Source organism: Excalfactoria chinensis, chromosome 28 (genome assembly GCF_039878825.1).
Source record: "Excalfactoria chinensis isolate bCotChi1 chromosome 28, bCotChi1.hap2, whole genome shotgun sequence".
Lineage (NCBI taxonomy): Eukaryota > Metazoa > Chordata > Aves > Galliformes > Phasianidae > Excalfactoria > Excalfactoria chinensis.
Window position 1 is genome coordinate 801,298 of NC_092852.1, and position 59,521 is coordinate 860,818.

The 59,521-nt window shown below is 60.8% G+C and overlaps 8 protein-coding genes across 14 annotated transcripts; 4 read left to right on the plus strand and 4 right to left on the minus strand.

Moving 5' to 3' along the window:
- The first annotated feature begins 3,429 nt into the window (after nt 1–3,429).
- Nucleotides 3,430–19,752, plus strand: SPATS2 (spermatogenesis associated serine rich 2). 3 transcript variants are annotated; one of them, XM_072358080.1, is made up of 13 exons: nt 3,430–3,565; nt 6,060–6,363; nt 7,908–7,987; nt 8,242–8,350; nt 8,864–8,913; nt 10,047–10,305; nt 10,558–10,755; nt 11,563–11,698; nt 16,417–16,475; nt 17,017–17,126; nt 17,973–18,075; nt 18,433–18,641; nt 18,864–19,752. In XM_072358080.1, exons 2-13 carry the CDS (start codon nt 6,339–6,341, stop codon nt 19,125–19,127), a joined length of 1,602 nt encoding a protein of 533 aa, XP_072214181.1. In that variant the 5' UTR covers nt 3,430–3,565; nt 6,060–6,338; the 3' UTR covers nt 19,128–19,752. The 3 variants fall into 3 exon arrangements, with proteins under 3 accessions (XP_072214181.1, XP_072214180.1, XP_072214182.1); XM_072358079.1 differs by having other exon boundaries at nt 3,461–3,602; XM_072358081.1 differs by having other exon boundaries at nt 3,510–3,632.
- A 136-nt stretch (nt 19,753–19,888) lies between these two features.
- Nucleotides 19,889–23,034, minus strand: MCRS1 (microspherule protein 1). Its single transcript, XM_072358077.1, is given in 14 exon segments — nt 19,889–20,094; nt 20,178–20,305; nt 20,390–20,477; nt 20,567–20,649; nt 20,733–20,825; nt 20,937–20,965; nt 21,054–21,129; nt 21,218–21,356; nt 21,453–21,561; nt 21,634–21,743; nt 21,845–22,003; nt 22,410–22,542; nt 22,636–22,880; nt 22,882–23,034. Coding segments are annotated over 14 exon segments (1,617 nt in total). The 5' UTR covers nt 23,020–23,034; the 3' UTR covers nt 19,889–20,007.
- Nucleotides 23,035–23,047: 13 nt separating this feature from the next.
- On the minus strand, nt 23,048–34,319 carry ITGA7 (integrin subunit alpha 7). 4 transcript variants are annotated; one of them, XM_072358046.1, is made up of 26 exons: nt 33,612–34,319; nt 32,048–32,175; nt 31,859–31,938; nt 31,521–31,776; nt 31,006–31,137; nt 30,753–30,872; nt 29,499–29,706; nt 29,126–29,319; nt 28,950–29,038; nt 28,731–28,858; nt 28,410–28,505; nt 28,250–28,311; nt 27,995–28,164; nt 27,449–27,598; nt 27,216–27,328; nt 26,952–27,150; nt 26,488–26,571; nt 26,334–26,413; nt 26,188–26,265; nt 26,015–26,117; nt 25,735–25,911; nt 25,566–25,658; nt 25,293–25,406; nt 25,116–25,214; nt 24,920–25,045; nt 23,048–23,783 (listed from the first exon to the last, which is right to left on the minus strand). In XM_072358046.1, exons 1-26 carry the CDS (start codon nt 33,833–33,835, stop codon nt 23,601–23,603), a joined length of 3,486 nt encoding a protein of 1,161 aa, XP_072214147.1. In that variant the 5' UTR covers nt 33,836–34,319; the 3' UTR covers nt 23,048–23,600. The 4 variants fall into 4 exon arrangements, with proteins under 4 accessions (XP_072214147.1, XP_072214149.1, XP_072214148.1 ...); XM_072358048.1 differs by lacking the exon at nt 31,006–31,137; XM_072358047.1 differs by lacking the exon at nt 30,753–30,872 and having other exon boundaries at nt 33,612–34,318.
- A 1,722-nt stretch (nt 34,320–36,041) lies between these two features.
- On the plus strand, nt 36,042–37,209 carry BLOC1S1 (biogenesis of lysosomal organelles complex 1 subunit 1). Its single transcript, XM_072358106.1, has 4 exons — nt 36,042–36,170; nt 36,409–36,481; nt 36,839–36,971; nt 37,090–37,209. The coding sequence occupies exons 1-4, from the start codon at nt 36,110–36,112 to the stop codon at nt 37,198–37,200; spliced, it is 378 nt and encodes a 125-aa protein (XP_072214207.1). The 5' UTR covers nt 36,042–36,109; the 3' UTR covers nt 37,201–37,209.
- A 1-nt stretch (nt 37,210) lies between these two features.
- On the plus strand, nt 37,211–40,066 carry RDH5 (retinol dehydrogenase 5). Its single transcript, XM_072358095.1, is given in 7 exon segments — nt 37,211–37,585; nt 38,094–38,415; nt 38,770–39,028; nt 39,100–39,241; nt 39,243–39,264; nt 39,756–39,907; nt 39,909–40,066. Coding segments are annotated over 6 exon segments (960 nt in total). The 5' UTR covers nt 37,211–37,585; nt 38,094–38,102; the 3' UTR covers nt 39,981–40,066.
- Nucleotides 40,067–40,368: 302 nt separating this feature from the next.
- Nucleotides 40,369–43,360, minus strand: CD63 (CD63 molecule). Its single transcript, XM_072358102.1, is given in 10 exon segments — nt 40,369–40,646; nt 40,728–40,811; nt 40,900–40,967; nt 40,970–41,042; nt 41,142–41,240; nt 41,329–41,403; nt 41,508–41,633; nt 41,636–41,701; nt 43,038–43,111; nt 43,294–43,360. Coding segments are annotated over 9 exon segments (723 nt in total). The 5' UTR covers nt 43,104–43,111; nt 43,294–43,360; the 3' UTR covers nt 40,369–40,580.
- A 412-nt stretch (nt 43,361–43,772) lies between these two features.
- Nucleotides 43,773–46,683, minus strand: INPP1 (inositol polyphosphate-1-phosphatase). Of its 2 annotated transcripts, none has more exons than XM_072358087.1 (6): nt 46,453–46,683; nt 45,070–45,275; nt 44,900–44,960; nt 44,616–44,816; nt 44,365–44,539; nt 43,773–44,268 (listed from the first exon to the last, which is right to left on the minus strand). In XM_072358087.1, the coding sequence occupies exons 2-6, from the start codon at nt 45,271–45,273 to the stop codon at nt 43,773–43,775; spliced, it is 1,137 nt and encodes a 378-aa protein (XP_072214188.1). In that variant the 5' UTR covers nt 45,274–45,275; nt 46,453–46,683. The 2 variants fall into 2 exon arrangements, with proteins under 2 accessions (XP_072214188.1, XP_072214187.1); XM_072358086.1 differs by lacking the exon at nt 46,453–46,683 and adding an exon at nt 46,241–46,384.
- A 634-nt stretch (nt 46,684–47,317) lies between these two features.
- GDF11 (growth differentiation factor 11) lies at nt 47,318–54,129 on the plus strand. Its single transcript, XM_072358090.1, has 3 exons — nt 47,318–47,772; nt 51,802–52,175; nt 53,531–54,129. Exons 1-3 carry the CDS (start codon nt 47,421–47,423, stop codon nt 53,909–53,911), a joined length of 1,107 nt encoding a protein of 368 aa, XP_072214191.1. The 5' UTR covers nt 47,318–47,420; the 3' UTR covers nt 53,912–54,129.
- Nucleotides 54,130–59,521: the final 5,392 nt, after the last annotated feature.

A 59,521-nucleotide genomic window follows, 5' to 3' on the forward strand; every position in this document is an offset into this window, starting at 1 on the left:
CCAAATTGGATGAGAATTGTCCTTGAATGGAGACAAATAAACCAACAGCGGCGGAGGGGGGGGGAGGACACGCGGCCTGGGGGGGCTGTGGGAGGCTCAACAGGTCCTGAGGGTGGCAGGAGGGCGATGCTGCCTGTGTATGGTGACAGATGGGAAGTGGCACCTGCTGCCTGCATGGCACCTCGTCACCCAGCCCAGGATGAGTCCCTGTCCCCAGTGTGCACCCACCCCTAATGTGTGCCCCCCTGGCATCCCTGCCCCTGCTGCCCACCCAGGTTCATTAACATCTGCTGCTAATTGCTGATGGGGTCATTAACGGGGCACAACCCCACTTGTTGTGGCTGTGTTGGGTGAGCTGGGGAGCAGATGAGGAGCAATTTGGGAACCCCCAAGTTCACCCGCACTCTGTGTTCCTTGGGGGGGGGCTCTTTGTGGCACTGCGGCCCCATTGTGAGGAGCAGGGGGGGGTGATGGGGGGAAATCCCCATGAGAGGTTGGAGGGGGGGATTCGTGCCCCCCTCCACCCCCCGGCTGAGTCACTGCTGGGGCGGCAGCGGGGCCGTCCGTCAGCACATGCCATCGTGTGATGAGATGGATGGCTGTGGGCTGCCCCGGATTAATCCTCTGGACAAGCAGCATTTATTAAGGATTCAGAGGCTGTCGGGTGCAGAAATCCATCCCAGCCAGGCTGTGATCAAGGAGGGGGGGCTGGCGGGGTCCCACTGCCCCCCGTTGTACAGCAGCACCCCCCACCCCATGCCCCACCGTCCCCCTGTGCCACCATCCCGGTGCCCCCCCCCCTCCCCAAAGGGCTCACCCCCACCCCGCGGGGTCGGGGGGGCTGATTGCACATTCACCTCATGCCTACCTGAGGCACCCGCTGACAAATAGACATTTAAATCAGACAATTAGCTGGCCTCCACCGCTGACATTTTTAATGTATTAATGTGCATCAACAGCTAATACATATAAAACTCCCCTAATAACAGCACTTGGGGAAAGGGGCCGCTGTGCAGCCCGGCTCTGGCAGTGATGTACGAGTCCAGAGGGACTCCGGCCCCGGAGTTTGCATTAATTACCAGCAAACTGACAAGGCAACGTGACATTCGGCAGCGGAGCCGGATGCCTCCAACCAGCCCTTTGGGTGTGCAACGGCGGGGCTTGCACACACGTGTGTGGATGGATGCATGGTGGGGGGTGAGGGGTCTGTTTGAGGGGATGTGGGGGTGTTTATTGCAGGGGGAAGGTGGGTGTGAGGGTAGGATGCGTGTGCATGGGGGGGGGTGTAGCATAGGGATAGGTGTGTGTGCAGGGATGGGTGTGCAGCGTGGGGAGACGTGTGTGCAAGAGGCTGGTGCATCGTAGGGACGTGTGTGCAACAGGATCTGAGGTGTGTGCTCTGGAGTGTGTGTGCACCATGTGCGTGCATGAGGCTGTGTGCATCACAGGGATAGATGTGCAAAAGGTGGGATGCATGGGGGTGTGTGGAGCAGCCGTCCCATGCAGGGCAGCCCCCAGCCGGACCCCCCAAACGAGGTGATGAGAAATGCTTCCATTAAAAGGAAGGCTCGGCCAATCGATGCCTTAAACGCTGCCGCCCGGAGCTGATCAATAACCTCCTATTACACCCAATGGGGGGGTTTCCAGCCCCCCCTCCCCAACTGGGACCCTCCAGACCCACGGGGGGGGGCTGTGCTATGGGGGCACCGAGGCCTGGAGGTGGAAGTGGGGGGGGCTGCTGCCCATGCAGTGGGGCTGAGCCCCCCCCCTCACCTCCCATCCTGGTGCTGAAGAGCCAGATTTGACATTTTTAAATGCAGATACTTGAAGAAATCGATGCAGCAGCAGAGCACCACCTGCACACACACACACACACACACACACACACACACACACACACACCTCCACCCCCCCCCAACCCCCCCATCCACCAGCATTGATCCTATACTGCAGCATGGGGGGGGGGGGGGGGGGGGCACAGCAGCCAAGGGTAGCCAGGAAAAGGGTCAGCCCCCTCCCCAAAAGGTGTAACCCACCCACAAAGGCACTGCCCCCCCCCCCCCCCCAAGGTGAACTCTCATGCATTCCCATCCCAACACGATCCCCCCCTCCAGGTGTAGCTCCACCCTCCACCCCCCCCCCCCTCCCATACATCCTCATCCTAATGTAGCCCCCCCAGTTTCCCCCCCCCAGGGCGCAGCTCAGCCAAGCGTGGCCCCATTGGGAGCCGCTGTCAGGGAGGCAGCCAGGCAGGGTGGGCAGCACGGGGGGGCCGCTGTCAGCCCTGATGGGCAGCTGGGCAGAGGGGGGGTTGCAGCATCTCCCCCTGCCCCATATTAGTGGGATCCCATAGGAGCTGGGCTCCCTGAATCCTGCTGAGCCGCAGCGTGTGTGGGGGGGTGAGGAGTAGCCCATGGGAGGGGGCTGAGCTGAGGAGGGGGTCACAAGGAGGGGATCACTGCCCCCCCCGCCCCCCCTCCTCCTTCTAGTCCCCCCTCCTGGACTGGCTGTGTCAACAGCGCAGCCGGCCGGGGCTGTTAATAATGAATGAGACCAAATTGGAGGCCGGCAGCGGCTAAGCCGAGCAAACACAGCAGCGGTGGGGAGGGGGGGGCTACGGGGGGTGGGAGTGGGGGGGGGGTGGAAGGGACACAGCTCCAGCATTGCCTGCAAGGCCGTATTCGGGAGGCATGAGCTGCTGTGGGGCTGAGGTGGGAGCTCATCGTGGGTCTGGGGGCTTTCACTCACAGCTGGGGGGGGGGCTTCGCATATTAGGGCCTCGGGACCCCCCCCCACAGCAGCTGGCAGTGCTCTGCCCTTTGCCTGCTGCTGTCACAACGTCCGTGTTGGGAGGGGGCCCACAGCCCAGTCCAGCCCCATAACCCACATCCAGCCCCACAGCTCATAAACGACCAGGACTTTAATAAACTGGTTGGACCAACATTTGAACCGTTGCTTCTTAATCTCACTCCGCATCTCCTGAGCACCTCCCGGCCATCCCCGACCCTTCCGGATCCCAGCAGCCCGTCCCGGTCCGAGCGGGACCGTTCGGGCGGAACCGGGCTTCGAACCCTCGACATCAGCGCTCAGTCTCCGCCTTTCTCACGCTCGGCTCTTTCCGGAGCGGATTCGGGTGTTTCCGCCGCAGGGCGGCGCCTCTCGGCTGTTTCCGTCCACGTTCGGCTCCCGCTGCCCCGCCTTGCTCCGCCCCTCAGGCGGCGGTGAGGCGTGGCCTCTTCGGTACCGCATCCGATTGGTCCTCGGTAGAGATAAGCCCCGCCCCTCACCGAGCTGCGTCTGCGCAAGTTAGAGGACACAGCTCTGCCCTCTCATTGGTCAGTTCGCCTCAGCCCGCCCCCCACCTCTCTCCAGACTGGCTGAAAGCTCAAGGAGGCGGGCCTCGCCTTCCCTCCTCCTCTCTCTCATTGGCGGCGGTTTGCGGTAGCAGCGCGACGCTATTGGCTTTCGCGAGGCGTCCGCGGATCCGATTGGTCGGCGGAAGGCTGAGGGCTCCGGCCGGGCCGCGGCCCCCGCCCCCTCTCCGCTGCATCCGCGGCGGCCTGAGGTGAGCGGAGGGGCGGGGGGGGCGGCGCGGCCTGGAGGTGAGCGGGGAGCGGAGCGAGCGGGGCCTGGTGGGTGCGGCGGTGGGGAGGGGGCCGATTGGGAAGGGGAGGGGAAGGAGAAGGGGTGGGGGGGTGTTGGAGCGCCGTGTGGGCTCCGTGAGAGGAGAGTCCCCCGTAGGCCGCGGGGTGGGGGGCGGCTGTGGGGAGCCGTTCGGTGAGGCCGCGGGTTCCGGGCGCTGTGGGCCCAGCAGGCCTTGAGGCCTTCCCGCTGCACTCGGGAGGTGTTGAGGGATCCGGGGAGCCCGGCAGCGCTGCGGCTTTTCTCTCCCTTCTCCTGAGCCCCCAATGGCCCCGGGGTCCGGCTGAGTCCTCCTCCCATCACTGAGATGTTCCCCCGTTCGGGGCTTTGGCGTCCATCTCCTCCGTCGTTAGGTCTCGTGAATGCCGGTTAATAGCGGTTAATGATTGTGGGGCTGTAACTCCGCCAACGTGCTCCTAAGGGCCGTCCCATAAGCTGCGCTTCCCGGCAGCGTCCCGTTAAAGGAGCCTTTAAATGTTTTATGGAGTCCCCGGCAGAAGGTTCCGGTTGGATCGTGAATGAAGGAGCTCAGGGTTTGTTTGAAGGTGCTGCGTTATTCTTAATGGGGCTGGCCATGAAAATGTGGAGCTGATGTTTAATGGTGGCCTCAGGCTGCGGCTTGGGAGTTGGCTGAGGTCAAAGGGAAAGCTGAGAGGGGGAGGCAAGAACAGCTTCCCCCTGTATGGAACTTGGGAGGTGCAGGAAACCTCATCACACAGCATGGGGCGTGGGGAGGTGTCCCCTTGTGTTTCCCATCACCTTCCTCCTTCCTTCTGTACAAGTTGTGCTTTTTGAGGTGCTTTGGTGAAGAGCTCAACCCCAATCTAAAGGATGATCGGACTCTTATCTGTGCTGTAATGCTTGGCAAATCCCTGAGACTCTTCTGCTCAGAAAGGTAGCAAATGAAGCCTGAAATGGTGCTCCCCATTGCTGGGACAGCGGTGTGTTCTGGGTCCTCCAGCACCCAGCTCAGGTTCTTTGGAGCTCTTCAAGCCTGTCCTGCTGTGTGAGAAGCAGAAAGGGGTTCCTATCTTGTGGCACAGGTTGTCACCGTGTGAAGCCTTCTAACAGCGCCTTTGTAGGATAATAACCCCCCCCCCCCCCCCCAGGGTCCATTTCTCTCTGTTAATCTTTCCCTTTAAACAGGGAGCTCTCAAGTTTGGAAAGTTGACTGCAATAGTCTGTCTAGACAGGGCAGGAATGGCCTGGAAAGAGAACACCGCGGTGGGGTGATCTGAGCTCATTTCTCGCTCTCTCTGTGCTGTCTGTTAAAGCCATGAATGATTTTTCCTTATTTGAAAGTGAGCTGGTTTCTGCTTAGCAAAAATGCACATTCCTGTTGTGGCTCGGGAAAGCTGGCTGAGTCCAAGAACGCTTCCATCGCTCTGTCTGCAGCGTTGGGTTTCTCTGGGTTACTTTGTGCCCCCTCCATCCCATTCGGTGTTGAACTTTAATGCAGCGGGTCGCTTTCTTGCTTGTTTCATGTCGACTCTTTGCTGTTTCTGTGGGTTTGAGCTGCTTGCTCCCACCTTGGAGGTTGCTGTTGCTAAAGTTGGTTTTGGGTACAAACCTGAAGGTACCGGGTCCCTGTGTGCTGAGAAATGGAAGCTGGGATGCATTTCAAGTCATTATCCCCATCCTTCCCTGCTCTCCTCTTGAGATTAGAGCTCCTCACATTGCAGCAGTGCCATTGCATTCCTTGGGCTTCTAAACCCTATCCTGGGAATGCCCCTACAGATAATCCTGGTTGGGCTGAGTGGGAGCTGAGCTGTTTATTTCTTGGAGCAAATGAGCCGTATGTTCCTCAGCGCGTTTACAAGCGTGTGGGTTTCACTGGGAAGGCACGCAGCCACCTGATTCCGTCATGCTTTGCCTTCAGCTTGTGTTTGATGGATCACATTGGCAGGTCATGCCTTTTCCTCCTGGCTGCTCCTGCCGGATCCCCATTGTTCTGCATGCCGTGTCCCCATTGCTCTTTGTTTAACCTGGCAATGTCCCACTCCTGCACCAGGGAGCCAGCAGTGTAAGGCAAATCCCCACATAGGAACTGAGTGTCCCAGCTGTGTGCTGCTGGGGTGCTGGCTGCTGACACACCGGGGATCCTCATTGCTCCCCATCTGCTTCGTTCATTAGCAAACATTTGATGGTGGCTGTAAACCCACCTGGTTGTGGGGCTGAAGTCACAGAGTACCCTGAGTCCTTTGGATCCACACACAGGCTGTGGAGCTCTCATTGCCTTTATCTTTTACATTGCTTTCTGCTAGCCATTCCAGAACACCTTTAGCAGAATAAGGGTTTCACACTTTAAAAACCATCAGTAAGATGAGCTGACAAGCTGAGGGATGTGGGCTGCACCTCGGGTTTGCTGGGCAGCAATTTCTGACTTCCTTTCTTTCTTTCTCTCCATTGTTATTTAGAACCTGAGACAACTGACACCAGCAGCGTGACAAGGAGCAGCTTTCCCCAGGAAGAAGCCGTGCTGCTCTGTGGGGCTGTCAGCTGAATTCTGACAGCTCCAGACCCTGCTTGCCCTCTCTGCTGTGATTGTGCCATCCCAGACCAAACCCCATCCGCTCCCCTCCTCGACTGGAGGCCGTGTGTGAATCGCAGCTGCACTGCTTAAGGGCCACGACTTAGTTTTCCACCACCCCCCCCCTCCTTCTTGTATAGCTGCACATTAGAACAAACGCACCAAGATGTCTAAAAAGCAAAACCCGAAAGGTAAGACGCATGCGAATGTGCTGTAATCAAATGTCAATAAACAGCACGATTGATTCCAAAGTTATCAATTAGGAGAGGGGTTAATTGCTTCTGCTCTTCTCCTCCCCAGGCTGCTGGTGAAGCTTTGACAGCTTCTTGTCACCATCTTGGTGACATCGTGTAACCTGTTGGGTTTTGTGACATTTGTAGCAGCGTTTCAGTTGTCCAGCTGGACAGGTCTGATTCATGACTTGCTGCATATATGAATACTGCCCCATTTCCACCGGCAGGAAGCAGCAGAAAAGGAATATTTTTAGTAGTCCAGCAGCACCCGTGCAAGTCCTCCCTTTTCTGCTGTTGCACATTAAAGACAAAGCTGTTCTTAGTTCAGCTACAGCCCTCGTTTGCTGCACGTGAGGCATTAATTCCATAGTGTGGGGAGGGGGGAAGGGAAGGGGTTGTGAAGGTTATGGTTGTCTTTTTCTTTGCACTGCCTACTAATGAATAATTTAAGGTGAGTGCTTTGACAATCCGTGTCCTCTGCCTCCAGAGAAGCGCTTTTGTTCGCAGTAGATTTTTGCCTCTCACGGCTCTGGCACAGAAATGGTGCCTACCTGAGCCGCACTGCTGTCCTTTGACATCCGGATCCATGCGTGGTTCGAAGCAATTAGCAGCACTTATGGAAATTACTGTTTAGGGTAATTTTTGGAATTATGTTTTCAAATGCTGCATCCGTGCTTTTGGAAGCCTCGGCACAAGCCGTTAGATGCTGGAAATGGAGCCCAGCAATTGCTGCCAGTGAATGCGTGGGGAGAAAAACACACCTGGAAGCAACAGGAAGGTGGGGAATGGAGGGCAGTCTGCAGGAGGCAGCAGGGAGCCTCGTGGGGCTGATGCTGTTGGGTTTATGAGGCCAGGAGGGCACCGGGGCTGTCAGCATTTGATGCTGCGGGCTGCAGCCCTGTTGTGCTCAGCAGGTGAGATGTCATGCAGGCCCTGTGCAGGTAAGGAGTGTCTTCTCAGATTCTCTGGAAGCCAAACAAAACCCCTTTGCTGTGTAACAAAGGAAGCGGCGAGGAGTGCTGAGAGGTGAGAGAACTGCTTTCAATAATGCAGCAGTTCTGAAAGTGAATCAGGAGCCCACCTGCAGCTTTTGCATGGGAGTGCTGTGGAACAAGGCGAGCAGCTGAGCTGCTCAGCAGCTAAAGCAGGGTGCACAGGAAGGCATTGGGGAGGGCTTGGATCTCTCAGAGGAGACCCCCGCCTCTCTGGGGTTTGAATCTATTTGCAACAACAGCAGTAATGCAGCATTTCTTGTCTAGACAAAGCCCTGAGTTGCAGCTGCCACCTCCTTGGGCTGCCTCTGCAGCACAGTGACCACAGCACAGGGTGTTAAAATAGTTTCTGCAGCAGCTGGTGGAAGTGCTGAGCCTAAGTGCTTAGCTCTCAGCAGCTAATTGCCCTCTGTTTGGTAGAGTTACCCACCAGAGCTGCCCATGCTCTCCAGATGTCTCCCTGCACCTGAATGTTCTTACATAAGTTTCCCATCTCCTTTGTCTTCCCAGATCCATCCGGGTTCATTTTCGATGTGCAGTCCAACACCGTGATGGCCCAGGGAGGAACCTTTGAAAACATGAAGGAGAAGGTAAGTGCATCTCGTGGGACTTCAGCTGGCCGTGTTAGTGCTGCGTCTTTATCTGCTGTCAGAGGTTCAATACGTTTCTGTCTGAGAGCTAACTGTGCTTCTTTTGAAAGCAGAATTTTATTCAGCCTAAATCGTCGTGGCACATGAAAGTTTGATATGGAAGGTGCTGGGTGAGGTGCTCAGACTGCTTGCAGAAGGCTGCAGTGTGAGGCAGAGCAAATGCTTCACCTGTCGGCCTCTTCTCTTCCCTCCAGATCAATGCAGTGCGTGCCATAGTCCCAAACAGGAGCAACAATGAGATTGTCCTCGTGCTCCAGCATTTTGACAACTGTGTGGACAAAACAGTGCAAGCATTTATGGAAGGTAACTGCAGCGGGCTCCTGGGCCACTCCCTTCAAGTATTGGAAGGCCACCATGAGGTCTCCCCGCAGCCTTCTCTTCTCCAAGCTAAACCAGCCCAGTTCTCTCAGCCTTTCCTCCTAGAAGAGCTGCTCAGCCCTCTGATCATCATAGTGGCCCTGCTCTAGTCATGCTGTGTCTGTGGGCCTTCATTGCAAAACCATGACACATACCCTCCTCAACTCAGAGGTGATTCTCTTCCAACTCTTTGTTAGTGTTTGTCCTACTAGAGGTCAAGGCAGAGATAAGCACTCGATAGTCTTTAGGTAATGGGGGTTAGGTACTCCATTATAGAGACTCTCACTCGTGTGTCCAAAGCAGGGAACGTCTTCAGCTTCAGTTTTTCTGCTGTTTGGACTTTGAAACCCAGATGGGTTTTGAAGTACTTTGGAATGCGGAATGGATTTCCTGACCTCAGAGAAAGCGGCTCCTGCAGGTGCGTCACCTTCACTGCTCATCTCTGCTGTTTTGTTTCAGGTAACGCCAGTGAAGTATTGAAGGAATGGACCGTCACAGGCAAAAAGAAGGTAATGCTTCTAAATACACCTTGCAAATACAGTTACCTCTTCTTTTCCTATTGTTTCTCTGAGGATCAGGGAGAGCATAAATTGAGACTGGCTGCCGTTCTCTGCGTTCCTGGTAATTTTGATGAGATAAGAAGCCAAAGAGCAAACATGTTCTGCACCATTCTGTGCGTGCACGCTGCTGGTAGCACAGCAGACTGCCAGGGATGATTGCTGTTATCAGCTGCCTCGTTGCTAAGGGCAGGGATTTGCATGGGACCTTCGCTGCAAGCAGAAATGATGCAAGCATCTCCTCATGTCTGCGCTTGGTTTCGTTGTCAGACACGTTGTGTGGGGCTGAAAAAAACCTTCTAGACTTACAGCCCTTGCGATAGCTTTTGTTTTGCTGCCCCTCTGCAGGACCCCTCATCCACACAGCCAGCCCCACGTTGAAGTAAATCTTTCTCAGGTCCGTTTGCTGCAGCAGTGCTCCGTAATTCACTGCTCAGACGGTCGTGCCGTTCCATTTTTCATCGGTAACCTTTGGAGCTGAACGGTTGCATTTAATGCTGAGCTCTGTGGAAATATTTCTGTGTCATGAAGGCTTCCCTGCCCAGCTCTGCACTCAGACCTCTATGAAACAGTTAAAGGAAGATTTGCAAAGTTTCAGGACTTGATATTCTAATGTCCAAATCCACCAGGACGGGAAGGAAATCATAATTATTCAAAAGGACTCCTTTGAATACTTAAAAAGCACCAGAATGAAACAGAGAGGGGAGAAATGTGACCGAAGAGCCGCATGCTGGGGATCGAGGGAATAGCTGTCAGAGTGAGGTCTAGGGCAGCACCCCGAGGGGAATGGGGCAGCCCCCACAGCCCCACTGCCTCCCACAGCCCCCGTCCCATGCCCTGGGCCAACGTTGGAGGGGATAATGAGTTTTTGCTGGTCCTTAATGCCTCTATATCTGTCCTCATTGTTGAATGAATCCCTCCTGCTGTTAACAGGATCAACACCGGGGGCTGGCTGAAAAGGCATTTAATTCAGCTACTTTCAGGCGGTAAGCACAAGCTTAATTTTCCCTTTAGGAATTAAAGCTTCATGTTTTTCTTTCTATTTCTTTCTCTCTGTCTCTGTGGTGCGGATGCCTAATCCTCAGAACAAGAAGAAGAAAACCAAACCGAAACCGCAAGGCGAGGCGAGCCCTGGCCCCGCAGACCCCAGGAAATTGGTGTCCACTGAAGAGGAGCAGTCAGCAAACTCGGAGAAGGGGGGAATTAACGGTTTCCATGTCAACGGCTGTGCCCACGACACCGAGTCGGTGGACTCGCTCAGCGAAGGGCTGGATGCGCTTTCAATTGATGCCAGAGAGCTGGAGGATTGCGAGCCCGCCGTGCCAGACATGCCTGAGAGGACAGGTTAGTCCCCAGAAGAAGTGGCAGGAGGCGCCCGCCGGGTGCTTAAAAAGCAGAGTTGCTGCCTCTCGCCTTTTGTGTCCCTCCTTTGACTGGGGTCAGCTTTGAAAGCTGATTTGTTTGCACGCTCCTCCAGGAAAGGGCAGCTCACCCCGAGCTTTGATTTCTGCTTGCCGGTCCTAAAGGGCTAGCGGGCGTTCTGCCATCCTCTTTGTGTGTGTGTCCCCTTCACAGCAGTGTGCTTTGCTCCAACAGTGCCTCAACTAGAGAACGGAATAGCAGACCTCCACACCAGATCTCTCACCGTGCATCCTGCCCAGAACCCTTCAGCTCTCCGACAGCGTCCTGATCAGCACGGCATGAGCAGGCCCGGCTCCAGACCCACAGCGCCCACCTCCCTGCCTGCTGCACGCCTGGACAACGGCCCCTTCTCACCTGCAAACAAGAAGCTGGGTAAGGCCCCTGGCTCTGCGCCTTGCCTGGTGTCACAGCAGGTTGCCAGCGGCCGAATTCTCACCAGCTCATCCTCTGCATCGCTGACGGACAGCGCTGAGGCAGGCTGGACGTTGATTTTAATCCAAGCTAACACACTTCTTATTAGCTGGCCTCTAACTTGCACTCTGCTCCTCCTCTTCCCCGTGCACAGCAGGAATCTTGACAGCAGTTTAGATGTAGTGCCTGGAGCGGCAAAGCCGTATGTGAGAAGGCAGGGCGGGAGGCAGCCTCGCTGCATACACTTAGCCCATTCTTCTCCGCTCCCTCGCAGAGCCTTTGGGTTCTTTCTCATCTGTTGTGAGAATGTGTCAAGAGGACAGTAGTTGGGACCGGCCCTGTTACAAGAAGTGACAGCCTCCTGTTAGCTGTGTTTTTTTTTCCTCTTTTATGTGCTTTCCCTTGCAATAACAAGAGGGGACGGGAGGACCTGAGACAGCGGTGGTGAATGTGGTTATCATGCTTAGCTCTGCCCCTAACCCAAAGCAACTCAGGTGCATTTGGTTACTGTTGTCTATTTGAAACTGCAGAGGGGTGTCCCTGCCCACAGAATGGGATCTTTCAAGCTCTGGGAAGGGCTTTCCTCAGTGGAAAACCTGCAGAACTTCTACTGAACCCAGAGCCTCTGCAGTGGGGGAGGGAAGGAGGTATTAAAACCAAGCAGGGCATAGTTTAAGAGTAAGAGGGAAAGTGTTCTGATTTCCCCTGCTGGGAGGATTTAGCATAGTGATTGACGTGGCTGTTGAAGTTCTTTCTGTCTCTTGGTAGGTTCTAATATTGAAAAATCAGTGAAGGATCTCCAGCGCTGCACCGTCTCACTGGCTCGGTACCGGGTGGTGGTGAAAGAGGAAATGGATGCTTCCATTAAGAAGATGAAGCAGGTATTTGCTGAGCTGCAGAGTAGGTGAGTAAAACGTAGGAACGGATCCGGATGTGTTGAGGATTAAGATCGATGAATTGCGAATAAAACTTCAGCTCTGCAGTCAGGCTAATGACACGCTTGTGCCTGCCCTGCTGGCCAAGCTCTGTTTGTCAGCGCTTGAGAGCTCAGCGTGTCGTCAAGAATGAAGCCCAAGTCTGAAGGCCTGTGCTCTGCAATTTGTAGGTGTTTTGCAGGCAGCTATGCAATGCCTGCCTTGGAGCTTGCTGCCCATGCATGCAGCAGGAGCTCTGTGCCCCACTCGGGGCTTCATTGCCCATCCATTGATTGTGTGTGTGTATGAGGCAGTTAAGGTGGCCTTCATTAAGCCCTGTTAAGCACAGAGGGTGGGAGGAACTCGCTGTGTAACGTGCTGCCGTGCTGGTGTTGGCTGTGCTGGAAGCAGAGAGTGCAGCAGCCTGTGTCTCTTCAAAACAAACATTTGTGTTTGAAATCTGCAAACTCGGGTTGCATACAGCGTGGAAGAGCAGGCTCCTTCTGAAGGTACACAGCACAGATCATCCTGCAGGCCATGCCTTCTCCGTTTATAAGCCAGGCTTTTAATACAGAGCACAGCGTTCCCTCCAGGTGCACTCAGGTCTTTTTAATTACCATTTTCATTGCTTTGGGTGAGCACCTCAGGGTGACAATCCCAAAGTCCTGACACCAGATGCAACCCAAATGTACAGATTGGATCTGTAGTGAGAAATTGTTCCTCTTGGTTATACAAACATGAGTGCATTTGATAAAGAGGTGCAAGAAGCTGCACGGAGGGTTCAAATCGTGTCATCATTCGAGTAGGATCGCTTCCCTGCTGGCCTTTTCATCTCCAGTCTTGCTGAGGGTGCACTGAGTCCCACTGCTCTCTGATAATATTAAGGAGCTCTGGTCCCAGCACTGACCCCCGAGGGGCACCACTCATCGCTGGTTTCCATCTGGACACTGAGCCATCCACCTCACTCTGGGTACAATATGGTGTCCAGCTGAGCAGGCTGCCCATCAGATCTGTATCTTTCCAGTTTGGAGAGAAAGAATTTATGGAGGATTGTGTGTCAAAGTCCAGATAGATGCCATCAGTGGCTCTTCCCTTGTCTGCTGACTCAGTTAAGCTGTCGTTTTTATGATCAGGCAGGACCTGCCCTTGGTGAAGCTACGCTGCTCATCCCATATCACCTCCCTCTCTTCCCTATGCCTTAGCGTCACTTCCAGGAGCATCTGCCCCATTATCTCCCCCAGCTCAGAGGTGAGGCTGACAATTCAGTGCTTTCCTTCCCACCCTTCCTAAAAGCAGGTGTGACTTTGCTTTCCTTCCAGTCACCGGGGACTTTATCTCACCGAGGGTGACTTGGTGACTGCGTCAGCCAACTCCCTCAGTTCCGTTTGCCAGCAGTGAGTAATATTTGACAGGTAACTCAAACGCTGATATCACACCAAAGAATTAAAGCAGATATTTGGCAGGCTTGCAGATCCGTGTCAGAAGGGATCTGCATCTGCAGACTGCGTGCCCTCCGAGGCAGGAGCGCGTAGTGGCAGCGATGTGGAGCTGGCTGTGCTCCTTTTAGCAAATCTTGTTGATCCGTGCGAGGTTTTGTCTTTGTGTGCCTGCTTGGGTTGAACTTTGCCACCAGGAAGTGTTCTCCTCAAGTGGAATGCTGCCCTGCATTTCAGTTCAGCGTGCTAAAATAGTGACAGGAGGTGTTTCTGGCTGACTTTTGACCTTAGAGGAGACCAGATCCACGCGGTTGGGGGTGTCTGTTTGCCCTCAGCTGCACTGTTATTCTTTCTTATGCTTGTGACCTCCATGGCACAGAGCTCCCGGCTCTCCTCTCTTGTGCTGCTATAGTGGGAAGGATTCACCCCACCAACAGCTGAGGGTTCTGGAGGGGATTTACCCCTCGGTAGCTGGGAGATGTGCAGTCCTAACTCAATGAGTTTGTGTATTACGCCATGCTTCATTCGAGGCTTTGTCTACTGAGTGGTGACTGATGCTGCTTCGGTATCAGCTCTGCATACAGTAGGGCTGGTTGTTTTTTGTTGACCTCTCAGCATTTACAGCACCTGTAAAATCCCGCCCTTGGGATGGAAAAGGTCACCGCTCTGGGTCTGTGCGAGCACTGCTTTGCCCTTTGCCTTGCCTTTATCGGCTCCACGCTGCTCACGTCACGTTCCCAAAGGTGAAAGAGCCACATGTGGCCCCGGGCGCAGGAGGATGCGTGGATCCGCCTGGCGTGGGGCCACCGGAGCCTCCCTTGGCAAATGCCAAGCTGTGTTGGCCATGCTCTGTTGGCCACGGCTCTGCAGAGGGCAGCCTGCTTTCCTCTTCCCAAAAACGGCAGCATTGAGCTGAAACAGAAATGGTACCGTCACATTTCCTTTTCTTCCCCCAGCTCCCTTTGCGAGACAGCGAATAATTAGTGTATTTTTAAAGCCTATGACACAAGACAGGACCCAACAGCTAAATCCTCTTGCTGAATCATAGCTCCAACTGGCTTTCTACCAAAGGAAAACCTGATTTAAAGGCAGGTTTGTTCATCTGAAGCGGGGCATTATGAGTAGCAAAGTGCAGACGGTTTTCGCTTGTGTGTCACAGATGTGCTTCAGTTGTCCTTTGAACCAGCAAGGCTTCTGCAGGTTTGGACCTTCATCTTCTCTCTCTTGGCAGCCGGCTGCTGTGGGCATGGAGGTGAGGGTGAGGGGGCTCTAATGCTGCACCATCATCTCCCAAATCCATCCTGAGCGTTGGATTGCTGCTCTGTAGGACTCGGAGGCTGTTGGGTAACCTGAATGAGGGATTCCCGACAGCCCTGAATTCCCAGCATGTTTTGCTGTCTGTGCTGCAAAAAGCACCCTGAGCCTTTGGAGGATGCACAGGGGAAGGTCAGCTTCAATTCTTCTACGGGCACGGGGCTGCATTGAGCTTTGTCACTGCTGCACTGCGGGGCTTAGAGGTGGCTGCTGCCCTACAGGCAGCCCTCGGGATTGCTGCACAGAGCCTGACCTCGAAGCTGGGATCATGCTCATGCATACAGCATCTTGCAGGGCCAGTGGGCTGCAGGTTCTCTCCTGGCAGCAGCTCACTACCAAGCCTTCAGTGCCGTTTCAATCCTCAGCAGGTCTCAGTTCACCTCCTTCCCCTTTTTCTCCCAGCTCAGTCTGTTGGATTGATGTGGTTTTGTCCCAGCACAGAGCAGGCCGGGACTGAGCGCGTTCCTGAGTAGATGTGGCAGCTGGAGGGCGGTCTGCTCAGCTATTCGCTAGCATGGGAGGCTGCTGGGGTCTGATGGAGCTGCTCCTCACGCCAACATCAGGCACGGCAACATGACCTCTGTTCCTCAGCCAGCCCAAGTGTAAAATTGGGTAAAGGACTCCAGCTGAGCTCCGCTGAGTAAATTAAATGACAAAGGGACTCAGGCTGTAATCTTTTGTCAAGGTTGCTGCGGCTTTGCTTGCAGGAGAAAGCCCCAAACAGCCCATATGAAGCTCATAGAAAGCGGGCGTTGCTCCTGTCAGAGCCAGGGCTGTGTGTGTGTTCAGGGAGGAGGCGATAGGGGAGAGATGCAGCACAGCTGGGCTCCAGTTCATCGAGGCAGGGCTGTATCCGCACTGGGATCCTGCCTGGTTAGCTCCATACAGAAGGATGGGCATCTCTCTGTGGGATGGGCAGCTCCCCTCACCCTGCCCCTTGCTCTGCACCCCTAAGCCACGTGGGAGAGGCAGCTGGAAGGAAGGTGAAGCCTTATTAGCATCCCTTCTGACACACGTAGTTGTATTTGTGCGGTTGGGCTGCGACTGCCTGACCTGTTACAAGCAGAAACAATCCCTGCCCTGAACAGGCAGATGGACAGAGAGCGATAAATCAACAGAAGCTGCCAAATGTCAGAGCTGCCGTTCAGAGGGAGTTGTTCGAATGGATCCTGCCTCAGTCCTCTCCAACGCACGGAGGAGTGGGAGCGGTGGTGGGAGTTTGCCTTTCAGATGCCCTGTGGTTTGTGAGAAGAAAGATCCCTCCCTGTTTTCAAGCAGGCTGCTCTCACTGCAAAGCCCGTGGCCTGAGTTGGAGGGCTGATATTGCACTCGGTATAGCTCTGTGTCTACATGGCAAGCATTGCAAAGCTAACGGGCAAAAGGAAGTCTGGGCTTTTAGATTAGGAAAACAGAAATGAAGCCTGTTGATAGGCAGGATGCTGAATGCACTTGAGCTGCTGCAATGGGCAGTGTTTTCTCTCCTGCCATTGCAACCTGAGTCTTGGTGGGTACTGTGCAACCCTCAGGCTTTAAGAGATGGGTGCACAGTGGGGTTCACCAGAGTGAAGCATTGCAATCAGGTGGCTTCACTGTGTCACTGCTGAGAGGCTGCTGCCCGCTGCCCACACCCTGCTCTGGTGCTGCAGCTCTTCCTTATGGCTTGAGCGTTGCACAGTGGCTTTCCTCTGCAGTGAAACCCAGAGCAGTGCAGCTGCTGCTCCTCTCCCCTCACCGAGCAGCTCTGACTCGAGCAGAGCACGGTGAGCACACACGCAGAGGGTTTGTAGGAATGCAGCGCTGACTGAAGCCGTGGTGCCAGCAGAGCTCAGAGCCAAGGCTTCTGCTGCCCTCTGTTGGTCTCTGCTCATGGCTGGCCAACCCAGAAACCCATTTTGCTTCTGCTGTGGGATCCCGTGGTCCCCTTTGGCGTTCAATCCTTTCTCTGTGTTCTTCCCCAGCCTCATGGATCGCGAGGTGGCGTTGCTGGCTGAGATGGACAAAGTGAAGGCAGAAGCAAGTAAGGCTCCCTCCTCCCACTGGACACCCAGCCTGTAGATGTGCAGGTGGTGCTGTGCTCTAGAGACAGCCCCATTGGAAGCAGATTTTTCTCCCTTATTTCCTTTTTCACTCTGTGTGGAGCACGGTGTATTTGGGAACAGACAAAACCTGCCCTGTGTTGTATGCCCCATGTATCTTGTGGCTGGATTTTGCAGTTTGGGGCCTTTATTCTATGCCTACATAAGAGGGTGGGATGAGCTGCTCCCTCCTGAAGGCACTGCTGTTATTGCTGGGGAGCTGGAAGGGGTGTTGACAGCACCAACAGCACTGCAGCTCAGGGGACCCAGGGAGGCACTGAGCAGCTAAAGCAGCATGTGGTGCATGTCCTTGTGGCAGCTTCCAACACAGGTTCGGTCTGGAGACACACACAGCTGGCAGGAGGGTGATGCTGGGGCTGCCATGCAGCTGGCACAGCACCGGCATGATGGGGATTCTGCTCATTACCAACGAGGGGCCAGGCTGGGGCTGCTCCAGCCTCAGAGTTGCTCTCTGTTCCACAGTGGAGATCCTGATGAGCCGACAGAAGAAGGCAGAGGCCCTGAAGAAGATGACTGAGGTGGCGGTGCGGATGTCAGAGGAGCAGCTGGTTGAGCTCCGGGCTGATATCAAGGTGAGCTTTTTGCTGCTGCCTCATCTCACCCAAACACTTTGTTTTTGTAACCATCTGGGTTTCCCATGCTTCTGAACGTGCTTTGCTGCCGTGGCCTTTCCAGATTCACCTCTGCTGCTCTCTGCAGCCGTGCAGAAGGGCAAAGATTCGTCTTGAATCTTAACTTTGAATACTTGGGTTGTAAAATAGCAACGAATGATCATCCAAGCATTAACCCCTCGGTGCCTGCGATCCAACCTTTGACCATTGAGCGTTGGCACTGAGCTGGGAATGTGGCAAAGCCACATCTTTGTCCTCAGCACGGTGCTGAGAGCCTCCCATGGTGCAGGCTGACCTCTGCCTTTCCACCTAGCTCACAGAGCCCGCCTGCTGTGCAGCAGCTGCTTTTATATTCCATGAAACGCTTTTATATGCCAGAAACCACCTCTGCTCTCTGGCACGCCGGCTCCTGCTGCAAGAGGTCAGCACAAAGTTGTGCAAAGGATCAATTAAGCTCCAGCTTGAGAATCCAGCTGCTGGTGTCGCAGCTCAGGGCAGTGCCCAGCCTTGAGCAGGATTGGTGCTGCTGAGGAATTGTGCTGCTTGGCCACATCCTGAGCAGTGCTGGAGGCAGCGTGGGGCTGAACCAACCCAAGGGAAGCTGGTGGAAATCATGCAGAAAGCTCTTCCTCAGTCCTCAAGGCCTCGCAGCCATCTGCCTTCCCAGCCAAGGCTTTTCTTCCTGGCTGCACCCACCTGGGATATCTGTTACTGGCCCCAAGATGGAGACTTCTATCTCCATCCCTGGGCTCTAATTGGGGTGCAGGGATTGGGATGAACTTGCATCCGTTCTCTTTTTCCACACAGCACTTTGTAAGCGAGCGCAAGTACGACGAGGAGCTGGGCAGAGTGGCGAGGTTTACGTGTGACCTCGACGCATTGAAGAAGAGCATTGCTGCCTTTGGGCAAGGTGAGCAGGGAGGGCCGGGCAGCTGAAGCCTTGCATCACCAGAGAGCCCTGCATTGCCCCCCAAAGGGGAGAGCAGCAGGCTGGGAGGGGGACTGCGCTGGGTGAGGATTGTTCTGTGGGGTGCCCGTTCTTTGGCCACGGGGGTTGTTCTCCTTCCTCCTCTGGTCCCAAACTCTTGCCCAGCCCACAAAACCAAAAGGAAACCTCACCAGGAAAAGCTCTGCTCTCCCTTCATGCCTTCAGCAGCAGCCACAAACTGCTCCAGCAGCTCCAGCCCAGGATCCCAATGTAGGTGATAGGGTGGGCACTCAGGGTCCCCGCACACACAACACGCATTTCGGGCTCTTTCTTTTCCAGTTTCCCACCCAAAGAACAGTTACTCCACCCGCTCCCGCTGCAGCTCCGTCACAGCCGGATCCCCGAGCAGCCCCAGCATCGCCTCCGCTCCCTCCAGCCCCGCTTGTGCCTCTGCCGTCAGCCTTACCGCAGCCAGCAAGAAGCCCCCATCCTCCATGGAGGCGGCCGTGGAGCGTGCAGGCGGCCACCCCCCCCAGCCCCACCGAGAGGTACGTGTGTGTCCGCAGTGTGTGCCCTGCAGCCAACACAGCCCTGTGCGCAGGCTCTGCTTCCTGGGAGCTTTTGGGGGCTGTTTTGTCCTCCCACCTCTCAGGGCGGTGTGATGTGGGGGCTGTAGGATGTGCACGCAGCGCATCATCTCAGTGCCGTGTCAGTGGGCGCCCGCAGCCCTCAGCGTGGGATCCATCCCCCCTTTTCCCCTTCTTTTCCAGGCTGCCCCAGGGAACAGGCGATCCGGACCGCCGGGCTCCCGGCCGCAGTCCCACCCTGCTCCTCCCCCAGCCAGGCGGCCCGGCGGCCCCCGGCACCGCAGCGGAGCGGGTCCGGCGCTTGGCCGGCACCAGAGCAACCCGGGCGGCCTCCACCAGATGCAGCCACCGGAACCGGGAGCTGCGGCCAGAGCTGCGGCCACGCAAAGCAAAGGGCTCCCGCAGCGCAAACCTCGCTCCAGCCGCCAGGAGGGAACCAACTCCTGAGGGTTCCCCACTGCTGCCCTGAAGGGACGAGACTGTAGGAAGAGATTAACAAAGGAAAGTTTACACTTGTCGGGTTCTTGTGCCATTATTACTTTTGTTCTTCCTTCTCTTTCTCTCTTTCTACTTTGTGTTCTTCTTCGCATCTCCTGCCCCCCCACCCGGGCTCAGGGCCCCGTTTGCTGCCGTCACTGTTGCCTTTTGCTTTCCCCTCTATAGAAAATCTCGGTGGTGTCACTGCAGGCAGGAGGGGACCCAAACGCAGCCTCTCTGTCCCCACTCTGCCCTGAGCCCTGAAGGAGCAACCCAGCAACAGCCCAGCCCTCGTGCTGGCAACGAGGAAGAGAGCTGCAAAATGGGAGTAGGGGGCGAATTGGGGGGAGCCAGGAGGGGATTGTGAGGGCTGAACCCCCAGCAGGACCCTGAGCACACACTGTGCGCTTCTCTGGTTTGATGTTGAGGGGAAAACTCTTTTTTTGTTTCATTCACTTCCTTTTTCTTATCCGGACCCCCCCACCCTAAATTAAACAGAGCAATATCAATTAGCAGAGCTAATCCTAGCTGCTACCGAGCGGCCGTGGCCGTTACTTAGCATTGTCCAAATAAAAGGCGATGTTTGTGTTCATTAGTACAGTCTGTTAATTAAGGCTCTCTGCTCCTTACTGCCCCCACAGCATTTTGGGGTGGGGGGGGAAGAGAGAAGGCAGTAGGAGGGTGGGGGGGGGGTGGCTCCTCAGGGCCCTCACTAACCCCCATGAGCCACAGGTGTGGGGGTAAATGCTTTTATTTGCAGGCCCACAAGCCCGGAGCCAGGGGAGGGTGAGACCACCCCCCATCTCTCCCTGTAGGGCTGGAGGGGATGCATCAGAGCAGCCCCCCGTCCTCACTGCTGGGCCATCTTGGCTGCCTCCGTCTTGATGAGCGTGATGAGGTCCTGGTTGATGAGGAAGACGAAGCGGAGGCTGGCAATCTGCAGGGGAAGGGGAAAGGTGAGCAGGAATGGACCCCCCTATTGCCCTGAGACCCCCACCATACACACACACACTCACTCACCTCCACCACTGAGTTATTGTTGAGCTTCCACTTGTTGCCACCAAGCACAGGACGCCCATCAATGTAGATGGGACGCCGGCCCTCGTTGGCGATGAAGAAGTCCCCGTTATTCTTCAGCTTGATGACACCTGGAGGGGGGCAATGCAGGGAGGAGGGGGGCACAGCTGCTGTGTCCTTGAGCCCCCCCAAAGCAGCCCAGCCCTGCTCCCTACCCTGTTTGCGGGAGATCTTCCAGGCTGGTCCCTCCAGCGCCAGGTCCACATCGATCTGGTTGTCCTTCGTGGCTCTGCCCAGCGTGATCTGGAGGAAGGAGGAGAAGGAGAAGGAGGCTGGGGGAGCTTAGTGTGATGAGCGGAGCTCTGCTGGGGGGGCTCAGCCCCCACCCTCACCTCTCGGGAGCGCATGAGGTATCGCACCATGCGGCCCCGCAGCACGGCCAGCGTCTGGCTGTCAAAGTCCGGAGAGTTCATGCCTGAGGGGAGAAGCAGAAAGGATTGAGGATGGAAGGAAGGATGGATGGACCATCAGGCAGCCTCCCCCACACCCCGCTCTCACCTGTGATGCTGTCCACCAACACCTGCCACTTGTGCAGCTCCTGTTCCAGCTGTCGGATCTCCCGTTTCTGGCGGCGGTCGGCCACAGTCAGCTCTGAAAGAAGGAGAAAGAGAAGAGTGAAAAGGAGAACACACCCCCAGCCTCCCCATACAGCAATTCAGACCATTCAGATCCCACTTGCAGCGGGGCGCAGGCTGAACTCACCGTGCTCCAGCACATCATCCCGTACATCCCTGCACAGAAGAAGGAGGATGAAAGGAGGATCAGAGGATGCCACCCAGAGACCCAATGCAGCATCCTCAGGGCTTCCCCAAACCTCACTTGAGCTTGTTGTCATCCAGCATGTCCTCAGCATCAGAGAAGTTGAGCACTTGGTCCCCCTTGGGGAGTGGCTGCACTGGAAGGAGCAGGAGGGAAGGGAGTGCACAGGTTGGGATGCACAGAAAGGGGGACATAGGAGGCACGAGGAGGGAAGCAGGGCTCACCGGTTTGGTCATCCAGAAGGTAATACTGCTTCATGAGCTGCCAGTGCAGCTGCAGGGCCTTGGCTGTCCGGGAGGGGTAGAAGACATCAGGGTGCTTGTGGAGGAGCTCCTGGAAGGTGTCGAGCGTGGGCTGGCTCATCTGCAGAGGGGACAAAGGACGTGAGGCAGAAGATGCCCATGGAAACGCAGGCATGAAGCCCTGCCTACAACAAGCCCTGACCCCACAGGCTCTTACCGATCCCACTTTGCTCAGCAGCTGCTCCTCAGCTTTGCTGAACAGCACCTTGCTCTGGATGGCAGCGATGGCCTCAGGGTGCAGCTGCCGCATGGCCTGGCAGGCCAACCTGAGGGGAAAAGCGACGTGAGGACCCCCCTATAAGGGCAGCCCTGCCCTCCAGCAGCAGACCTGCACTCACTTGGAGATGATGGGGTCGTAGAGCAGCGCATACCAGCGCTCCTGGATCTCCCGCAGGTTGAAACGGCAGCTGAACTTCACACCCAGGTGCACAGATGTGAGGTCGTTGGTCTGGAAAAAATACCCCTCAGATGAAAGAAAAGCTGCAAACATCAACACAGCAAAGAGAGCCCAGAGCACAGCGAGCCCTGGGGCAGGGGGGGGGGACTGACCTGCAGCACAGCATTGATGAGCAGGAGGTCGTCAGCAGGCTTCCAGCGGCCCAGATCCTTGGTCACCTGCAGGGGCTGTTTGCTCTTCTTCATCCGCTTGGCAAGGCTGGGGGCTGGGACAGGGCTGGGCGCCACGGGGGTGGAAACAGCCTTAGAGACCTGGGGGGGACAGTGAGGGGTGGGAGGGTCACCCCAGTGACTCAGGTTCTCCCGGAGGGCTGTAGGGTCTCCCTAACAAACAGCATCTCCTCCCAGGAAGCAGTGCTGGGCCTCCCTGTGGAGCACGGGGGGGAGCTGGTGGGGGTCACCCCAAAGGCACAATGGGGGTCACCCCAAAGGCACAATGGCGGTCACCCCAAAGGCACAGTGGGGTCACCCCAAAGGCACTAAGGGACCCCAAAGGCACAATGGGGCCACCCCAAAGGCACTGAGGGACCCCAAAGGCACAATGGGGGTCACCCCAAAGGCAATGAGGGATCCCAAAGGCACAGTGGGGCCATCCCAAAGGCACTGAGGGACCCCAAAGGCACAGTGGGGTCCCCCATCCCCCCTTTTCCTCCCTCACCTTCTTCTTCTCGCTGCAGGTCGCCTCACTGCCCGAGCAGCGGCCCGGCTCCACGCCGCCCTTGGCCCTGCTGGAGGACTTGGCCAGGCTGCTCTCTACCAGCTCATCGTCGAACTTCTTCCTCTTGATGAACCTGTTCCGACGGACGCAGCGATGGCCGCCATGTTCCCGGCCGCCATGTTCCCCGCCGCCCCCCCCCCCCGGACCCTCCTTCCCTCCCTCGTACCGTGACGAGCTGCGGCGCTTCGGGACGGCTCCGGAAGGCTGCGCCGAGCCCCGCTTCGGCCCCGACAGCGGCTCCTCGTCCTCGGAGCGACTCGCCGCGCCCGACGCCATCGGAGGGGCGCCCCGGGGGGGTCCCGAGCCCGTTACGGAGCCCCCGTTGGGGACGTCGGCTTCCCCGGGCCCCGCCGCGGCCTCACCATCCCCTCGACGGCGTCCGCCAGGAAGCCGCCATGGATAGCTACTTCCGGGCGCCGCCGGAAGTTGTTCTGACGTCACTGAGTCTGCGACATCTGATGCGCGCGGCGCCATCTTGGTTGAGGGCAAACATGGCGCCCGGCTCTTTGCGGGCCGTGGTGGGGGTCCCCATCAGGGCCGCGTCCGTCATGAACGTGCTGGAAGGAACGAAACCGGAACCGCGGGGGGCTGCTCCTTTTATTGGGAAGAGCGGCACTTGCGGGGGGGGGGGAGCTGCCCCATTGCCGTGGGCTGGGCTGACAACAAGGGGACACGGGCAGCTTTAGGGACCGGGATCCGCTGTGGGATATGGCGGCACCGCAGGGACAGCTGCGGGCCCTATGGGGCTGTGTAGGGCACAGCTGTCTGCTGGGGGACGGACTGACCCTGTAGGGACGAGCTGGGAGACGAGCCCTGTGCCATTGGGCTGAGCCTTTAGGAGCCATCGCTTTGGGTTCAAGCCGTGCTCATAGGATGGGGCCGTCCCTATAGGGCTGAGCTGGCTCTGGACCCTTGGAGAACAAGCCATCACTATGGAGAAATACCATCCCCTTGTGGACGTGCCCTGTTAATGGAGCTGAGCCGACCCGCTGGGACGAGCCACCGCTTTGGGGTCAGCTCTATAGGGCCGAGCTGTGGGGCTGTGCCATCCTTCTGAGCTGCCTGTGTGGCTCTGGGGGTCCCGTATAAGCAGTCCCCTGCGGTCCAGCAGCACAGTGGGTGTCCATGGGGTTACGCTGAGCTGGGGGTGATGTGCCCGTCGCTGGGCTCGCTCCAGTTGACGGCCCACTCCTTCCTCTGGATGGTGCCCATCTTCTCCTCGCGGAACTGCTGCCGTTCCTCCCGCGGGATCTTCACCGCGTGGTACTGAGGGACGGCTGGGGGCACGTAACGAGCCCGGCGGAAGAAACCCAACTGCGGGGAGCAGGTCAGCATCGTGGGGATGGGTGGAGGGTCAGCATCATGGGGATGGATGGAGGGTCAGCATCATGGGGATGGATGGAGGGTCAGCATCATGGGGATGGACGGCAGGTCAGCATCATGGGGATGGATGGAGGGTCAGCATAGTGGGGATGGGTGGCAGGTCAGCATCGTGGGGATGGATGGAGGGTCAGCATCATGGGGATAGATGGCAGCTCGGCCTCACCAGGCAGCACACAGCCAGGTGGGTCGGATATGGGCTCCATACACCCACAGCTCTGTGCCCATCACTCCCTCTGTATCACAGGGCAGGAGCTTTACAGCAGTGCTGCACCAACCCTTGCACATCCAAGTGCTGGTGCTGCAAACCCTTGCACATCCCGGCTTGGCCTTGCAAACCCTGCTACAAGCGTGCACCACGCACTGCAAACCCTCACATCCTCCAGCCACCCTGATGCTGCAAACCCTGGCACGACCACACGCTGGCACTGCAAACCCTCACACACCCGTGCACCAGCACTGCAAAACCCTTGCACAACCACACAGCAAACCCTTGCACAACCACACAGCAGCAACACAAACCTGCTACCCCAACGCTGCAACCCCTCCTCTTCCCACCCTACTGCTGCAAACCCTTCCACAACTGCAAGCAAAGCCTGCAAGCTCTGGTTCCTCTGCCTGGGCACACTGCATGCCCTCACACACGCATGCAGGGGGCAGCACACCCTGCTGGCGGTGCGGGGTGGGAGCAGCCCCGTGTTACCGCTGGCTTTGCAAGGCTTGTTTGTCCACCTCTGAGGGCTGCAGCCCCCGCCGTGCCCGGTAATAATTAGTGGAGTAACGGGAGGTTGGGCTGCTCCGCTTGAAGAAGCCGCACTAAGGAGGGAAGTGAGAAGGTGAGGGTGGGAACAGCCAGCTAGGGGGGGGGAACTGCACGGCATGGCAATGCTGGGATCCTATAGTGACACAGCACTGCATGGCACCATAGTGGGACCAAAGCATGGCATGGTGTGGCCAAAGCAGCAGAGCACAGCCCTGGTGGCACAGCATGGCACAGCATGGCACGGTGCAGCCAGGGGGCTGCTATGCTGCAGGGAGGGGACGCATCCTGACCTCCCCCCATCTCTCACCTTCCAAAGGATGAAGATCAGCAGCGCCAGGACCAGGATCCCGGCCAGCACAGCCAGCAGGATGACCCACCAGGGCACACCGCCGGCCACCGCCACGCCGGGGTCCAGGTAGATGGTGATGGGGATCTGGGGATGGCAGCACCGGTCAGAGGGCTGCAGGGAGAGGGGGGAGGGGGCAGCAATGGGGGGCACAGACCTGAGTGGAAGCATCCTTCAGCACCAGGTTCTTGATGGAAGAGGTCACCGAGACGCTGGCGCGCACAATCAGCTCCACTGAGGTGACGGCCAGGTATTCCTGCAGCAATGGGGCACGGGATGGGGCACGGGATGGGGTGAGACCCTACACTGCCCCAAGGTTTGATCCCTGTCCTACCTCCAGGAAGGTGCTGTTCCAGAGCCGCCCGCGTGCCGTCAGCACAGCAGCGCGCTCGAAGCTGTAGAGCGGGCAGCGAAATGGCAGGCAGCGTGCAGTGCCCTGGGCACAGTCCTGTGGGATGGAGGGGTTGTTGTTGGGGGGGGGGTCACGGCACGGCTGCACAGCCCAGGGATGGAAAACAACCCCAGGATGGAAAACAACCCCAGGTTGAATGGGTGAATCCCAACGCTGGGAGCACCCCGGGGATGGCAGCCCTGCAGCCCCGCTCACCAATGTGATGTTCCTCCTCCTCTCAGCGGGCGCTGGCACCCACCAGGACCCCACAGCCGGCTCCTCGGTGACCTCAGCCCCCCCTGGCGGCTCCTGGATGATAAAGACACGTGTGGGTTGGGCTGAGTCCCCCCCCCCCATCCCCACCACCCTCAGCTCCCCCACATACCAAGGCCAGGCGCAGCGGGTTGGCAGCAGGGCTGCACGCTGTGCGCAGTCCGGGTGCAGCCAGCAGCTCCAGCTGCAATGGATACAGCAGCCACTTCCCATTGCTGAGCTCATGGGGCCACAGCAGGGTGAGGAAGGCCGAGCCTAACGTCTTCAGCGACGGGCCCCTGTTGGACACCTGTAGGGTGATGCGTTACCAGGGGATCCATGGGGCTGAGCTCCCCCAGCCCCACGGGATGCTCATATAGGGCTGAGCCCCCCCCCCAGTGCACCCCACTCACCGTCACCTCGAAGAGCACAGCGCTGCCCACCTGGCTCTCGCGCCGCACCGCGCTCTCACCCCTCACTGTCCCCCCAAAGAAGAGCCGGGGAGGCACAGCCACACTGCGGGGACAGCAGGGTCAGCACAGGGGAGGGGGGTGGCATTGCAGCCCCCCACCCCATTTCCACTCACCCCGTCACCGAGAGGGGCAGCTCAATGACCACACGCGCCCGGGCCACCACCGGCTCCAGGGTTGGCTGCTCACTGATCCTGGGGACAACAAAGGAGTTGGGGTGGGGGGCGTCACAGAGCCCCCCAACCCCCCCAGGGTGGCTCACGTGGACAAGGCCAGCTCCACTTCCAGGTCTGTGGTCTGCAGGGTGATGCCCAGAGTGCTGAGGATGAGGTAGAAGCGAACCTGGGGGGCGCAGGGTGAAGGTTGGGGGCTCGAGGCTGGGGAGGTCGGATGGAGGTTTTGGGGGCTGCACTCACCTGGGCTCCCCTTTTCATGGGGTTCCCCAGCTCACACTCCACCTGCGAGCCGTTCTGGTTGGCGAGGCACAGCACCGGCTTGTCCTGGGGGCAGAGAGTGGTCTCAGACTCCAAGAGACCCCCGGAACCAGCCCCGTCCCAGAGCATAAGCGGCCCCAGAACCCCCAGAACCAGCCCTTCCTGAACCCCAGCAACCCCTGAGACCTCAAGGACCAACCGTATCCCAAACCCCAGCATCCCCGGGATCCTCAGAACCAGCCCCATCCCACCCCAAACTTCTGCACCCCATACCCAGCTCTATCCCAAACCCCAGCATCCCCGAGACCCCACGTTACCAACCTCAAACCAAACCCAGAGACCCCAGAATGCCCAGAAACAGCCCCATCCTCCCCCCCATCCATAGCATCCATAGCCCTGCATCCATCCCAACCCCTCACCCCCCAGCCCCCTCCTCCATCCCTCACCGTTGCTGTGCGGCTGTCGTAGGGTCTCACTGCGGAGTAGGGCAGCTCCTGGGGGAAGCGAGCAGTGAGCACAGCCTCGTGAGCATCATCCCCATCCCGCTGCGGCTCCGTGGGGTCGGAGGGCGCGTTGGTGACGTGGATCTCCAGGGCTACGTCCTTCTGGTCGCTGATGGCGAAGATGGCGGTGCCGTCTGCAGCCCTATGACAGCCCCGGTCAGCTCCCGGCTCTGTGTGGGGAGGGGGCGGCGTGGGGAGGGGGCTCACTTGGGTAAGGGCAGGAAATCAGCGTCCCCCAGGCGGGTGCAGAACTGGAAGCGCAGCTGCAGGTTGCTTTGGCAGATCTTGTCATCCCCGCAGCCCTGCTTCAGGAAGTGCACCTGCAAAGGGAACAGCGTGGGATGGGACAGCTGGAGCCGGCCCTATAGCCAGCCCTATAGCCGGCCCTATAGTCGGCCCCATAGCCGGCCCTATAGCCGGCCCTATAGCCAGCCCCTCACCTCGGTGCGGTGGCTGCTGGGTTGCTGTGGGCTGAGCACAGGGGGCAGGGGGGGCAGGGTGGCACTCCGGCTGTGCCGAGGGGTTCCAGCCCCCTGGATGCCATAAGCAAGGGTGACGGTGATGGGACGCAGTTTGTCACGGATGCTGTCCTGTAGGGGCAGAGCAAGCAAAGGGTGAGGAGGGATGGAGGATGGGGATGGGATAGAAATGGGAGTGGGGGTAGGGATGGGGATAACAGGGTAGGGATGGGGGTAACAGCGTAAGGATGGGGATAACAGGGTAGGGATGGAGATAAAGGGGTAGGATGGGGATAATGGGGTAGGGATGGAGATAATGGGGTAGGGATGGGGATAACGGGGTAGGGATGGGGATAACGGGGTAGGGATGGAGATAATGGGGTAGGGATGGGGATAACGGGGTAGGGATGGGGATAATGGGGTAGGGATGGGGATAACGGGGTAGGGATGGGGATAACGGGGTAGGGATGGGGATAATGGGGTAGGGATGGGGATAATGGGGTAGGAATGGGGATAACAGGCGCTCACCTGGAGCTGGAAGGTGGCGGTGGTGCAGGTCCGTGTGTGCTGCTGGGGCAGCTCCACCGTGTGGGAGAACTGGTGCTCAGGATCCGAGGGCCGACGGCCCAGGAAGGTGACCCGGGGGGGGTGACCCAACCGTCGCCGCTCCGTGTCGGCATCAAACACATATTCCAGCACTGGTGGGAGAGGGAGGGGGCTTTGCTGGGGTCCCCCCTCTCTACAACCCAAGGTCCCCTGTCCTTTGTCCCTGTGTGCGCTCACCCAGGGGTGGGCTGTAGCTGGCAGGGGTGGCTGTGTAGCTGAAACACGCTTGGACGTCCACGCTGTGGGGATGTGGGGCAGGGGGGGGGTGTGGGGGTGAGACGATGTGGCGCTGACCCCTCCAGCTGCAACGTGGGGCTGGGGGATGGCCGGCACCCACCAGACGCCCTCGTGGTGCTGGCAGTTGTTCTGCTCCAGGTCGATGTTGGCGGGGAGCAGGGAGATGTTCCGGGAGATGTAGACCACCGGGCGGGCTCTGGGGGGGGAGCAGAACAGGGCAGGGTGGGAGGCAAAGCTCTGGGCACAACCTGTACCCTGCAAATGGGGACCCCTGGGTGCACCGGGGGAGAGGGGGGGGGGTGATGGGACCTTGGGGTGGGAGGTGCTTGTAAATAAGGGGGTCAGGTTAGGGTTAGAATGAGGGGATGCTGAGGGATGGAGGTGCCCTGTTTGGGGTCAGGTGCCCACGGTGGGTGCTCACCTGTACAGCACCACAGCGTCAGACAAGGAGCCGACCAGCAGGTCGGGGTAGAGGTTCCCATCCACATCCACCCCCCCAGAGAGAGCGTAGCCAAAAGTCGTCACCCCCACGCCTTCCCCATCCAGCACCTGGGGACGAGGACAGACGTGACACTGGGAACAGTGGGAGGCAATGGGTGACCCCCCAACCCCCCCAACCTCCAGCCCCATAGCAACTCACCTGAGCCGGTTTTGCCACAATGCCCAACTTGCTGCCATGGTAGATGAACACCTTGCCAGCACCATCAAATGGGGCTCCCACAGCCAGGTCTGGGAGGGGAGGAGCAGTGAGGGGAGAGCAGAGCAGCACCAAGTGGGGCACCAGGACCCTCCCTTCCCCCCCTCCCAGCCCCTCACCCTCAAAGCCATCCAGGTTGAGGTCACCAGCAGAGCCCAGGGTGATGCCAAACATGGAGCCGTGGGTGCCGGTGAGGCGCAGGGGGGTGGCAGCATCCCAGTGCCCCGCGGGGTTGATGTAGACATAGGCAGCCCCCCCGATCTCAGCCTTGCGCTCGAAGAAATGGGGAGCCCCCACCACCAAGTCCATCCAGCTGCGGGCACGGTGGGAGCATCACCCCCTGGGACCACCCTTGGGTGGCACCGGGGTACCACGGCACCGCAGCACCAAGGCACCACGGCACCATGGCACCATGGCACCATGGCACTGCACTGCCATGGCATCAAAGCAGCAAGGCACCAACACACCACGGCACCACGGCACCGCACTCACCCATCACTGTTGAGGTCCAGCACCGCCAAGGCGTAGCCAAAGGCAGATGTGAGCTGCTCCCCAGGCAGCACAGCCTCGGGCACCAGGCGGTGGGCACTGTCACGGCGCAGGATGACCACGGCTCCCGTGTGGTTGGCACGAGGAGCCCCGCTCACAAAGCTCAGCTCCCGGCGCCGCGTCAGCCCCGCACCCGAATCCACTGAGAATCCTATGGGTTAACGGGGTGGGAGAGGGGTCGGTGCCCACCCCACCCCACAGCCCCGACCCCCCACCCGCGGTGCCTCCCGGCCGTCCATCTGCCCGTCTCTCTCTCTCTGCTCGGCCTGCTGGCTGCGAGATCTGCCCTTGGTGGGGTCTGCCCTGCTGTTTGGATGGGTGAAAATGGGGATGGGGGCTTCGCTTGTTGCCTCACTTTCCCTGCTCTGTTGTTCCCTGCATTTTTTGGGGTATGGGGGTCCACCTTCAGCTCTGGTGCAGGGGAAAACAGGGGGGAGCGAGGAATAGCCCCCTCCCCCCATGGCCAGAATGGAAGATTTTGGGGACAGAGCTGTTAGACCCAGAGCGCCCGGCTCACCCTCCCCAGCTGCAGATGCAGAGCCCCCAGAGGAGTCCCCGTGCCCCCCGTCAGCAGCAGCAGTGCCTGATCCCCCCAGCAGCACAGCACAGCCCATGCCCAACACCCCCCCCCAGCCCCCCATCCAGCAGGATGCTCCCCACATGCAGAAACATCACAGGAGGGGAAAGCACAAAGACCTGGGCTGTGGGAGGGGGGAGTGGGGGGGCACAGCAGGTTTAGCACACAAATGGGATCCCAGAGACCCCCCCCTCCCTCCCCAGGGCAACCTCAACCCCCAGCCTGGCAGAGCTCCCAGCACAGCAGTGGGACACGGGAGGGTCATAAACAGGGACAGAGATGGGGACAGGGAGAACCAACTTGGGAGGGTGAGGGGGGGGGGACACGGGCACAAAGTGGACACTCAAATGGTCCCAGGCATGAAGTGTGGCATGGGGTGGTACACAGCAATGCGTGTGTGTGGTGGAGTGTGCAAAGGGCTGGGTGTGCATGAGCTGCACTCTGCACATGCAAGTGCTCACAAGGTGCCCGCACAGCAAGAAACCCCCCCAGCCCCACAACAGCTCCACTCTGCTCTGCACAGCCATGGGGAGGGAGGAGATGGGGTCACACAGACACACACAGGGCTGTGGGGTGGCACACGGGGCCGCGGCGTGCTTGGCAGCGCCACGCTTACGAACCCAGGTAGCTATTCTGGGGCACATCGCCCGCTGCGCCGGGCACCTTCTCGTTGGGGTCTGGGCTTTTGTACACCAGCTGGTCGGGGTCTGAGCTATCAATGTTTGTCACAAACAACAAACCTGCACCCACGGCGGGGCAGAGAGAGAAAGAGAGACGGGGTCAGCGGGGGGCACGGGATGGGGCAGGCTGGAGCCGGGCATGGGGGGGACACGGGGGGTCCCCACACCGTGCCGGGCTCCGCCGTGCCCGTACCGAAGTAGCTGTTGGCGGGCACGGGGATGAGTGAGGGGTCCTGGTCCTTCTCGCCCCCAGCTTCGTAGGGGCCGTCGTCGTAGCGCAGGAGATCGAGGGAGCTCTGGTTTAGCAGCTCCACACGCACGTTCCCTGCAGGGCCGAGGAGGGGTGAGGGGGGCGCAGGGGGGGCAAAGGGTGCGTGGAGAGGTGCAGTGAGGTGGGGGAGATGCCCCCGTGTGGGCACCATGATGCACAGAGAGACACAGCCACACATGGATGCATGCACACACCTCTGTGCTCTGAGTGTGCATCTGTGTGTGCATGCACTTGCATGCAGCCAGGCTCACAAAGCACGCTCACCTTTGCTCACGCACACGATGGATGTGCACACCTGAGCACACACCCGAGCACACAGCGGGCAGCTCACACACGCACTCAGGGCACTGCATGCACCCACATGCTCACACCCACCATCCACGTGTGTGCACACCCACCCAAAGCAGGGCCACCCATCACTCCTCACCCACACTCACCCTTCCAGTTATAGGTGCCGGGTGCCCCAAAGAGGACGTAGTGCTGATCGGGGCTGAACGCTGCAGCCAGGCCCTGTTGGCAGAACCCAAAGCGGTCGTGGCCCTGCGGCCGCCCCTCGCAGAACTTCCACTCCCCTCCATCCAGCTCGTCGTGCAGCTGCAGGTCCTGGCTCAGCACGAAGCAGCGCCCGATCACATCCCGCGTCTCCAGCGGCTGCTGCACGCGGTTCCGTGCTTCGTAGCGATGGGCACAGGTCTGGGTTTGAGCACTGCGGGGTCAGCATCGTGCAGCACCAGGATCCCCCCCCCCCTTCCTCCCCTCCCCCCTTCGTGCTCACCACTATCTTGCCACCAGCGCCCTGGCTCTTCACGCTCACCCCCAGCCACTGGTTCTCTTTGCTCTCTCTTTGCAGGTCCACTTTTGGAAGGGGAAACACGGGCAGCATCACTCCTGTGCCACCCCCACACCCCCCTGCTCAGACCCCACACACCAGGGTTCAGAGCTCCCCCTTGAATATCCCCCTCACCTCCCTCGTCAATGGGCACCCGCCAGCAGTCGGAGGGCTCGGGGGTCAGCGGGCAGGCAAAGAGCCCCCCCGTCCTGTTGGCCGCTTGGCTGGGCAGCGCCGGCGCCTGGGGGGCTCCCACCAGCAGCCTGCAGGGATGGGAACCCCACATCAGGGCGAGGGAACCCCCCTCCAGGATCACTGCTATGCACAAGTGTGTGTATTGCTCGCGTGCTGCCGGCGTTGCACACTCAGACCCCCCTCTTTGCACCCTCCCCACTGACCTGCCACCCCCTCACAGCTGTCCCTGGGCCCCAACATTGATATAAAGGTGGAGGGAGGGCCATGCTGGCCGGCTGCACCATGCATGCCCAGCTTGGTGCCAGAGCTGCTGTAAGCACACCATGGCAATGCCCAGAGCTCAGCGCATCGCATCCCCCCCCCGACCCCCTGCAGCCCCCCCAGGTCCCATGAGGACGATGCTGGGATGCATCTCTCTGTACCCACAGCAGCACAGCAGTGGTAGAACCCCACGGCTATGGGGCATCCAGGCACCCCCGTGCCTCTCCCGTGAGACCGGTGGCCTCGAGGCACAAGGGAGCCCCAGGAGAGCTGAGCTGGTAAAAATAAACTGGAATTCACTCAAAATAACTCAGCAGCAACATGCCCAAAAAAGGAGGGAGGCAGAAGGAGGCACCGGAGCGGCCCCCAGCAGCGGGCAGTGCCCAGGATGCCCAGGCCAAGGGACCAAGTAAGGAGGCTGAGCACAGCCCTAAGGGAGGATGGCACGGAGGGATGAGTGTGCTGGTACCACGTGCCCGGTGCTGTGCCCCATTCCCAGTGCTGGTGCCATATCCAGTGCTCAGCACCAAGCCCAGTGCCATGCCCAATGCCCAATGCTGTGCCCAGTGCCATGCTCAGTGCTCGGTGCCATGCTGCAGTCTCCGTGCTGGTGCTGTGCCCATTGCTGTTCCTGTTGCTGATGCTATGCCTGGTGCTATGCCTGGTGCTATGCCTGCTTCCCATCCCAGTGCCGTGCCCGGTTCTTGGTGCCAGCGCTGTGCCCGGTGCCGTTCTCAGTTCCCAGCACACAACCCGATGGCAGCAGCTCTCCAAGCACCTGCCCGAGGAACTCCGCCACCGGGAGCGAAAATAACCCCGGGGCGGACGCCAGGAATGCGGAGAGGCGGCAGCGGAGCCGGACGGATTGGAGCGGCGGTGACACCGCGGCGGCGCCACCCCGGCTGCGCCCCGGGGCGCTCCGGCTTCGGGCGACGTGCGGGACCCCACGGTGAGGGACCCCGAGGTGCGGGACCCCACAGCTGAGGGACACCCACGGTGAGGGACCCCACGGATGCAGCTCCGTGCCCACCCACCCACCCCGGTGCCGGCGGCTCCCGTGGCACGCGGGTGGGCGATGGGCATCTCCGCGAGGGCGAAGGGGCGGAGAGGCAAAGTGCTGAGATCACCTTCGGTTCCCCACAACGCCCCGGATCCCAGCCCAGCTCCGCACAGCGCTCCCCCTTATAATAACCCGGTGGGGGGTTTGGAGGGGGGGGGGGGGGAGGAGGGGGGTCCCGCTCACCAGCTGGCCGGCTCGGGGCTGAGCTGCCGGTGCAGAGCCACAGAGAAACCGAAGAGGCTGCCCCGGGTTCCGTCCTTCAGCAGAGTGTTGGCAGCGTCCAAGTTGAAAGCTGAGGTGCCCATCAGCTGCAGGCAGAGCCACGGCACCAACAGCCCCGGGAGCGGCACCAACAGCCCCGGGAGCGGCACCAACAGCCCCGGGAGCGGCACCAACAGCCCCGCCATGCCCGCACCGCACCGCACCGCTCCGCTGCGGTCCGCCCACCGCCCTCGCGGTCCAGGCGAAGCACAACCCCCCCCCCCCCCCGTTGGACCACGCGGTGTCACGGCTGCGCGGGGACACGGGGCGGTGACACAGCACGGGGGGTTGGAGGAGGGAGGGGGGGGTGACACAGAGCTGTGACACCGCACGGGGACACCGCGCTGCGCTCTGACCGCGCCCGGCGCTCCTCGGCCGCTGCAGTGATTGCGCTCCGTGCCAGGGCGCTGCGCTGTGCGCTGCGTCCCATCCGCATCCCCAACCCCCCCCCAGACCCCCACCCCGTATCACTGCCCGTGTCACAGCCACGAGGTGACACCCAGCGCCCCCAAAACAACGCTCCGACGTCACCCAAGTGCCACCCCCACAGTGACACCCTGGGACCCCCACCCTGCCCTGGGATGTACATGGATGAATGCCACCCGCTTTGGGGACCCGCTCAGCAGCCCCTGCCCCAAACAGAAAGAGTGGGGGGGGGGGGTTGGGGGGGGGGACACACACTCATATTTTCCAGCTCTCTGCTATTTTTAACCACTCTCCAAAGGCCCGCAGAGATATTTGGGAGCTGGCAGCGTGCTCCGGCCGGGTGAACGAGCCTGACCTCCTCCTCCTCCTCGCTACAGCATTGGGGAGGAGGGTGGGAGAAGCTCCCGGCCCCCAGCACTGCCCCCATTTCCTGGCCCCTCTAAATCCCACTGTGACAGTATGGCCACCGTGGGAAACAGTGTCCTGGAGGAGAGTGGGGACATCTGTGGGAACAAGGAGGGGAATGGGGGTGGAAATGGGAGAGGGGGGACAGGAAGGGGAACAGAGTGGGAGTTGAATGGGAAAAGGGAGCGGGAATGGGGACAGTAATGGGAAGAGGGATGGGAAAGGGGATGGGGATGTGAACAGGGATAAAGACGTGAACAGAAGGAGAATGGGGATAGGAACAAGGACAGGGATGGGAACAAGAGTAGGAAGGGAAGTACAAATACGGATGGGAAAGGAAAGGGCTCGGCTGCTGGCACGGATTCTATCAGCTTTATTGCCACAGTGAGGATGGAGCTGAGATGCAGCCCACATCCAGACACAGGCAGCTGCAAACCCCCCCCCCCTCCCCCCCCCCATCACCATCCCCCCCCTCCCTGCTCATTCCTGGGCAGGGCTGGGCTGAGCCCTCATTAGCCCGGTGCTCAATGGCCAAGTGTATCCCATTATAGCAAAGCCTATCCCATAATAGCCAAGCCCAACCCGTAACGGGCTCCAGTAAGGCTCCAATGGTTCCCTATGGTCCCACCCACGCATCTATGGATCCCTATAAGCACCCAGCCCCCCGCCCCTATGGCTCCTGCATCCCCCTCACCCCTACAGCTCTCTCATACCCCAACCCAGACCCCTATAGGCTCTTTGTTCCCCTCCAGACTCCCATTACCATCCTATTAAATCCCTATTGCTCCCCCAGGCTCCTATAGGCTCCTTGTGCCCACATGGCGCTCTCAGACCCCTATAGCCACCCTATAGCCCCTATAGCTTCCCTCAGACCACCATATCTCCCATTTGGCCCTATACCCTCCCCCTATAAACTCCCTGAAGCCCTATAGGTCCCCCCAGAACCCTTTATCTCTCCCTATAGCCCACCCCCATACCATCCTATGGACCCTATAGGTTTCTCGTACTCCTATAGCTCCCATATGTGCTCCCTGGATCTCCATAGCTCCCCCAAGACCCCTATAGCCGTCCTTCAGACCTCTAGATCACCCCTATAGCCCCTATACATCCCCTATAGCCCCTATACATCCCCCTATAGCCCCTATACCTCCCCCTATAGCCCCTATACCACCCCTATAGCCCCTATACTTCCCCTATAGCCCCTATACCTCCCCCTATAGCCCCTATACATCCCCTATAGCCCCTATACATCCCCTATAGCCCCTATACCTCCCCTATAGCCCCTATACATCCCCTATAGCCCCTATACCTCCCCCTATGGGCTCCCTGAACCCTCCAGTTCCCCCCAGACCCATCTATCTCCCCCTATAGCCCCCCCATACCCACCCTATAGCCCCTATAGCCTCCCCAGACCCCCATACCCACCCTAAAACCCCTCCTAAACCCCCATAGGTTCCCACAGCTCCCCCTGCCGCCATCCCGTATCTCCTACAGCCACCCGCATGGCGCCTCCCCGCACCCACAATGCCCCGCGGCGGGGCGGGGTCGGTGACGCACAGTGACGCACAGTGACGTCACGCGTAGCCGCCATGCTGTCCCGGCTGCTGCGGGAGCACCAGGCCCGCCAGAGCGAGCGGCGCGAGCTGCAAGGTGAGCCCGCCCCTCCCCGCCTTTCCCGCGGGCTCATTGGCTGGGAAGGGAGGCGCCGCGGCTCGCTCATTGGTCCACGGAGCCGCCAATCTGTGGAGGAGGAGGGTGGAGGGGCGGGGCGTGACGGTGGCGTGGGGTGATTGGGGGCGCCGCGCGTGACGTCACGGGAGGCGCGGTGACGTGGCTCTGACGTCACGGGAGGGGGGCAATGACGCGTTGCTGACGTCACGCCCCGCAGAGCGGCGCCGTCGGGAGGCGATCGCCGCCGCCACGAGGCTGACGGAGGCGCTGGTGGATCACCTGAACGTGGGGTGAGGAGGGGCTGCCCAACATGGCGCCCACCGGGCAGGGACCCCCACAGCCCCTGCTTGGACCCCTCCCCATATCGTACCCTATAGTGGGGGGGGCTCCATCCCCTTTTGCCCCCTCCCATTCAGACCCCTGGGGGACACCCCCTCCCCCCCCATCTCCGTGCTTGCCCCCCCATCCCAACCCCCCCACCCATGGTGGGTCCCCCCCCTCCCCTCCAGACACCCCCAACCTCTCCCACTTTCATCCCCCCCCCCCAACCTGGCACTGCCCCCCCCCCCACCCCTTTAGGGACCCCCCCCCCCCCCTCCCCCAAAATTGGGTCCTTCCTCAGGGACCCCCCCCCCCTTATCCCCCAGCGTGGCCCAGGCCTATGTTAACCAACGCAAGCTGGACCAGGAGGTGAAGACCCTGCAGGCCCAGGCAGCTCAGTTTGCCAAGCAGACGGGACAGTGGATCACCATGGTGGAGAACTTCAACCAGGCCCTCAAGGTGGGCACCCCCCCCATGTCCTCCCCCATCCCCCCTCCCCCATCCCAGGGTCTCAGCAGCACACTGATACCCCCCCCATGTCTTTTTGCCCCCCCCCCCCCCCCCCCTTTCCTTGCAGGAGATTGGTGACGTGGAGAACTGGGCCCGCAGCATCGAGCTGGACATGAGGACCATTGCCACAGCCCTGGAGTACATCTACAAGGGGCAGCTGCAACCTGCCTGCTCCTGAGCCCCCCCACCCCACACACACACACCACGGGACCCCCCATCCCCCTAACTGGAGCATGGGGACCCACCCGAGCAGAATAAAGGCGCAGTGAGGAGTGGCGTGGCCCCAGCTGCCCCCCCTAAGCCCCCTCATCCTCTTTAACGCTAAACCCAGCTCTGAGGCCCCTTTTTCTCTGGACAAAGGCTCCTTCGAGGCCGCTGTTAATCCCCAGGGACAGGGGGGGGGTGGCCGCGTGCCTGGGCCCCCCCCTGCTCACCCACCCTAGGAGGACTCCTGCCCATAGGCCCCAAGCACAGAGGGAGGAGCAGCTGTAGCCCCCCCCCCGGGCTCAGACCCGTTCTGCTGCCTCTGCTACCGCTGTGCCTGGAGCCTGCTGCCCCTGAAGGTAGGTGGGAGGCGTAGGATCAGTCCCACCCCACACCTATGGGGCAGCTCATCCTCTGTGTCCCCACGCTGGGATGGGCACTGTGTGTCCCTGTTGTCCCGATAGGGCTTGGAGGAGGAAGGGGGGGGGGGGTAAGGGGGTGTTTGGGGCTGCTACCCCTTGCTCAGCCTTCACTTAACACCCCAGCAGGTGTTCGGAGCCTATTTATGGGGCTGCAGAGGGTGGGGGGGGTGGGGAAGCATGGGGACAGGTTATCTGGGGACTCGGACAGAGCAGTGACAGTGTGCAGGCTGGGAAGCAGGGGGCATGTGGGATCATCCTGGCTGCTGGATGGGGCTGAGCTAAGAGGGACATGGGGGGGGGGGAAGCAGCTGGGACCCCCTACAGCAGCAGCAGAGCCCGGTGCTGACATACTGCATTCTGGTGGGCACACCACTCCCAATTGGGGAGAGGGGAAGGAGGGGACACCACATAAACTCCCCCCTACAATAAACCCCATCCCCTTCAGGCCCCTGCCATGTGGCTCTATCTATTGCTGGCTGCGCTGCTCTGGGCCCTGGGCTGGCTGGTAAGGGATCGCAGAACCCTCCCTTCGGTCAGAGACAAACACGTCTTCATCACCGGCTGTGACAGCGGCTTTGGCAACCTGCTGGCACGGAGGTTGGCCCAGCGTGGCTTCCGTGTGCTGGCTGCCTGCCTGACCCCACAAGGGGCCGATGGGCTGCAAAGAGGTTGTGCTGGGAACCTCCGCACCACGCTGCTGGACGTCACCCGCTCTGAGAGCATCCGGCGTGCTGCAGAGTGGGTGAGGGAGGAGGTGGGGGAGGAAGGTGAGAGGGGATGGGGGGGGGTGAAGGGCTTGGGGGGGATAGTGTGGGAGGATGGGGAGGTGTGGGGCAGGAAAAGAGGTCTATGGAGAGCTTCAGCTGTGGTGTGAGATGGAGGCAGGGTCACCAGAGCCCAAAGGGTATCCTAATGGAGGAAGATGAAGGCTCAGCTGAGGGGCTGGGGATGCTGTGCAGCGATTTGGGGTCCCTGGAGAGGTGCTGTAGGGTGGGAGGGTCGCTGCCACAGGGCAAGGCAGGAGGGAGCCGTAGTGCTGTATGGCAGGGGGTACCCAGAGAGCTGGCAGTCTGGGGGTCCCATTGGGCAGGAATGAAGAGGGGAACCACCTCCCACCCCAGGGCTCTTTGGGCTGGTGAACAACGCGGGGGTGGCCAACCCCATCGGCCCCACAGAATGGATGCGGATCGAGGACTACAAGCAGGTGATGGCAGTCAACACTTTTGGGGCCATCGAGGTGACCCTCCAGCTGCTGCCCCTCCTCAAGAGGGCACGGGGCCGCGTGGTCAACACCTCCAGCGTGCTGGGCCGCCTCTCAGCCAATGGAGGCGGCTACTGCGTCTCCAAGTATTGCATCGAGGCCTTCTCCGACAGCCTCAGGTGGGTCCCTCTATCCCCAGCCCCCAGCCCCAAATCCCCCCAGCCCCGTCCCGACGGCCCCGCGCCCGCAGGCGCGACATGTATCACTTCGGGGTGAAGGTGAGCATCGTGGAGCCCGGCTTCTTCAAGACGGCCGTCACCAACCTGGAGAGCATCGAAGGGTCCCTGCGGCAGCTCTGGGATCGGCTGGCACCGGAGACACGGCTCAGCTACCGGAGAGGAGTTCTTCCACAAGTGTGAGTGGGGGGAGGGGGCAGCAGGGCCGGCCCCTTCTTCAGCCCCATTGGAGTTGGCCACCCTCTTGGTGAGCCCCATTGGGGCCGGTTAAACCCTCTTCCTTGGGCCCCGTTGGGTTGGCCCTGCTAACACTGTTCATGCTCTTCTGGGGCCCCCATTGGGTTGGCCAACCCCTTCTTGAGCCCTATTGGGGTTGGCCACCCTCTTGGTGAGGGTCAATCCTCTTCCTTGGGCCCTGTTGGGTTGGCCACCCCCTCTTTCCAGGCCCTGCTGGCACCGGCCATGCTCTTCTGGAGCCCCCATTGGCTTGGCCACCTCTCTTCCAGGGTCCATTGGGTTGGCCACCCCATTCTTGAGCTCCCACTGGGATAGCCACCTCTCTTCCAGGCCCCATTGGGTTGGCCATCCCCTTCTTGAGCCCCCACTGGGTTGGCCACACTCACAGGCCCAGACCCCAAGCTCTGACTCCCCACCCCCCACCCCCAACCAGACCTGAAGGTGCAGCGGCTCATCATGAACATCATCTGTGACGCTGACCTGGGCAAGGTGACGCGCTGCATGGAGCACGCTCTGGGTGCCTGTCACCCACGCACCCGTTACAGCGCAGGCTGGGATGCCAAGCTGCTCTGGCTGCCTGCTTCCCTACCTGCCTGCCTGCATCGTTGACTTCGTGCTGGCCACCATCCTGCCCAAGCCGGCCCACCGCGTCCGCTAGTTGCTTCCCCAAAGCAGCTATCAGGACCCCCTCCCCCAATCCCATGGTTGGGATCCCCCAGCATTGCAAATAAAGCACTACCTTGTGCTGGGACATGCATTCATGTATGGGTGGTTTAGGGACAGCTGATGGCATTGGTGCACGGCTCATGGGGCAGAGATATGAGCACTGCTGTGCTGTGGTGAGCAAGGGGGGGATAGATCCTAAAGCTGTGGGATTCCCCCAGACCCACCATCAGCATCCCTGCCCCTCCTGTGAGCCATGGGGCAGCTCATTCCATCCATCCCAGTGTCACCACTGCCCCCTACCCAGCAGAGAGCCCCCAGCAGAGCAAGGGGAGGGGGCAGCACCCAAGGACTCACCCAGGACCACCCCCCCCCCATACACACACACAGCACTACCGAAGCTTTTCCTTTTATTTCCCAGCCCCTTTTGTGGCACACAGAGTTGGGGCTCCGGTGGCAGTGACACTTGGCACACTGGGGGCTTCGCTCCAGGATGAGAAGCCCCCCCCACCCCCCACTTCCCACCTGGAGCCCCTGGGTGGGAGCAGTGAGGGCTGGGGGTGTGGGTGGCTTGGCACAGTGCTCCTTGGGGGGGCTACATGACCTCGTAGCCGCTGCGGATGCCCTTCATCAGGCAGCAGGTGAAGATGATGCCCAGGATCTGGGGAAGAAGAGGGTGTAGGAATCACTCCCACCCCCCCTTTATGCATATTGGGGAGGGGGGGTCAGATCTGCTCCATACCTCAAAGAAGGCAATGGCCAACGCAACAGCGGCCACGATGAGGATGTTCTTCTTCATCCACACTTCGATGCCCTTCTGGCAGCCCTGGTGAGGGGGGGGGTGGGCTCAGCACCATGAAGCGATGGGGGCTGAGCATGGGGGGGCCTCAGGGTGGGCTTGGGGGGGGTCTCACCTCTACATAGATGGTGGCGGGAGTGGGGTTCACGTTGCAGTTGGTGGTGTTGACACGGCAGCAGGAATGGGCACGGTGTTGTTGGCCTGGAACCGCGGCAGGCTGGCCCAGTCCGTGTAGTTGTTGGCACCGCAGCAATGGAACTGTAATGAGAGGGTGTTCATTAATGAAGCCACGGGGAGGGAGGAGAGGCTGAGGGGGGGGGGGGTGATGAGGAAGCTTCAGTCCCCAATGCTGCTTACATCCTCCTGCAGTTTGTCCACTGCCTCCGTCAGGGGTACATCACCCTCACCATATTTACGCATGGTTTCCCACAGCTCCTCCTCCAACACTGTGCGGATCTGGGGGCACAAAAAGAGGGGAGGGGGGTTTCAGGATGCAGCCACAGAGGGTGCACAGCAGCAACACACACCACGGGCTCCCTCCCACCTTATCCTTGAAGACGTAACCAGCGATGGCGGCGGCGATCTCCACCAGGAAGATGATGCTGAGCAGAACAGCGAACTGCAGGGATGGATGCACGGTTATGGGGGGGGGTCAGAACCACCTCAAACCCCCCCCCCCAGCACCCCCAAACCCCTCCCATCCCCCCCCCCCCAACCACTCACCGTGGTGACCATGCAGTAACTCTCCTTCCAGGCCCCGCAGCAGCCGAAGAAGGAGACGAAGAAGATGATGATGCCCACCACCATGATGGCAACCGGGCTGCTGGCTGCTGAGCTGCTGCCCGTCACCACCAGAGAGTCTGACTGAGGGCCACCTGAGCGTAGATGCCAATGGCCACCAGGGCCACGCCACACACCTGGGGACAGGACACAGCTGGAGGGGGGGGGGCACGGGGGGCCACAGCTCCCTTAGAGCTACTGCTCTGCCCAAAGCTGGGACCCCTACACTGGGAGTGGTGGAGCTATGGTGGAAGGGTCCCAGCACTGCCCCAGAGCTGGGGAGGGGGCAAACAACATGGGGGTCCCCCAGAGCCACTGATAGGGTCCGGTACCACCTGGGGTCATTCCTTTACCCCAGGGTGGGACTGCTGGCTTATGGGGGTGGTGATATGGTTGGGGTAAGGGGGGAAAAGGGCTCAGCTGGATGGGAGGGATTCCCATCTTTTTTGGGGGGACACACAGCTCCTCCAGAGACATTGATGGGGGACACTGTGACAGAGCTCAGCCCTGAGATGATGGAGCTGGCCCCAAGGTGGGATCCCATCCCAGGGGGTGGATCCATGGTGGGAGATCTCATTCCGCCCCACAGCTGGAGTGGGGGGGGCGCACAACTCAGGACCCCACCTCCAGAGTCACTGATGGGGGTCCAATGCCACTGAGGGTTCTCGCTTTGCTGGTGATGGAACCGGCCCCAAAGCAGGATCCCATCCTAAGGGCTGGGTTGGGGGTGGGGGGGGGGGCATGTTTGGAGTCCATAAGGCCTAAGGCTGTGGGAGGGGGGGGCTGGAGGCATGGGATCCCCATTTCCAGCCACAGCAGAGGTCTTAATGTGTGGGTGGAGGGGGGGTGGGGGTGGTGACCCCCCCCCCCCCCATCTTTGTGTTTGCTTGCAGGGTGTGGGCAAACTGTGGCACAGCGCCCACTGCACAAACAGCACGAGTGGTTATGAGTGTTGGGGGGGGGGGGGAAGAGGGAGGGGGAAGGAAATGGTGCCGGACCACCCCACTCCTCCAACAACTTCCCACTTTCCCCCCCTCCCCCCCCGGTCCTAAAGGTGACTCAGCTCGGGTGGCTCCGGGATGGGGCAGCTCAGCCCGGCCGCCCCCCCACCCCGTGATGGGAGGGGGGGGGGGCGGAAGGGACGGACACGATGACACGACGGGAAGGTGCCCCCTCCCGCCCTCACGCAGCCGTTGCTTCTTTCCTCACCCCGACTTCCCTATAACAGCGTTCAGCCCCCCCCCAACCCCCCCCCGAACCCCACGAACGGTCCCACTCCCCAATTCGGCCCAATTAACCCCGAAACCGACTGACGGCCCCGCCCTGCCCCCCCCCCAACCCGGGATCTCCATTGGGAGCGTTAAGGGACGGGAGGGGTCCCGAGGAGAAGAAGGGGTGTGTGTGCGTGTGGGGGGGGGGGGGGGGGGGGGGGTCCCGTCGGGTGTAAGCGCAGCGCCCCCCCCCGCAACTCACCCAGAAGATAAAGTTAAAGATGAAGACCAGAAACTTCACGCACTTCATTCCGCCCTCCACCGCCATGGCGAATCCTGCGGGAAGCGCCGGACCCTTCACGGCACCGAACCGAACCGAACCGAACCACCGTCCCGTCCACAGCACAGCGGCCAACCCCCCCCCCCACCCCCCACCCAAAACCACGGACCCCCCCCCCCCACCCACCACGCTCCGCTCCCGTTCTCCCGGTCCCACCGCTCCCAGGTCCGGTACCGACCCTCCCAGCTCCCTTCCCGGTACCGCAGCCCCGCGTTCTGGTTCCGATCCCGCTCCCGGTGCCGCTCCCCCGCCCCAGGCACTCACCGGCGCCGCCGTTCCTCCGTGTGCTCTCCAGTCATGTGACGGAGCCCCGCCGGCGGTCAACAGGAAACCCCGGTCCCGCCCGGTACCGCCCAGCCCCGCCCCGGTACCGCCTCCTTCCCCCCCCCCCCTTCATCCCCAATGGGCGCTCCCCGGGACGAGCACAGACGGACACAACGCGGAGCCTTTAATGATGCGGGGGGGGGGCGCTCAGCCCCGGAACCTCGACGTCCCCTCTGCCCCGCTCCGAGCCCCCCCCGGTCCCCTGGGACCCCCACAGCCCACCGCCCCGCTTCAAGGCCCCCCATCACCCCATGCCCTGCACCCTGGGCTCCTGCCGTTCAGGTGTCACCTCCCTGTGCCCCCCACACTCTGCCCCCCAACCCCAACCCCCCCTCAAAGCCCTGGTACAGCTGCCAGCGCCTCCAGCACCGCCTCCAAGTGCTGGGGGTGCACGTAAGCCACCAGCCCCCCCCGGTTGGCCCAACGTTCTGCCCCCACCGCCCCCTCAGCCGGTTGGTTGTAGGTCAGCTGGGGGGGCGTCCCCGTGTCCCCCTCCCTCCTCGCCCTCAGGGCATCCCCCAGGGCCACCACACCCCCCCCCATTGCACACAGGATGGCGTGGGGGGCGCAGGAGTCCCATACGAAGGTGCTCCCCCCGGACAGGACGTAGGAATCCGCGTGTCCCAGGATGACGCACAGCATCTTGTAACCGGCTCCAGCAGCGAAACGGAGCTGACCCCCACAGAGCGAGTCCAGGACATCCCGCACCCCCGGAGCCTCCGCCCGGCTCAGCACCACGCGGGGGGGGTGTTGAGGAGGTGCGGGGGGGCTCAGAGAGGAGAGGAGGATGCCCTGGTAGGCGATACCCCAGTGGTAGCAGCCCTGCCACCTGCGGGTGGGGATACAGCCATGCGGCTCTGCCAGGATGGGGACACCGAGGGGGGACCCCTCGTCTTGTGTCCCCCCCCCGCCTCCTTCCACGTACCCGCGTGTCTCGGGGTGGCGGCGGTGGAAAGGCTCGTTGATGACCCCCAGCACGGGGCGGCCGCTGCTGCGCTCGTAGGCACCGATGAGCACCAGCGCCGAGCTCAGCCCCGACGGCGCGATGCCATCCTGGGGGACAACGTCCTCCCGGCCCACGATGTACTCGTTGGTGGAATCTGCGCACACAGCAGCGCCGGCACGTCACCTCACAGCCGGGGAGGGGGGTCCCAGCCCACCTCGGTGCCCCCTCACCGATGGGGTCGATCCAGACGGCCACCTCCCCGGGGGCGATGCTGACGTTGACTCCGTCCAGCTCCCCGTCTCCGACCGTCACCTCCCGGTGCGCCGCGGCCGCCAGCAGCTCCGCCGCGTCCCGTTGGTGGTGCAGCACGGAGCCCAGCAGCGCTGCCGTCTCACCCACGGTGCCGCACACCCGCACCGCCACCGTGTCCCCTGACCGGCACGGAGCTGTCACCGCCGTCCCCGAGGATGGGCAGCTCCGTGCCCACCCGCCCCGACCCCCCCCTCCAGCTCACCGTTAGCGTTGGTGAACTCGTTGGACTCCTCGCCGCCGATGTGGCCGCGCAGCTCAGGGAACTGCAGGGACGGCAGCGCTCAGCAGCGCTCCCACGTCCCCAAATACGGGGACCCCCACATTTACCCCCTCCTTATCCATCCCCCTCCCCCAGCCCTGCCCAGCCCTCACCTTGGCACCCAGGTCGTGCCGGATGACCTCCTGGATGAGAACATCTGCCAGAGTCTTGAAGTCGTGGGAGAAGCGCTGGTTCCGATCCGACCCGGTTTTCTCTGCTACCAACAGTCGGAAGAGCGGCTCCGCGTCCCGGCACAGCCGTGCGATCTCAGCTGCCTTCTCTGAGGCGCTCAGAACGGCCTTCAGCAGCGCGGCCATGGCTGGGGATACCGCTCAGTACGACCCCACGAGACCCCGGCCCCTCATTGCAGGGTTGTGTGGGATTGAGGGCTGCCTGGCCCCATAGTGCGTCCCGGGGAGGGGGTAAGAGGGTCGGGGGCTGCAAGTGGCAGGGATGGCCCAGATGTGGGGATGGGGACAGTTCAGATGTGGGGACAGGGATGGCAAAGGTGTGGGGACAGGAATGGTCCAGATGTGGAGAAAGGGATGGTCCAGATGTGGGTACAGAGGCAGCGCAGACATTGGGACAGGGATGGCCTAAGTATGGGAATGGGGTCGGTTCATATGTGGGGTGGCCAAAATGTGAGGAGAGGGATGGCCCAGATGTGGGGACAGAGATGGGGTCAGGAATAGGGCTGGAAATACGAGTTGGGGGTGGGAATGGGGATGCGAATGAGGGTATGGCCGTGAATGGGAGGAGGGATGGGGCTGGGGACAAGGAAAGGGACGTGAATGGGGACGTGGCCGTGGATGGGGACGTGGGCAGGGATGTGGATGGGGAGAGGGACACGAGTTGGGGCGTAGCTTTAGATAACAGGGACAAGGATGCGGTAACAGGGATGAGGACACGCGTGGGGACAGCGCTGCGGGTGGGGACACAAACGGGGACACGCTGATGGACGAGGACGGTGCTGGGGACGTGGACAGGAACGCGAGCAGGGACAGAAATGGGGACGTGGCCACGGACGTGGCTGGGGACGTGGCTGGGGGCTTTTCCCCTCCCACCACATCCACGCTGCCCCACGGCCTCGGGCAGAGCGCGGCCCCCCCCCATCCCACCCAACGACCCTCGGGATCCCCGCTGTGGGGGCACCGGGACCCCCCCCCGACTCCCTCGGACCCCTCCGCCCCCTCCCCTCCCCCCCCTCCATCCCCGGGGCCGCCCTTGTGGGGATCACCCCCCTCTCCCCCCCCGGTCCCATGGGCTCCGTCCCACCGCCGTTACCGGGCGCGGGGCCGCTCACACCTTCTCGGGGGGGGGCTGGGGGGGGGGCTCCGCTCGGCGGCGCAGCGGGTCGGGGCGGAGCCACCGGATACGTCACGGCGGAGCTTTAACCCCCGCCGCCCCGCGCCGCTCCCGGAGCCGGACGGGTCCGCTGCCTTCAACCCCCCCCCCGCCGCCCCCTCCGCCACTCCCCCCCCCTCCCGGTGTTTTACCTCCCGCTGCTCTTCCGCTCCAACCGGACGATGGCGTCACGCGTGACGTCACCACCGCGGGGAAACCCCCGGGGCCGCCTCCCGGTTCGGTAATAACGGAATTCCCCGGGACGCCCCCCGGAAGGACGCGGTTCCCCCCCGGGGCCGCGCGGTGGCACTGTGAGCTCAGCGCTGAGAACCGCTCCGGTCTCACCGGTGTCGAACGGGATCGCTCCGGTGCGGCTCCTCCGCGCCCTCTGCTGGGTTCCGCCCGCACCGCTCCGGGACCGACCCCGGGGCCGGGACCGAACCCCGGTGCGCTGCAGCGCGGGGGGCGGCGAGAGGGGGAACGGATCTCCCACCCCGTTCTCTCTCCATGGTTCTGATGGGGGCGGCACCGGCACCGGCACCGGACCCCCCCCCCCCTCAACCCCCCACCCCCCACTCCGAGGGGTCCCGCTGGCACCGGGCGGGGAGGAACCAACCGGGACCCGCCGCCCCGCACCGCCGGTGCCGTCTCGAGGTGGGACGCGGCACCGGGAGCGGGACCGGGGGGGGGGGGGGGGTTATAAGGGGGGGGGGCGGCTGAGGACACAGAGCGGGCGGGGCTGCCCCGGGGCTGCTCCCAACTCCCGCACGTGGGTACGGCGGGGCCGGGCGGGGCCGGGCCGGGCTGGGCGGCACCGTGCGCGGTGCGGGCGGTGTGCGGGGCCGTGCCCGGTGCGCGGAGGGCCGGCGGCGGCGGCTCGCTGGTGCCAAGCCCCTGCCAGAACCTCTTTTGTGCGCCCGCAGCCAATCAAGGCCGCTGACGACACACTTCACTTGGGATATAAAACCCCGGGGCCGCCGCCGACGCTTTTTCCCCCCCCCCCCCCATCCCCGGCCCCTCTCCGCCCGCCCCGCTCCGCGCCCCGCAGCCTCCACCGCCGCTCCCCGCTCCGTTCCCCGCGCGCCGCCGGGGTGGGGGCCGGCGGGGGAAGGCCCCCGGGATGGCCCCGGTGCTGCTGTGGCTGTTGGCTTTGGTGGCGGGGGGCCCGGCGGGCGCTCAGCCCCCCCTCCCCGCCGCTTCGGAGCCAGCGTGCCCCGTGTGCGTGTGGCGGAGGCACAGCAAAGAGCTGCGGCTGGAGAGCATCAAGTCGCAGATCCTCAGCAAGCTGCGGCTGAAGGAAGCGCCCAACATCACCCGCGAGGTGGTGAAGCAGCTGCTGCCCAAAGCGCCGCCGCTGCAGCAGATCCTCGACCTGCACGACTTCCAGGGGGACTCGCTGCAGCACGACGAGTACCTGGAGGAGGACGAGTACCACGCCACCACCGAGACCGTCATCAGCATGGCCCAGGAAAGTCAGTGCCGCCTTTGTTCCGGACGCAAAGTTCGCCTCCTCCCTCCCCCGAGCCCCTCCCGGTCCCCGGCTCCGGTGGCCGCGGTCGCAACTTTCCCTTCTCGGGGCTCCCCCGGTTCCCCCCGCCCTCCCCCGGTTCCCTCCGCTGTTCCCCCCCCACCCCCCGACCTCCCCGACCTCCCGTTCCTCCGCGTTTCCTCCCGGTCCCCCGCGGTCGCGCACGGTGACTCGCGGGGCAGCCCCGAACGCAGCTTCGGGCATAGACCCACAGCCTCCGGCCCACCGGGACCGGCACCGGGGCTGGGTTCGGACCGGGACCGGGCAGCTTCACGCTAAGCCCGCGGGGGACGCGCTGCTCTGCGCCGTGGAGAGATGTGGGGACGGGGGATGCGGGGACTCGGAGACATCGTAGGAACGTGGGGACTTGGGGACCCGGAAACACCGGGACCCAGAGATCCAGGGACACCGGGATACGGGTATATGGGGACGGGACGGTGCAGCCAGCGGCTGGTTCAGGGCACCAGCACCGGGACCGGGGACTGGGAACAGCCACAGGGCACTGGAGCTCTGCTCTGGTGCTGAGACTGAGTTCTGGGTGCTGGGAATGGACACCGGGTCCTGTGAGGTGGCACAGGGTTCTGGATGGGCACCGGGAGCAGCTGTAGGGCACTGGGAGCAGACACCGGCTGCTGGGACCAAACAGTGCCACCAGCGGGTCATGAGATCGGGCAGCGGGGGCTGGCAGCAGGTCCCGGGACTCAACACTGAGACCAGCACTTGGAACTGGGAAGCAGAACTGGGGCCCGGCGGTGGCTACTGGGAGCTGTCACAGGGCTCTGGGAACGGGCAGTGGGCGCTGGGAGCTGGTTGTGCTGTGGGACTGGGAACTGCAGCACGTCCCAGGAGCCAGCAGTGGCACCAGCACCGGGTACCGGGGCAGTACATGGGACATGGGACGTGGCACTGGGACCCAATGCTTGGTACTGGGCCGTGGCGCTGGGACCCAATGTGTAGTACTGGGAGCAGTGCTGGTGCAGGATGATGTGGTCCCTCCTTGGGGACACCCCCTGTGCCCGCTGTCCCCATTGGCAGCAGTGACACGGTGACATCCCAGCCCTGCAGGGCACTGCCTGCCAGCAGGGTGACAGTAGGGCGTGCTGATGGCACTGAAGGGTCCCCATGGTGCCCTGGGGACAGGACAGGATGCTAAAAGTGGGGGGGGGGCTCTGCATCACCATGACATTGCTCCGTGTGTCCCCGTGTCTGTGTGTCCATCCACGGGGCTGCAGGTCGGGGCTCAGGGCAATGGGATGCAATGAGAGGCGCCGAGGGGTCCCAGCTCCTCTCCACCTGCTCCTGTACGGCTGATACCACCTGGGACCCCCAAACCAACCCCCCCCCCAAAAGCAGCACCATCCCATCCCGGGGGTGGGGTGTGAAGGCCGAGCGGAAGGGCTGGAAGTGTGAGGAGCTGCCCCTCCTTCCCTCCCCCCCCTCCCTGACGAATTTCCTTCCCGGGCATTAATAGACTTCGGGTGGCTTTGAAATTTTATTACCCATAAAATTGACGACACGCTGAGGTTTTCCTCCCCGCTCCTCATTCACACTCACTGCTCCCCCCCCCCCAACCCAACACCCCCCCTTTACCAACCCTTCCTCCCCCATTCCCACCTCGGGGGCCCCCAAAATAAGTGCTGGAGCTCTGAGCCCCCCCCCCCCTGCTGTGCAGAGGGGTCCCCATCCCGCAGCCGGATGCGCCGCAGGGGCTGCCCTGCTCAGCCTGCTGCCCCCCCCCCCCCATTCAACTCTAACCCCCCCCCCCCCTCCGGGTCCTCAGTGCAGCTCCGTTATTATTATGATTTTTGTTTCCCCTCCCCACGGCAATTGTGCGGGTTTTTATGGTTCCTGAACAGAAGGAGGGAAAAGGGCTTTATAGGAGGCAGAGCCATAAAGCTCTCGGGTTCCCCTCACTGCCCCCCCCCCCCCCTCGACTCCATCCCGGGTTTAATCCAAAGCCTCTACACACCCCCCCCCCCATTTTTTTTTAACCCGGGAAGGTTAATTGGGTCCTAAAACCATTTATGGGCTACCCCTGACCCCCGCGACCTTTGGGGTGGAGGTGGTTTAATGAGGGGTGCCGGGGGGGGGGGGGGTACAGGAGGGGGCTCAGTGGAGGTTGGAGGACGTGGTGTGTGTGTGTGAGGGGGGGGGGGGGGTCCGTGGCACCGCTGGGCTCAAGGTCAGTGGGGATTGTGGGGTGTGGGATGGGGGACGTGGAGGTCACGGGGTGCCCTGCAGCAGGGAGAGGGTTAATGGGACGGAGCGGGGAGCCCCGAATCCAACAGGGCGCCTCCAGGATGGGAACAAAGCGGGGTTTGGGGGGGGGTCGGGGGGGGGTAGATCCTCAGCTGTGACCGATGTCCCGGTAACCTTTATCCCCCGTTGCCACAGCGACGGGCCGAGCATCCTGGCACCGCCGAGCCCCGTGCCAGGAGCAGCGCCGTGTGGCAGAGCCGGCACAGCGCCCCATATGGGTTCCGTGCGGTCCGGCAATGCCCCTCACCTGGACACAGCTCCGTCCTCAGTGGCAGCCCCACAAACACATCGGGGCGGCACCGAGGGGACCCTGAGCCCGTTGGGGTGATGAGTTTTGGGGGTGGCACAGCGTGGCAAAGGGAGGGCACGGGGTTGATGGGATGGGATGGGGGTGGGAACGAGATTGGGGTCGGTCCCAGCGGAGCGTGGGTTTAATAGGGGGCTTGTGCACAGCAAATTGCTGGGAGGGGTCTGGGCGGCCCCCTCCAGCCGCTGTCACTTTGGTTTATGTGTGGCTCGGTGTGTGTGGGGGGGGGGAGCACGCAGGACACATGGTGGATGGATGGACGGATGGATGGACAGACAGACGGATGGATGGATGGATGGATGGATGGATGGATGGACGGACGGACGGACAGATGGGTGGATGGATGGATGGATGGATGGATGGATGGATGGATGGATGGATGGATGGATGGATGGATGGATGGATGGATGGCATTCCCGGGGCTGCGGTCGGTGTCGTGACCCCGATGTGTTCGGGGAGGGCCCCGTGTGCAGCAAATGGCCCCGTGCTGCAGCTGGGTGCTATTAAACCTGACCGGTGCGTGGCAGGGGGAGGGGGGGGGGGGGGGGCTCGCGGGGATGATGGGGGGGTTGTGGAGGAGGTTGGAGGGGGGGGGGGACATTCCCGGCTCAATTTGACACAGATGTGTGTGAGCTCAAGGAGCTGCACGGGGCCAGGTGCTGCCGTGGGGCTGGGGGATGGTGGGAGCATCCTTGGGGTGTAGAGGAGCAGGGGGTACCCTCAGATGGGGGGGGGGCACTCAGGACGGCCTCCCCAGTGTGTCACCCCGGGGTGAAGTGGCCTCACCTTCAGCTCCAGGGTGACAGCACTGCGTTCAAGGGGAGCTCAGCGCTCTGCTCCCTTCCCAGCTCTCTGCTGTGTGCTGTCTGAGGGAGGGGGCACGCAGTGGGGCTGGGGGTCTCCATGCAGGGGATGCTTTTGGCCAGGGACGCTGCAGGTCTCCACCTCCAGGGTTGTTCCCTGTTTCTGGTTGGAGATGCTGCAGTTCTCCATGCAGGGGATGCTGTGGGTCTCCAGCTGAGGATGCTGTGGGTTTCCGACTGGGAAATGCAGTGGGTCTCTGGTTGGGAACGCTGTGGGTCTCCACCCAAGGGATGCTGTGGGTCCTCAGCTGCAGGAGGGTGAGGGCTGCCCCATCCCAACCACGGGCTCTGCAGGTGCTCTGGGCCCGCTGCAGCCCTGCAGGGGATCATGAATCCGTGGTGACACGGGGTCAGGGGGCAGCACCCGGACCTTATTGTGGACGGAGGGGCGATGACCCCCAGGGCGGCCTCTGCCCCGACCTTCACCTCCTAACGACCGAGGAGGAGCTGAATGCAAGAGATGGGGGGCACAAGGTGGGGAGGGGTGTGTGTGTGTGTGTGTTCCTGGTGGGGTGCAGCTCCTGACTCATCCTTCCTCCCGCAGCCGACCCGGTGGTGCAGATCGAGGGCAACCCCCACTGCTGCTTCTTCAACTTCAGCCCCAAGATCATGTTCACCAAAGTGGTGAAGGCTCAGCTGTGGGTTTACCTGCGCCCGGTGCAACACACCTCCACCGTCTACCTGCAGATCCTCCGCCTGAAGCCCGTGACGGAGGAAGGCAGCCGTCACATCCGCATCCGCTCGCTCAAAATCGACCTCAACTCCCGCATCGGGCACTGGCAGAGCATCGACTTCAAGCACGTCTTGCAGAACTGGTTCAAACAACCTCAGAACAATTGGGGCATCGAGATCAACGCCTTCGACCCCAACGGCAACGATTTGGCCGTCACTTCGTTGGGACCCGGAGCTGAAGGGCTGGTGGGTGCATGGAGGGGGGATGTGGGTGGGGAGGGCAGCTCTATAGGGCTGGGGATGGGGGTAGCGCTGTGGGGCTGGTGATAGAGCCATGGAGGTGATGGGAGCTCCGTAGGGCTGGTTCTGAATCCAGAGGATTGGTCCTGGATCCGTGGGGATGGTTCTGGATCCATAGAGAGATGATTCTAGATCCATAGAATTGGTTCTGGATCCATGGGGGTGGTTCTGGATCCATAGAGAGATGATTCTAGATCAGTAGGATTGACCCTTGCTCCATAGGGGCAGTTCTAGATCCATGAGGATGATTCTGGATCCACTGTGAGATGGTTCTGGATCTGTAAGATTGGTTCTGGCTCCGTGGGAATGGTTCTGGATCCATAGAGAGATGGTCTGGGGTCCACAGGGATGGTTCTGGATCCACAGATGACAGCTCCTTGGAAGAGCTTACCCCATTACTGCAGCCATGTGAGGGGTCTGTAGGGTTGCTCAAACCTCTATGGGATCAGTGGTGACCTCATGGGGTCCTGGCTCCATGGGGACAGTGACAGTATCGCAGGGACAAGTCCAGCACTGGGGGGCTCAGTGGGATCCAGGCAACAGGAGCAGTGGGGTCCAGAGCCATGGGGACACTGGGGGTCATGGAGGGCCATGGGGGACCATAGAAGGCCATGGGGTCCATGGAAGGCCAAAGGGGACCATGGAAGACCATGGGAAGCCATAGGGGGCCAAGAAAGGTGATGGAGCACCATGAGGAGCTGTGGAAAGTCATGGGGAGCCATAGGGGGCCATGGAAGACCATAAGGGGCCATGGGAAGCCATAGGGGGGCATGAGGGGTCATGAAAGGTCATGGAGCACCACAAGAGGCCATGGAAAGCCATGGGGAGCCATAGAGAGTCATGGAGGACAATGGGGAGCCATAGGGGGCCATGGAGGATGATGAGGAGCCATGGAAGGCCATAGGAGGCTATAGAGGACCGTGAGGGGCCATCAAAGGCCATAGGGAGCCATAGGAGGCCATGGGGGGCCATGGAGGACCACAAGGGGACATGGAAGGCCATTGGGGGGCCATGGAAGGCCATGAAAGGCCATGGGGGGCCATGGAGGACCACAAGGGGGCATGGAAGGCCATTGGGGGGCCATGGAAGGCCATGAAAGGCCATGGGGAGACACAGGGGGCCATGGAGGACCATGAGGAGCCATCGAAGGCCATGAGGGGCCATGGGGGGCCATAGAGGACCATGGAAGGCCATGGGGAACCATGGAAGGCCATGGAAGGCCATGGGGAGCCATGGAGGGCAGGAGCCACGGGTCTATGGGTGCGATGCTGATGCTGCTCTCTTCCCCCCCCTCTTTTTAGCACCCCTTCATGGAGCTGCGGGTGCTGGAGAACAACAAACGCTCTCGGAGGAACCTGGGCTTGGATTGCGACGAACATTCGACCGAGTCCCGTTGCTGCCGTTACCCTCTGACCGTCGACTTCGAAGCCTTCGGATGGGACTGGATCATCGCCCCCAAGAGGTACAAAGCCAACTACTGCTCGGGGCAATGCGAATATATGTTCATGCAGAAATACCCTCACACTCATCTGGTTCAACAAGCCAACCCACGCGGCTCAGCCGGGCCGTGCTGTACGCCCACCAAGATGTCCCCCATCAATATGCTCTACTTCAACGACAAGCAGCAGATCATCTACGGCAAGATCCCGGGCATGGTGGTGGATCGCTGCGGCTGCTCATAGAGCCCAAGGACGGATTCTTCCTCTGCTTTTTGGTTGTTGTTTCGTCTCCTTTTTGATTTTTTTTTCCCTTTTATTATTATTAATTTTTTTTTGCCTATTTTATTTTATATATATATGATTTTTTTTTTTAATTATTATTTTTTTTTTTCTAAATAACCTGGAAAAAGACGGTAAAGAACCGGCGTGGAAATAACGATGGATGTAAAGAAGGAAAAAAGAAATAGGAAAAATAACCCACAAAGAAACACAACAAAAAAGAAACAAGAAGAAAAAAGAGAGAGAAAAAATCCCTGCCCCCCCCCCCCCCCCAAACCCTCCAACCCCCCCCCCCAACCTTCGACATGCATTGTGCAATAAGCAGACGGACGGAGAAGGGAGCAGCGCCGAACCAACCCAACCGACACCGCTCAACCCACTGCGCCCAACACAACCCCATCCAGCCATGGGGAAGGCAGCGCTGCTGCTTGGGATGCTCAACGCCAACGGGTTGTGCCCATCCCGGTGTAAAGACTGCAGGATCTAATCTCGGGATGCCCCCCCCCCCTCATCCCTAAATCCCCCTCCTCAGACCCCCACCCTGGGTCCCTACTATGGGTGCAGGTGGCATCGCTGGTCCGGAGGAACCCGTCTCCCTCCTTTAATTTATTTATTTATTACGGACCCTCCCGGCCGGCTCGTGCCCCCCCCCCCCCTCCCCACACCCCTGGCAGTGCCCCCCTTTCCCCCCCCCCCCCAACACCTCCATGGCTCCTTGTATGTGTGTGTCCCCCTCCCCTTAACAGAGCAGATCTGTCCCCAGTGGTTCAGCCCCGGCACGGGGTCAATTTGGAGGCAACGGAGGCTCCGGTGGGGGGAGAAATTCTGCTTATGTGGCACATCCGCCTCCCCCCCCCACCCCCTCCTCTTACCCCCCCCCCCCATATCCCAATGTTTGGATTATTTTTTGGCGTGAGAACGGGATCCGGCATTCTCCAGAGTTCATCTGCTCTGCCTTCATGCAACCAACCCCGGCGCCAGGCGGTCGCCGGCCCCACGCAGCCCCCGACACCCCCCCTCACACACACACACATAACCCCAATGTGCCCCATGCACTCCCAGACAACCCTGGACCCCCCCCTATATCCCCCCAGACTTGGGGGCTGCAATGCGGAATACCCCGTCCCTAGCACTTATCCACAGCACTTAGGGACAGCGAGGACGGAGGGGGGGGATGTATGGGATATGTAGCACTTCTCCCCCCCTCCCCAAGCGCTCACCAGGACAAGACCCCTCCCAACCCCGGAGCCTCCCCCCCCCCAAGCACTTAGGGCCCAGCAGCACGAGGGGGGGACGCGGCCCCGCAGCCCTTCTCCTGCTCTTCAGTGCCTTTCGGGGGCTGCTGCCGCCTCCGGAGCCGGTGGGGAGGGCAGAGTCCTGCTTGGGGTGTGTGTGTTGGAGGGGGGGGGACTGCGTGGGGCTCATCCCGGAGGTGTCACTCTCAGGAGCATCGTGATGTCCCCATTGTGGTGGTTCCCATTGTGTCGCTTCCTCATCACGGTGGCCGTCTATGCAGAACAGCTCTGGATGCTGCCATCCACCCCTCCATCCATCCATCCATCCATCCATCCATCCCCATTCATCCTCATTGATCCATCCCCATCCATCCACCCCTCCATCCATCCATCCCCATCCACCCCTCCATCCATCCATCCATCCATCCATCCATCCATCCATCCATCCATCCATCCCCATTCATTCTCATCCATCCATCCATCCATCCCCATCCATCCATCCATCCCCATCTATCCACCCTTCCATCCACACCTCTATTCATCCATCCATCCCCATTCATCCCCATTGATCCATCCCCATTCATCCCCATTGATCCATCCCCATCCATCCCCATCCATCCATCCCCATCCATCCCCACCCTCCCACCCACCATCCGGGGACGCATTGGGGCAGAGAACAGCAGCACCCGGGAGAACCACAAAGCCCAGCTCCAACATTGGGCTCCTTGTGGCTCTGCACAGCCATGTGGCCCCATCACCACGGGATGGGGACCAGGACCCCCAAACCCACCCCTATCCTAATTAGGGTCAGTGTTGGGCACCGGGAGGGGAAGCGTCGTGGCTGCCGTTGCGTCCATCCCCGTGTTCCGTCCGAGGCTACGTCTGTCTGTGCGTCGTTTTCACTCTGTTTTCTAATTGGGGGCGGGGGGGGCTCAGGACCACGGGGAGGTATTGGGGGAGCAATGGGGGGGAGGGAAGGGAGGGGGAAAAGGGGAGTGATGGGGTAGGGGGGGGTCGGTGACACCCGAAGGCCATCGGATTGTGGTTGGTTTTGGGATGAGGGGGTTGGGAAGGTCATGGGGGAGGGAAAGGGGGGAGGGGGGGATGTTTGTTTGTTTTTCTTTTTATTTGTTTGTTTGTTTGTTTTTAATCCAATGGACCAAACAGCACTTGAACGTGGGGGGGAAAAAAGGATAAAAAAAAGGAAAAAAAAGAAAAAGAAATTAAAAATAAATTTTAAAATATTTAAAAGAGAAAAAGCGACGTCCGAGCGTTCCAATGACACCCCGTCCATCCCATCCCATCCCATCCCATCCAACCCCATCCATCCCATCCCATTCTATTCCCATCCCATCCCATCCCATCCATCCCATCCCCATCCCATCCCATCCCATCCCATCCCCATCTATTTGATCCCATCCCATCCCATCCCATCCCATTCTATTCCCATCCCATCCCATCCCATCCCATCTCATCCCATCCCATCCCATCCCATCCCATCCCCATCCCATCCCATCCCATCCCCATCCCATCCCATCCCATCCCATCCCATCCCATCCCATTTGATCCCATCCCACACTGGGTTCCCAATCCCACACTTAGGGGTCACCGTTACGGTGACATCCACATCCCCAACACCCACCCCATGGTTCCCCACAGCCCCATTTGCACAATGGAAGGGTGAAGAAAGAGCAGGACTCCCTGTGCCACAGAGCTGAGGTCTCCATGGGGGACCACCCCATAGCTGTGCTCCTATTTGTCCCCATGTCACCAAGTGCCCAGGAATGGGGTCAGCATGGATCCCCCCCACGGCACCGCAGGGATTTGGGGCACAGCACCCATTGGCTGCCTCTGGGTCTCATTAGGCACAGCCTCATTAATGGGCTCCTGAAGAGAGGAAAAAGGGGGGAAAAAAGGGAGGAAAAAGGGGGGGAAAAAGAAGCACTGATGGACATTTGGCTCTGCCTGCCGCCCTGCCAGCTCCCATGCTGTGTCCCTGCGTCACCGCGGCCCACGACCGTCCCAAAGGGCTGCAGCCCTCAGAAACACTTCATTCCCATCCTCTCCTTTTTCCCACGCTCCTTTCCCTTTGCTGGGGTCCAAATCCTCCCCGCTGCCCTCATTGCTCACCCTGGGCAGCCCCAAATCTCTCCTTTGGATCTTAGGATCCGGTACCCAAAGATGAACCAAGGAGCAGAGCAGGGCAACGTCACCCCCAGTGCTGGCCTTGCCAACCCATCTCCATCCCCATCCTCAGCACCTTCACCCCATAGAGGGGACCCCAAAGGCCCCACCTCCATCCCCATCCTCAGCTCCTTTACCCCATAGAGGGGACCCCAAAGGCCCCACCTCCATCCCCATCCTCAGCTCCTTTACCCCATAGAGGGGACCCCAAAGGGACACAGAGCACACGGGGACGGGAAACCCAAACAATGGGGCAAAACCACCTGAAACGATGCCCGAACCAACAGGATTACGCCCCACAGCCGCCCCCATCGCCTCCCCACGGAAGGGGGAACCCCGAGCAGCACACGGGACCCCAACCCTCACCCCACACCGTAAGGATGGGATTTACACGCGGCCGGAGGAGCCGAGCGGGGCAGCCTTTATGGAGCCTCATTAAGGGCTGCAGAATGCCGGGAATGCCGCAGCTAATTACAGCGGGGCTCAGGGGACGGGACACGCGGACGGGGAGCGCAGGGGTCGCTGCCCGCAGGGCTGGGATGAAGCTGTGGGATTTTTGGCACGAGCGGAGCCGGCCGGGAGGGATCGGCTCCAACACAACAGCGGGGTCAGACGGTTCCCGGCCCTTCTGAGCTGCGTCCAGGAGCTGAGCTCCCATCCCCAGCGCCGGGCACCTCCACCTCCACCTCCACGCTCCACGCTAATGGCTCCGCTTGGCTCTGCTCGGCTTTCCTGAAGCGGTTTGAGAGGGGCAGCTCTGAGGAGGGATGCTCTGAGGGAGGATTTCCATCGGGTGAAGCTCCACTGGGTCCAGTTTGTGGTGATGGTGGCTGAAGAAAGCAGAAGCGCAGCACGGCACAGCGTGGCATCACACAGCATGGCAAAGCATGGCATGGCACAGCATGGCACAGCATGGCACAGCGTGGCATCACACAGCATGGCACAGCATGGCACAGCATGGCATGGCACAGCATAGCACAGCATGGCACAGCATAGCACAGCATGGCACAGCATGGCACAGCATGGCACAGCGTGGCATCACACAGCATGGCACAGCATGGCACAGCATGGCACAGCAATGCATCACACAGTATGGCACAGCATGGCATCACATGGCATGGCACAGCAATGCATCACACAGCATGGCATGGCACAGCATAGCACAGCATGGCATCACACAGCATGGCATGGCACAGCATAGCACAGCATGGCATCACACAGCATGGCATGGCACAGCATAGCACAGCATGGCATCACACAGTATGGCATGGCACAGTATGGCACAGCAATGCATCACACAGCATGGCATGGCACAGCATGGCACAACACGGCATCACACAACATGGCACAGCATGGCATGGCACGGCATGGCACAGCAATGCATCACACAGCCCAACACAACATGGCACGGTCCGATATGGCACAGCACAGACTTTGATGGCACAGCACAGCACGGCACAGCATGTCCCTCTGTGTGTTCATTGCAGGGCTGACATCGGTTCAATGAGTGCAGACATTGTCCTGCTCTCATCTCCCGGACCCCACGTCCCACATTGACCTAATTCTGAAACCCGGGGCAGGTCGAGCGGGAGGGGGGACAAATTAGGACAAGGGATCGACCACCCACGGTCACACCATGACATAATATGGCTCCATCCTTCCCCTAACAAAGCGGTAATTAAAGCACCAACGGGAGCCTGGCTGGGATCCACTGCTGCCATGAAGCCCTATGGAGTTTGGGGATGGGAATGCATGAAGCCCTATGGTGTTTGAGGATGGGAATGCAGCATCTCCTCGTGCTGGTGCTGTGCAGGAGCTGCTGCACCTGCGGGGCTGCTGGGCTGGAGGGAGAACCCTGAGGTCAGCATCAGCCGACTCAGTTCTGACTGCAGGATGGAGGGAGCAGCAGGAAAGGGGTGAGAAACAGCAACAGGGTGAGTTTGGAGAGATGGGATGGGATGGGATGGGATGGGATGGATGGGATGGGATGGGATGAGATGGGATGGATGAGATGGGATGGGATGGGATGGGATGGGATGGGATGGGGATGGGATGGGATGGGATGGGATGGGGATGGGATGGGATGGGATGGGATGGGATGGGATGGGATGGGATGGGATGGATGACATGGGATGGGATGGGATGAGATGGGATG

Coding starts and splice junctions, on each gene's coding strand:
- SPATS2 (XM_072358080.1), top strand. CDS start 6,339: ATGTCTAAAAAGCAAAACCCGAAAG. Junction 17,127..17,972: donor AGCTCCGGGCTGATATCAAG/GTGAGCTTTTTG, acceptor TTTTCCACACAG/CACTTTGTAAGCGAGCGCAA. Junction 18,076..18,432: donor CATTGCTGCCTTTGGGCAAG/GTGAGCAGGGAG, acceptor TTTCTTTTCCAG/TTTCCCACCCAAAGAACAGT.
- ITGA7 (XM_072358046.1), bottom strand. CDS start 33,835: ATGGCGGGGCTGTTGGTGCCGCTCCCGGGGCTGTTGGTGCCGCTCCCG. Junction 27,329..27,448: donor CCAGCAGCCACCGCACCGAG/GTGAGGGGCTGG, acceptor TTCCCTTTGCAG/GTGCACTTCCTGAAGCAGGG. Junction 25,215..25,292: donor GGAACAGCACCTTCCTGGAG/GTAGGACAGGGA, acceptor CCATTGCTGCAG/GAATACCTGGCCGTCACCTC.
- BLOC1S1 (XM_072358106.1), top strand. CDS start 36,110: ATGCTGTCCCGGCTGCTGCGGGAGCACCAGGCCCGCCAGAGCGAGCGG. Junction 36,482..36,838: donor GTGGATCACCTGAACGTGGG/GTGAGGAGGGGC, acceptor CTTATCCCCCAG/CGTGGCCCAGGCCTATGTTA. Junction 36,972..37,089: donor ACTTCAACCAGGCCCTCAAG/GTGGGCACCCCC, acceptor CTTTCCTTGCAG/GAGATTGGTGACGTGGAGAA.
- INPP1 (XM_072358087.1), bottom strand. CDS start 45,273: ATGGCCGCGCTGCTGAAGGCCGTTCTGAGCGCCTCAGAGAAGGCAGCT. Junction 44,961..45,069: donor GGCACGACCTGGGTGCCAAG/GTGAGGGCTGGG, acceptor CCGTCCCTGCAG/TTCCCTGAGCTGCGCGGCCA. Junction 44,817..44,899: donor CGAGTTCACCAACGCTAACG/GTGAGCTGGAGG, acceptor CGTGCCGGTCAG/GGGACACGGTGGCGGTGCGG.
- GDF11 (XM_072358090.1), top strand. CDS start 47,421: ATGGCCCCGGTGCTGCTGTGGCTGTTGGCTTTGGTGGCGGGGGGCCCG. Junction 47,773..51,801: donor CATCAGCATGGCCCAGGAAA/GTCAGTGCCGCC, acceptor TTCCTCCCGCAG/CCGACCCGGTGGTGCAGATC. Junction 52,176..53,530: donor GACCCGGAGCTGAAGGGCTG/GTGGGTGCATGG, acceptor CCCTCTTTTTAG/CACCCCTTCATGGAGCTGCG.